The sequence below is a fragment of the Nomascus leucogenys genome, chromosome 22a (assembly GCF_006542625.1).
Source record: "Nomascus leucogenys isolate Asia chromosome 22a, Asia_NLE_v1, whole genome shotgun sequence".
NCBI lineage: Eukaryota > Metazoa > Chordata > Mammalia > Primates > Hylobatidae > Nomascus > Nomascus leucogenys.
Window position 1 is genome coordinate 38,850,403 of NC_044402.1, and position 60,948 is coordinate 38,911,350.

Sequence of the window (60,948 nt, forward strand, 5' to 3'; positions counted from 1 at the left end):
TGATCCTGTTATGTTCTTCTGAAAATGGGTTTTCCTTTGGATTTATTAGTCTGTTCTTGCTTGCTATACAGAAATACCTGAGACTGGGTAATTTATAAATAGAAGAGGTTTAATTGGCTCACGGTTCTGTGGACTGTACAGGAAGTATGATGCTGGCATCTGCTCAGCCTCTGGGCAGACCTCAGGAAGCTTACAATCATGGCAGAAGGCAAAGGGGAAGCAAGGCATCTCACACGGTGGGAGCAGGAGCAAGGTATTGGGGGGGCAGTGCCACACACTTTTCAAAGACCAGATTTCAAGAGAACTCACTCACAATCATGAGGACAGTACCAAGTGGAATGGTGATAAATCATTTATGAGAAATCCACCCCTATAATCCAATTACCTCCTACCAGACCCCAACATTGATATCCTCCAACATTGAGGGTTACAATTAAGCATGATATTTGGGTGAGAACACAGATCCAAACCATGTCATTCCACTCCTGGACCCTCTCAAATCTCATGTCCTTCTCACATTTCATAATATAATCATTCCTTTTCAACAGTCCTCCAAAGTCTTAACTCATTCCAGCATTAATTCAAAAATCCAAATTCTCATCTGAGACAAAGCTACTCCCTTCCACCTATGAGCCTGTAAAATAAAATACAAGTTAGTTACTTCCAAGATACAATAAGAATACAGGCACTGGGTTAATACTCACATTCCAAAAGGGAGAAAATGGCCTAAAGAAAGGTGCTACAGGCCCCATCAAAGTCTGAAACCCAGAGGGCAGTCATTAAATCTTAAAGCCCCAAAATAATCTCCTTTGACTCCATGTCCTACATCCAGGGCACACTGGTGTGAGGGGTGGATTCTCAAGGCCCTAAGCAGCTCCCCCACTGTGGCTTTGCAGGGTTACACCTCTAAGGCTGTTCTCACAGCTCCTTTCACAGGCTGGCATTGAATGCCTGTGGCTTTTTCAAGTGCAGGGTGCAAGCTGTTAGTGGATCTACCATTCTGATGTCTGGAGGATGGTAGCTCCCTTCTCATAGCTCCACTAGGCAGTGCCCCAGTGGGGACTCTGTGTGGAGCTCCAACTCCACAATTCCCCTCCCCACTACCATAGCAGGGGTTCTCCATAAGGGCTCTGTCCCTGCAGCAAGCTTCTGCCTGGACACCCAGGCTTTTCCATACAGCCTCTGAAATCTAGGTGAAGGCTCCTAAGCCTCAGCTCTTGTATCCTGCACACTTGCAGGATTAACACCACATGGAAGCTGCCAAGGCTTGCAGCTTGCGCCCTCTGAAGCAGCAGCCCAAGCTGTATGAGAGCTCCTCTGAACCATGGCTAGAACTAGAGCAGCTGGGATACACGCAGCAGTGTCCTGAGGCTACACAGGGTAGCACACAGAGCCTGGCCCTGAGGCTACACAGGGCCTGGCCCACAAAACCATTAAGTCCTCCTAGGCCTGCCAGTCCTCAGGAAACACAATCATTGCCTTCCACCACGATTGTAAGTTTCTTGAGGCTTCCCCAGAAGTTGATGGGAGAAGCTGCTTCAAAGTTTTCTGAAATGCCTTCCAGGCCTTTTCTCCATTGTCCTGGCTATTAGTACTTGGCTCCTTTTTACTTATGCAAATTTCTGCAGCCTGCTTGAATTCCTCCCCTGAAAATGTGCTTTTCTTTTCTACCACATGGCCAGGCTACAAATGTTTCAAACTCTTATGCTCTGCTTCCCCTTTAAATATAACTTCCAACTTTAAGTCATTTATTTGCTCACACATATGAGCACAGGCTGTCAGAAGCAGCAACAACACATCTTGAATGCTTTGCTGCTTAGACATGTCTTCCACCAGATACCCTAAATCATCACTCTTGAGTTCAAAGTTCCACAGATCCCTAGAGCAGGAGTACAATGCAGCCAAGTTCTTTGCTAAGGCATAACAAAAGTGACCTTTGCTCCAGTTCCCAATAAGTTCCTCATCTCCATCTAAGACTTCATGAACCTGGCCATCTCTGTCAATATCACTGTCAGCATTTGGGTCACAACTACTCAACAAGTATCTAGGAAGTTTCAAATTTTCCCTTATCTTCCTGTCTTCTTCTGAGCCCTCCAAATTCTTCCAACCTCTTCCTGTTACTCAATTCCAAAGCTGCTTCCATATTTTCAGGAATCTTTATAGCAATACCCTGCACCTGGTATTAATTTTCTGTATCAGTTCATTCTTGCATTTCTATAAAGAAATACCTGAGGTTGGGTAATTTATAAAAGAAAAAGGTTTAATTGGCTCACAGATCGACAGGCTGTATAAAAAAAAAAAAGCATGATGCTGGCATCTATTTGGCTTCTGGGGAGGCCTCAGGAAACTCACAATCATGGCAGAAGGCAAACAGGGAGCAAGGCATCTCACATGGTGGGAGCAGGAGCAAGGCAGGAGGGGGTGTCATACCCTTTTAAACCACCAGATCTTGTAAGAACTCACTCGTGACCATGAGGACAGTACCAAGTGATATGGTGCTAAACCATTTATGAGATATCCACCCACATGATCCAATTAACTCCTGCTAGGCCCCTCCTTCATCCAGGTCCCACCAGGTGCCACCTCAATTGTAATTGAGGATTACAACTGAAAATAGAATTTGAGTGGGGACAAAAATCCAAACCATGTCATCAGGTAAAGACTTAGTCTGCCTGGACTCAAGACTATAAACTGTCTCCCTTGTGAAGTGCAGCAGCTGGTATTTCTGTTTAGCTGCTCTTATGTAGCCTCATCCCATAGAGTTTTCCCCATGCCATATGCAGTTTTGTGATCAGCTAGGAAAAGGACATAGTTCACATTCAAATTTGGGGGCCTTACACCTTCTATAGGTCCCTGAATTCTAGAATTCCCCTCTCCTTAAATTTCCAACTGCTCCACCAGCCCTAAATTCTGTCCTTTGCTATCTCAAGGCAATAATGCTACAACTTTTTTCCCTCATAGTGTAAAGGGATATGACGTACTCTTAGGTAAAAATAGAAAGCACAAAGTTGCTGTTCTCATCTGTCATGGTCATCTGTGACTCTCCTAAATTTCTGCCTGCTTTGTGTACTTTCCAGTGACTTGAAATACTTATTTTAAATATTTCTTTCCAGTTTTTACAATTATTGCTTGTGGGAATCTTTATCAAACCCCTTGACATCACCACCATTCTTGGAATTCTGTGTGCATGTATTTTTAATTAATAAAATTAATATTTTATATAAGCCTCATAGCAGCAATTGGCTGTTGCTTAATATTCTAGAGTTTGCATTGCCACATTTTATTAATTCATCTTCTCATTTATAGACAACTTATTTTGCCTCCAGCATCCAGGATCCACACAAAAGTATGCTACAATAAGAATTTTTCTATATATCCCCTTGTAGATCTGCCTGTGAACTTCTCTGAAACATTATGAGGACACAAACAATGGGAAAAAATTCCAAGCTCATGGATAGGAAGAATCAACATCAATCCGTATTTCCAGCTTTTGCCCATTCAGTATGATATTGGCTATGGTTTTGTCCTAAATAGCTCTTATTATTTTGAGATATGTTCCATCAATATCTAGTTTATTGAGAGTTTTTAGCATGAAGAGGTGTTGAATTTTATCGAAGGTCTTTTCTGCATCTATTGAGATAATTTTTGTCATTGGTCCTCTTTATGTGATGAATTACATTTATTGATTTGCATATGTTGAACCAGCCTTGCAGCCCAAGGATGAAGCCAACTTGATCATGGTGGATAAGCTTTTTGATGTGCTGCTGATTTTGGTTTGCCAGTATTTTATTGAGGATTTTCACATCGATGTTCATCAGGGATACTGGCCTGAAATTATCTTTTTTTGTTGTGTCTCTCTATATATACTTTCAACCATTCATGTTTCATGTCCTTTAAATTGTTTCATGAGCCTCTTGAACAGCCACTAATGGAGTTTGTAGAGAAGTTCGTGTACTATCTCAACCACCAGCTTGAATACCTGAGCACTATTCCCCAAGTAGCTAAAGCAGCCATGGTCAACAAGCTACCCACTATCTGGGCTTGAATAAGAAAGAATATTACATTACCCTGGCTGTGTTTAGGCAGCATTACTCTGGTCCCTAGCATGAAGAAGAAATAAACATTTTTAAACTGCCTTGTCCGAAAAGGATAAGGGAATTTTAGATTTTCAAACAAGCCCTTGAAATGGAAATAATCAGAAAAACATCATAAATTCTTAGCCAATACAGAATTGTTTCTGGAACAGATAATGGTGGTCAAGAGGGATCATTTCGATATAGGGGCCACCAAAATCCAGATCTGACATCACCGATCTCGTCATATTTGATGCAACTTGACGTAACTACACAAGAGCTTAAAGTTAAAAGTCATTATGAAGACCATAGAAGAGTGGTTCTCTGCCTTGGCTGCACGTTAAAACCACCTGAGTAGCTTTTAAAACTCCTAGTGTCAAGGCAATAACCCAGACCACTTGAATCAGAATTTCTGGAAATGGGACCTAGCCATCAGAAATTTTTTAAATTCCCCTATATGATTCCAATATGCAGCCAAGGTTGAGAGTTACTGTCCTAGCAGAAATTTACTCATATTTTTATCTTAGAAAACACATGCACAGAATAACCAACTGGTAGAGATATAATATGCAACACCTGACAAGTGTGTTACTTCCCAATATAAAGCCCTATTTACAGTGTCACTGGGGAAGTGAAAGATTACCCTTATATAGAAGAAGAAATGAAAAACTAATCTAAAATTAATTAAATAGAAAATCCTGGTTCACTTTGTTATGATAGGGAAAGACTTTTTTAACATCTTGGATTCCTCCTTATAAAACCAAAATGAACAGAGCATTCGGAGAAGGCGTATTGGAAGCTGTGAGTTGGAGGAGTGGTGGAAGAAAAATCAACCATAAGGAAAAGCAAAACAAAAGAAAACACCACACATAAAAATGTATGCCTAAAAATTAGAAACATCATTGTTTTATAAGTTTTGTTGGAATTCCTGACAGTTTTATAGAAGATGGAATAAGGAAGGTAGAAATCTATTGTGCCATGGTACCCATTTTCTCATTAACAAACAGCCAGCCATTCTCTCATTTTGAAGAACATTTTCATTTTCATTCTGGCTAAAAGATGCATTCCACAGATGCATCCCGTGCATTGTTGGCACAGTGTCCCTAGGAATGAAGCAGACAGGCCATCCACTAAAGTATTGCTGACTTAAACAAAATAATTCTAAATCTGGAGGCAGAAATCTAAGCTGAGGCATCATGATATGGTTTTACTGCTGGTCCTTACCTCTAAGTCAATTAAGAGACATAGATCTCCTCAGTTGAAGAGGCAGGTGTCTTAACAGACACAGGTGTGTCCTGTAAATTTTGTTGTTGTTGTTGTTGTTTTGTTTTTTTGAGACAGAGTCGCTCTGTCGCCCAGGCTGGAGTGCAGAGGCGCGATCTCGGCTCACTGCAAGCTCCGCCTCCCAGATTCACGCCATTCTCCTGCCTCAGCCTCCTGAGTAGCTGGGACTACAGGCACCGGCCACCACGCCCGTCTAATTTTTTTGTATTTTTTTTAGTAGAGACGGGGTTTCACCGTGTTAGCCAGGATGGTCTCGATCTCCTGACCTCCTGATCCTCCCGCCTCGGCCTCCCAAAGTGCTGGGATTACAGGCGTGAGCCACCGCGCCCGGCCAAATTTTCTTTAAACTGACCGCAGAAGAGTTTGTGGACATTTACTATGGTGGATGAATACAGGTAAGAAGGAACCCCAGACCTTTCTAGGGTTGTTAACTATAGGCTCTGAACTTATGCCAGTCATAATTGCCACCATAGTTCCCTGGTCAGAATGGAGACGAATGAAGGTCAGGAGATGCATTATTTTCTTATTGCTGCTTAACAAATTACCACAGACTTAATGACTTAACACAAATATGTTAACTTACAGTTCCAAGCTCATAAGTCTATAATCAGTATCAGTAGGCTAAAATCGAGGTGTCAACAGAGCTGTGTTCCTTTTGAAAGCTCTAGGGAATATTCGATTTCCCCACATTTTCTATCTTCAAGAGGCCCCCTGCGTTCTTGGCTCATGGCCCCTTCCATCTGCAAAGCCAGCAATGACATCATTCTGGCCTCTGCTTCCATCCCCACATTTCCTTTGGGTCTGACTCTTCTACCTCCCTCTTACAATGACTCCTGTGATTTGACCCACCTAGATAATCCAGGATAATCCTCCCATCTCAGTATGTTTAACTTAATCACATCTGCGAAGTCCCTTTTGCCATGTAAGGTAACATATTCATGGGTTCTTAGGATTAGAATGTGGACATCTTTGAGGGGCCATTGTTCAACCTACCACAGATGTCCATGTCATAGTAAACCCACTGGGACCACTGAGTCATCAAGTGGTTATTGTCTAGTATTGCCAGATCTAGCAAATAAAAATACAAGACGTCCAGTTAAACTTGCAATTCAGAAAACCAACAAATATATTTTTTTGTATAAGTGTGTCTTGTGCAATATTTTACATACTTGGGACATACTTATATTCAAATATTTTGTTGTTTATCTGAACTTCAATTTTAATTGAGCATTCTACTTTTATCTGGCAATCTACCCAGAGTGTCTGGTAAGAATAAATAAGCACAGTAACAGACAAAATTCCCACTTTGCTTTGCCAAATTGTAGAATAAGGGTTATTATGATAAGAAGGATCCAGAACAATCCCCACCCCACAAGATATTAAAGTGAAAGCAAACTGCATCTCTGGGAAATCCCAAAGAAAAATGTGATCACTGAAGACTTAGAAGATACAAGGTTGGTGATTTCTACCACATACCCATTTATATCACCTGTACAGCTTTAGAAAAGCCACAAGCATCTTAGAAAATGACTATGGATTCTCTCTTCTTAATCAGATGACAATGAAAATCGCAACTGTGGTCCCAGATGCTGCTAACGAAACAAATCCACCCAGCCCTTGGTACCTAATAGGAGTATATTCATCCAGAACGATAATCGCAACTGTGGTCCCAGATGCTGTACTGTTAACGAAACAAATCCACCCAGCCCTTGGTACCTAATGGGAGTATATTCATCCAGAACGATAATCGCAACTGTGGTTCCAGATGCTGTTAACGAAACAAATCCACCCAGCCCTTGGTACCTAATAGGAGTATATTCATCCAGAACGATAATCGCAACTGTGGTCCCAGATGCTGTACTGTTAACGAAACAAATCCACCCAGCCCTTGGTACCTAATGGGAGTATATTCATCCAGAACGATCAGTTTTTCAAATTATTATCCACAACGATCACCAAAAGCAGTTTGCCTTCCACTGGTAGGGACAAAAATAAAACTTGTCTTCTATCAGTGCTATGTCAAGTCACCTACATGTTGTCACAATATCATCGAGAAATCATTATCCTGATATCCCCCAGAACACATCTCTCATTCATTATATGGATGACATTATTCTACTTGAAAATGCTAAATAGGAAAATTCAAGCATGCTAGACGTCTTAGTAAGACTCACACATTATCAGGGGATAGAGAAGAGCCCTGTGAACCTTCTGAGGCAGACAATATCAGTGAAGTTTCTAATATTCCAGTAATGTGGAGCGTGTAAAGTATCTCCTCTAAACTTACAGACAAGTTGGTGCACCTTACAACATCCACCACAAAAAGAAGGACAAAGTGGACTTCTTGGGGTTTTGAAATAACATATACCATCTTTGGGCATGCTGCTCTTACCCATTTACTCAGTAATCTGCAAGGCTACCAGTTTTGAGTGGGGTCCAGCGTAAAAACAGCTCTACAACCATCCAGGCTGTAGGGAAACTGTCCTCCCACCACAGCCTCATGACCAGAAGATACAATAGCATTAGAAGTACCTGATGGCCGGGCGCGGTGGCTCACGCTTGTAATCCCAGCACTTTGGGAGGTTGAGGCAGGCGGATCACGAGGTCAGGGGATCGAGACCACGGTGAAACCCCGTCTCTACTAAAAATACAAAAAATTAGCGGGGCGTGGTGGCCGGCGCCTGTAGTCCCAGCTACTCGGAGAGGCTGAGGCAGGAGAATGGCGTGAACCCGGGAGGCGGAGCTTGCAGTGAGCCGAGACTGCGCCACTGCACTCCAGCCTGGGCGACAGAGCAAGACTCCGTCTCAAAAAAAAAAAAAAAAGAAGTACCTGAGACAGGCAGAGTTGTTTTTACAGAGAAGCTGGCAAGCTATAGTAGGAAAACCACAGCTGAGATCCCATGGGGATAACGTCATGCCATCTTCTACTACTTCTATTTAAAAAATAACTCCTGTCTGACTACTGAAAGAGAATAAATGCCTGGCCATGGGATATTGTGATGGTTAATTTGATATGTTAACTTAGCTGGGCCATGGAGTACCTATGTATTTGGTCAAACATTATTCTGGGTGTTTCTGTGAAAGTATTTGTGGATAAAATTAATATTTGAATTGGCATACTGAATAAAAGAGTTTCCTCTCTAATGTGGGTGGGCCTGACTCAAACAAAAAGGCTGATTCTCTCAAACAGAAGGAGGAATTCCTCCTGCCTGACTGCTTTGAACTGGGACATCATTCTTATCTGGCCTTCAGACTCAAACTGAAATATCATCTCCTTTTGAGTCTCAAGCTTGCCAGATTTTAAGCTGGAACTTGTACCATCAGCTTTCCTTCGTTCTCAGACCATCAAACTCAGACTTAAACTACACATTGCTCCTTGTGGGTCTCCAGCTTGCTAACCGGATCTTGCCAACTGCAGGGCCTTCTCAGCCTTCATAATTACATGAGCCAATTTCTTACACTAAATATGTATATATAATATATATATATATATGATATTTATATTGATTCTGTTTCTCCAGAGAACCCTGACTAATATAGACACCAAATGACTATGTGACTGAACTGCCTATTATTAATGTTGGATTATCTTATTCAGTAAATTATGAAATTGATTTTGCTCAATAGCATCCTATTATTAAGTAGAAAGGTTAACTACGAGACTAGGCCTGAGCAGGCTGGAAAACACAAATAAACTCCATGAGCTGGTGGTTCAAAAATCCCTTTGCACTTCAACACTTCTTCCTCAACCTGTACCTGTAGGGGGCTCCCTATGATCAACTAACCAGTGGAAAATGAAAAGGCATGATTCTGGTTTACAGATGGCATTAAAACTATATCATTCCACCTCTGGTCCCCCAAATATCATGTCTTTCTCATATTTCAAAATATTATATAGATATGTATATATATAATAATCTCTTCCCAATAGTCCTCCCAAATCTTAGCTCATTTCAGCATTAATTCAAAAGTTCCAAATCCAAAGCTTAAAAATCTCATCTGGAAATAAGTTCCTTCCTCCTACAAGCCTGTGAAATCAAAACAAGTTGTTCATTTTCAAGATACAATGGGGGTACAGGCATTGAGCAAACATTCCTGTTTCAAAAGGGAGAAATCAGCCAAAAGAAAGGAAATACAGGTCCCACACAAGTCTGAAACCAAGCAGGACAATCATCAAATCTTACAGCTCCAAAATAATCTTTGATTCCATGTCCCATATCCAGGACACACTGCTGCAAGAAGTGGCCTTCTAAAACTTTGTGCAGCTCAACCCCTATGTCTCAGCAGAATACAGCCCACACAACTGCTCTCACAGGTTGGAGTTGAGTGCCTGAAGATTTTCTTGGCACAAGGTGCAAACTGTTGATGGATTTACTATTCTAAGGTCTGGAAAACGGTAGCCTTTTTCCCCCAGCTCCACTAGGCAGTGCACCATGGTGAACTTTATTTAGGGCCTCAAATCCTTCATTCCTCCTCTGCATTGTCCTAGGAGAGGTTCTTTTTGAGGGCTTCACACCTGCAGAAGACTGGGTGCCCAGTCTTTCTTATACATTCTCTGAAATCTAGGCAAAGGATACGAAACTTCCTTCATTCTTGCACTCTGCAAGACTACAGACTTAACACCACATAGAAGCCACCAAGTCTCATGGCTCACACCCACTGAAGCAGTATCCCAAACTGTATCTGAGCCCCTTGGAGCCAAGGATAGAGCTGGATCAGACTGAATGCAAGCAGCAGTGTCCCAGAGCAGAGCAGTGAAGCACCAGACATCAGCTACAAAACCATTCTTTCTTCCTAGGCCTCAGGGTCTGTGATGGGAGGGGCTGCCTCAGAAAGCTTTCAGAGCCTTCAAGCCCTTGTTCCCATCATCTTAGCTATTAGCACTTGGCTCCCTTTTGTTTTTTGTCTTTTGTTTTTTTGAAATGGAGTCTTGTTCAGTCGCCCAGGCTGCAGTGCAGTGGCACGATCTCGGCTCACTGCAATCTCCGCCTCCCGGGTTCATGCCATTCTTCTGCCTCAGCCTCCTGAATAGCTGGGACTACAGGCACCTGCCACTATGCCCGGCTAATTTTTTTGTATTTTTAGTGGAGACGGTGTTTCACCATGTTAGCCAGGATGATCTCGATCTCCTGACCTCGTGATCCACACGTCTCGGCCCCAAAGTGCTGGGATTACAGGTGTGAGCCACCGCGCCCGGCCTTGGCTCCCTTTTAGTCATGCAAATCTTTCTAGCAAGTGGTTGCTCCACAACCAGCTTGAATTCCTCTCCTGAAAAGGCTTTTTCTTTCTTTGCCATGTGGTTAGACTGCAAATATTCCAAACTTTAACACTCTGCTTTGCCTTTAAATATAACTTCCAATTTTAAATGATTTATTCACTCTCACATATGAGATAGGCAGTTAGATGCAGCCACACCACATCTTGAATGCTTTGCTGCTTATAAATTTCTTCCACCAGTTACTCTAAGTCATCACTCTGAAGTTCAAACTTCCAGGGGGTGGAGCCAAGATGGCCGAATAGGAACAGCTCCGGTCTACAGCTCCCAGCCTGAGCAACACAGAAGACGGGTGATTTCTGCATTTCTGTTTGAGGTACCGGTTTCATCTCACTAGGGAGTGCCAAACACTGGGTGCAGGACAGTGGGTGAAGTGCACTGTGCGCGAGCCGAAGCAGGGCGAGGCATTGCCTCACTCAGGAAGCACAAGGGGTCAGGGAGTTCCCTTTCCTAGTCAAAGAAAGGGGTAACAGACGGCACCTGGAATATCGGGTCAGTCCCACCCTAATACTGCACTTTTCCAATAGGCCTGGAAAACAGCACACTAGGAGATTGTGTCCCGCACCTGGCTCGGAGGGTCCTATGCCCACGGAGTCTCACTGATTGCTAGCACAGCAGTCTGAGATCAAGCTGCAAGGTGGCAGCAAGGCTGGGGAAGGGGTGCCCGCCATTGCCCAGGCTTGCTTAGGTAAACAAAGCAGCCAGGAAGCTCGAACTGGGTGGAGCCCACCACAGCTCAAAGAGGCCTGCCTGCCTCTGTAGGCTCCACCTCCGGGGGCAGGGCACAGACAAACAAAAAGTCAGCAGGAACCTCCACAGACTTAAATGTCCCTGTCTGACTGGCAGCTTTGAAGAGAGTAGTGGTTCTCCCAGCACGCAGCTGGAGATCTGAGAACGGACAGACTGCCTCCTAAAGTGGGTCCCTCACCCCTGAGCAGCCTAACTGGGACGCACCCCCCCAGTAGGGACAGACTGACACCTCACTCGGCCGGGTACTCCTCTGAGACAAAACTTCCAGAGGAACTATCAGACAGCTGAATTTGTGGTCTCATGAAAATCCGCTGTTCTGCAGCCGCCGCTGCTGACACCCAGCCAAACGGGGTCTGGAGTGGACCTCTAGTAAACTCCAACAGACCTGCAGCTGAGGATCCTGTCTGGTAGAAGGAAAACTAACAAACAGAAAGGACATCCACACCAAAAACCCATCTGTACATCACCATCATCAAAGACCAAAAGTAGATAAAACCACAAAGATGGGGAAAAAACAGAGCAGAAAAACTGGAAACTCTAAAAAGCAGAGCACCTCTCCTCCTCCAAAGGAACACAGTTCCTCACCAGCAACGGAAAAATGCTGGATAGAGGATGACTTTGACAAGTTGAGAGAAGAAGCCTTCAGACGATCAAACTACTCCGAGCTACAGGAGGAAATTCAAAACAACAGCAAAGAAGTTAAAAACTTTGAAAAAAAATTAGAAGAATGGATAACTAGAATAACCAATGGAGAGAAGGGCTGAAAGGAGCTGATGGAGCTGAAAGCCAAGTTTCGAGAACTACGCGAAGATTGTAGAAGCCTCAGTAGCAGATGCGATCAACTGGAAGAAAGGGTATCACTGATGGAAGATGAAATGAATGAAATGAAGCGAGAAGGGAAGTTTAGAGAAAAAAGAATAAAAAGAAATGAAGAAAGCCTCCAAGAAATTTGGGACTATGTGAAAAGACCAAACCTACGTCTGATTGGTGTACCTGAAAATGACAGGGAGAATGGAACCAAGTTGGAAAACACTCTGCAAGATATTATCCAGGAGAACTTCCCCAATCTAGCAAGGCAGACCAACATTCAGATTCAGGAAATACAGAGAATGCCACAAAGATACTCCTCGAGAAGAGCAACTCCAAGACACATAATTGTCAGATTCACCAAAGTTGAAATGAAGGAAAAAATGTTAAGGGCAGCCAGAGAGAAAGGTCGGGTTACCTACAAAGGGAAGCCCATCAGACTAACAGCTGATCTCTCGGCAGAAACTCTACAAGCCAGAAGAAAGTGGGGGCCGATATTCAACATTCTTAAAGAAAAGAATTTTCAACCCAGAATTTCATATCCAGCCAAACTAAGCTTCATAAGTGAAGGAGAAATAAAATACTTTACAGACAAGCAAACGCTGAGTGATTTTGTTACCACCAGGCCTGCCCTAAAAGAGCTCCTGAAGGAAGCACTAAACATGGAAAGGAACGACCAGTACCAGCCACTGCAAAAACATGCCAAATTGTAAAGACCATCGAGGCTAGGAAGAAACTGCATCAATTAATGAGCAAAATAACCAACTAACATCATAATGATAGGATCAGATTCACACATAAAATATTAATTTTAAATGTAAATGGGCTAAATGCTCCAATTAAAAGACACAGACTGGCAAACTGGATAAGGAGTAAAGACCCATCAGTGTGCTGTATTCAGGAAACCCATCTCACATGCAGAGACACACATAGACTCAAAATAAAGGGATGGAGGAAGATCTATCAAGCAAATGGAAAACAAAAAAAGGCAGGGGTTGCAATCCTAGTCTCTGATAAAATAGACTTTAAACCAACAAAGATCAAAAGAGACAAAGAAGGCCATTACATAATGGTAAAGGGAGCAATTCAACAAGAAGAGCTAATTATCTTAAATACATATGCACCCAACACAGGAGCACCCAGATTCATAAAGCGAGTCCTGAGTGACATACAAAGGGACTTAAACTCCCACACAATAATAATGGGAGATTTTAACACCCCACTGTCAACATTAGACAGATCAACGAGACAGAAAGTTAACAAGGATATCCAGGAATTGAACTCGGCTCTGCACAAAGTGGACCTAATAGACATCTCCAGAACTCTCCACCCCAAATCAACAGAATATACATTTTTTTCAGCACCACACCACACCTATTCCAAAATTGACCACTTAGTTGGAAGTAAAGCTCTCCTCAGCAAATGTAAAAGAACAGAAATTATAACAAACTGTCTCTCAGACCACAGTGCAATCAAACTAGAACTCAGGATTAAGAAACTCACTCAAAACTGCTCAACTACATGGAAACTGAACAACCTGCTCCTGAATGACTACTGGGTACATAATGAAATGAAGGCAGAAATAAAGATGTTCTTTGAAACCAACGAGAACAAAGACACAACGTACCAGAATCTCTGGGACACATTCAAAGCAGTGTGTAGAGGGAAATTTATAGCACTGAATGCCCACAAGAGAAAGCAGGAAAGATCCAATATTGACACCCTAACATCACAATTAAAAGAACTAGAAAAGCAAGAGCAAACACAGTCAAAAGCTAGGAGAAGCCTAGAAATAACTAATATCAGAGCAGAACTGAAGGAAATAGAGACACAAAAAACCCTTCAAAAAATTAATGAATCCAGGAGCTGGTTTTTTGAAAAGATCAACAAAATTGATAGACCGCTAGCAAGACTAATAAAGAAGAAAAGAGAGAAGAATCAAATAGACGCAATAAAAAATGAAAAAGGGGATATCACCACCGATCCCACAGAAATAGAATCTACCATCAGAGAATACTATAAACACCTCTACGCAAATAAACTAGAAAATCTAGAAGAAATGGATAAATTCCTCGACAAATACACCCTCCCAAAACTAAACCAGGAAGAAGTTGAATCTCTGAATAGACCAATAAAAGGCTCTGAAATTGTGGCAATAATCAATAGCTTACCAACCAAAAGGAGTCCAGGACCTGACGGATTCACAGCCGAATTCTACCAGAGGTACAAAAAGGAACTGGTACCATTCCTTCTGAAACTATTCCAATTGATAGAAAAAGAGGGAATCCTCCCTAACACATTTTATGAGGCCAGCATCATCCTGATACCAAAGCCTGGCAGAGACATAACCAAAAAAGAGAATTTCAGACCAATATCCTTGATGAACATTGATGCAAAAATCCTCAATAAAATACTGGCAAACCGAATCCAGCAGCACATCAAAAAGCTTATATACCATGATCAAGTGGGCTTCATCCCTGGGATGCAAGGCTGGTTCAACATACACGAATCAATAAATGTAATCCAGCATATAAACAGAACCAAAGACAAAAACCACATGATTATCTCAATAGATGCAGAAAAGGCCTTTGACAAAATTCAACAACCCTTCATGCTAAAAATTCTCAATAAATTAGGTATTGATGGGATGTATCTCGAAATAATAAGAGCTATCTATGACAAACCCACAGCCAGTATCATACTGAATGGGCAAAAACTGGAAGCATTCCCTTTGAAAACTGGCACAAGACAGGGATGCCCTCTCTCACCACTCCTATTCAACATAGTGCTGGAAGTTCTGGCCAGGGCAATCAAGCAGGAGAAGGAAATAAAGGGTATTCAATTAGGAAAAGAGGAAGTCAAATTGTCCCTGTTTGCAGATGACATGATTGTATATCTAGAAAACCCCATTGTCTCAGCCCAAAATCTCCTTAAGCTGATTAGCAAATTCAGCAAAGTCTCAGGATACAAAATCAATGTACAAAAATCACAAGCATTCTTGTACACCAATCACAGACAAACAGTGAGCCAAATCATGAGTGAACTCCCATTCACACTTGCTTCAAAGAGAATAAAATACCTAGGAATCCAACTTACAAGGGATGTGAAGGACCTCTTCTAGGAGAACTACAAACCATTGCTCAATGAAATAAAAGAGGATACGAACAAATGGAAGAACATTCCATGCTCATGGATAGGAAGAATCAGTATCATGAAAATGGCCATACTGCCCAAGGTAATTTATAGATTCAATGCCATCCCCATCAAGCTACCAATGACTTTCTTCGCAGAATTGGAAAAAACTACTTTAAAGTTCATATGGAACCAAAAAAGAGCCCACATCACCAAGTCAATCCTAAGCCAAAAGAACAAAGCTGGAGGCATCACGCTATCTGACTTCAAACTATACTACAAGGCTACAGTAACCAAAACAGCATGGTACTGGTACCAAAACAGAGACATACATCAATGGAACAGAACAGAGCCCTCAGAAATAATGCCGCATATCTACAACTATCTGATCTTTGACAAACCTGACAAAAACAAGAAATGGGGAAAGGATTCCCTATTTAATAAATGGTGCTGGGAAAACTGGCTAGCCATAGGTAGAAAGCTGAAACTGGATCCCTTCCTTACACCTTATACAAAAATTAATTCAAGATGGATTAAAGACTTAAATGTTAGACCTAAAACCATAAAAACCCTAGAAGAAAACCTAGGCAATACCATTCAGGACACAGGCGTGGGCAAGGACTTCATGTCTAAAACACCAAAAGCAATGGCAACAAAAGCCAAAGTTGACAAATGGAATCTAATTAAACTAAAGAGCTTCTGCACAGCAAAAGAAACTACCATCAGAGTGAACAGGCAACCTACAGAATGGGAGAAAATTTTTGCAACCTACTCATCTGACAAAGGGCTAATATCCAGAATCTACAATGAGCTCAAACAAATTTACAAGAAAAAAACAAACAACCCCATCAAAAAGTGGGCGAAGGACATGAACAGATACTTCTCAAAAGAAGACATTTATGCAGCCAAAAGACACATGAAAAAATGCTCATCATCACTGGCCATCAGAGAAATGCAAATCAAAACCACAATGAGATACCATCTCACACCAGTCAGAATGGCCATCATTAAAAAGTCAGGAAACAACAGGTGCTGGAGAGAATGTGGAGAAATAGGAGCACTTTTACACTGTTGGTGGGACTGTAAACTAGTTCAACCATTGTGGAAGTCAGTGTGGCGATTCCTCAGGGATCTAGAACTAGAAATACCATTTGACCCAGCCATCCCATTACTGGGTATATACCCAAAGGACTATAAATCATGCTGCTATAAAGACACATGCACACGTATATTTATTGCAGCACTATTCACAATAGCAAAGACTTGGAACCAACCCAAATGTCCAACAATGATAGACTGGATTAAGAAAATGTGGCACATATACACCATGGAATACTATGCAGCCATAAAAAATGATGAGTTCATGTCCTTTGTAGGGACATGGATGAAACTGGAAAACATCATTCTCAGTAAACTATGGCAAGGACAAAAAACCAAACACCGCATGTTCTCACTCATAGGTGGGAATTGAACAATGAGAACTCACGGACACAGGAAGGGGAACATCACACTCTGGGGACTGTTGTGGGGTTGGGGGAGGGGGGAGCGACAGCATTAGGAGATATACCTAATGCTAAATGACGAGTTAATGGGTGCAGCAAACCAACATGGCACATGGATACATATGTAACAAACCTGCACATTGTGCACATGTACCCTAAAACCTAAAGTATAATAATAAAATAAAATAAAATAAAAAAAGAAAAATAATAATAAGATGGCAGATTTAAGCACAACAATGTTAATAATTATGTTACAAGTAAATAGTCTAAATACTCCAATTAAAAGGCTATGAGTATCACACTGGAAGAAAAAGACTTCACTTTATAAATAAAATAATCCCATAAATCCCAAAATTATGAAGTCATGGAGTAGAAACTCAGCTAGAATGTAGCCTCAGCAGATCTGCAGCCAACATGTAATAGAAGCAAGAAATAAATCTTTTTATTGTTGTCGAAAGCCCTGTAATTTGGGGGTTGGTTCTTCCCCACAGCATAACCTAGGGAAAGCTGACTGACAACCACATTGTGGCATGGTGACTTCTATATATTCAACACTTAATGATTAATTTTTTAAGTCTTTTGGAAGACAAAAATAAAAGGAAACTGTGTAAATAATATCAATTATATCTTACATAAGGGTAATATTTTAAAGCATTTACATTCAGTAAGAAACATTTAAAAATATCTATTACTATTTCTACTATTTGATATTGTATGGATGTCCTAAGTAATGCAACAACAAAAATAAGGATTTGGAAACTGAAAAGGAAGACATAAGTTGCTGTTTCAAGTAGAAACAACTGCTGTCTTTAGACAGCAATCCACATATAAGAGAGCTCAGTAAAATTGATGGATAAAAGGTCAAAATGTAAAAATTAATATGTCTTATAAACCCACAAAAACAATCAAATTATTTTAGTAGATTAAATTATCTTTCAAAATATGTGCTGCTCCTCTCCACAGTACGACTCCTTAGGAGAAGATTGTATGTCCCCACCCAGTGATGCCAAGCTAGGGCATGTGACTCATTTTGACCATTGCCATGTGAGCATAGTGGCTTATTCCACTTCTGCAAAGAAGCTCTGTCAGCCACCACATGACTTGCCTGTTTGTTTTTCACTCTGCCACAAGACCAAAATGTTTCATACAGAAGCAACAAAATAGCAACGGACACATAATAAGAATAAGATAAAATTTGTGAATGTATGATGTGGGAGGGATGGAATATACCTAAATTTTTTACTGTCAAATTCTGTTAGTTTGTGGTAACAGAATGAGGTCAGTGTGGTAACAGAAATAGTTGAATTTCTAAAACAGACCTGCACAAATCAAATCTTACTCTATAGCAAACTGTTAACAATTTTAAAAGATATAGGTACACATTAATGATTCTTTCCAGAGGAGGCTGAAGCCATTAGATGCACCTGCCAAAAAAGTCTGTGCCTCCTACATTAGGTCAGTCCAGAGTATCTGCTCTCCCCCATCATCATCCCCAATCAGAGGGCCATAGCTTGGATGACAGAAGGACCTGAGGAGTCCTGGAGACTGAAGGCCAAGGCATGGGACCCTCAGGGCCTGTCTCTACCAGAAAATCCTTGAGGCCCCTCCCTTACTTCTCTTAGACCAGGGCCACCCTAAAGGAGGCCAAAGCCCAAGCCGCTGCCTGTACCAAGAAGCCCCTGGACAATTGAGCAGGAGAAATGACCCTAAAGTCCCAGACACACTGTCCACTGAAGCACAGTCAGCTCAGTTCTCATGTCCAGCCCAGCGTCCCCCATGAGATCAGGGACTACTGGCTTCCCGGCCACTCAGTGGCCTCAGCCCCTTTCAGCCTATTCTTCCTTAGTCTTAGCCCACAGCCTGGCTCCCAGGATAAGACTTTCTTGCCAGCCCCTCTTGAGTTACAGGAGATTCTTTCTGTGGAATAACAGAAAGGCTATGCTCCTACCATTAGTTATTAAATAAATGTTGAGCGTATACCAGGCACTGTGCTAGGCACTGGAAATCCAGTGGTGCACAGAGCAAACACTCCCTGCTCTCACTAACAGTTAACATTTAGGGTGTCCTGGATCTGACAGCCACAGGTTCGTGTCCCATCTTCTGAGTCCCATATGGCCTAGACCTCATTAGGTGTCTACCAGAATTTAAAACCTTCTAATTCCAGAACAATTACCACGCCTCTCATTCGTAAAGCACATTATACTTAAAGCTTAAATTATCTCATTGATCCTAGAAGTACATTTTGTTGGCACTAGAATAAAGGATTGTTGCTTAGTTATCATCTTGTTCCAATACTGTGCTCTGTGGAGCTCCTGAAAGTGGAAAGGAAGAGGAAAGCAACAGGTTAACTATTCCCAGCCCCGCGGTCCTTCTCTTCAATCAGAAGAATATATCTCTGTCTCTTTTAGGTATAGGCATAGTATGAAATTTCCTTTGAAAAGGAGGTCCCTTTTACTTTTTTAAAAAGTAAACAGCTTTGAAACCCACTGATAGAGAACAACTTCCTCCTTTGGGATATAAAGAAACCAAGGAACAGAAAGGAAAGTGACTCCAGACGGCCGTTTACTGAGTTACCCACAAAGCCAGGTTTGAAACCTTGGTCTCCCAACTGCAAGGCCAGTGCTCTTCCAGCCCAGAGATGTGACTTTTCAGAGGAGCAAGTGGCCTTCAAACTCACTTAGCCGCCTCCTTCCCCAATAGCTTTCATCCCAACCACCCTGGTCAAGCAAACATCTGGCTACTCTCATGCAAAGCTGGGCAGATAATATAGAGAATTCAACCACTTTCCTTTTACACCCCACATAAAACCATGTGTACAAAGAACACATGTGCCATCTAATGGTCTGTATAATGCTTAAAGACAGTTGTCACACACACTTTCCCCATCCCCAATGCAGGGCAATTCTACTGAGTTCCAAGTTAAACACCTCTACTCTCCACCCTTCTCAGTTTTTCATTGGTCCCCACTATGAGACAGCTAGGAGTACATTTACCACATAAGACCTTCTCCTTTGGAAACTCTCCCCAGATCTTAGGGATGAAGTCCTAGAATGAGATCCTCTTGGATTTTGTGCAGCTGATGCTGACATAACATGACAAGCAATGTAACAAAGAAGATAAGTGGGAGAAAGGCATGTTCTATGCCCCAGTGGGAGCTCAAATAAGGATCCAGCCCACGAATGAGTTAAGGGACCAATCTTCCTAATATGGCCACCTTTCTTCTTATGCAGTGAGCTCTGAATAAAAAAAGGTAGACACAGGAGTCTCAGGCCTGGGATGCCATCCTTATCTTGGGACTGTTTTATGTTTCCTTTGGGGGAAAGCATGACTTCTTTTATCAGTTCTCTGAAACAGCTGACTGACAGGATAGGAAAAGGAGCACTTCCATCCAGTTTAGAACCTTCCATGACCTTGATGAAGCTGATATATAGAAAGTGATGAACTTGAAACAACCAACATCCCTATCTGCTTTTCATCTAATTCCAAGTGACTCCCAGGATTCTCTCCACTTCAAGAAGAATCCTGGAGAAAGCTGATGACCTCCACCCAGAAATGTGTTAAATGCAAATAGTAAGACTAGTAATGATTTCCCCCAGGGCTCACCAGAACTAAGAGCCCCTCAAAAACTGCACCTTAAAAGATGTCCAGACTTCACACATCCATCCCCACTGGCTACGCAGCTTAGAGGCACGTTTAAAGAGTATTTCGTTTACATTGTGGAAGCCCAAAACAACAAAAAAGAAAAGGAGACATGGAGTTAAATGAGTTACTCCACTACCATCACAGTAGCTCACTTCACAAAGCCTTCACAAAGCCTTCTTTTACCTGGGTATGGGTCTGCTCAGGAGTCCTGAAAGCTAGAACTCCTGTCTAAATCTTGTTTATATCGCTGTATGTCCCCATTACCCAACATATTCTGGACACTCTTTTGGAGAACTGGGGCCTGGTTTCTAATCTCTTACCATAGCGCTACTACCTTCCTCTGTATTTCCCATCCTTATGTTCTGAGCTTGGCAAAATACAGTTAACACACCTCAACAGCCATATTAATCTCCTAAGTCTTCAGGAATGATTTTCTTGCTAACTCTCATCACCTCTCAACCTCACACAATCCAGTTCAGGTCATGAGAAGATTGTTCAGGGGTCCTATATTACATGGTCAGAGGCAGCTTCTGTAGGTATAAACTCAGCAGTGCAATTCAACCACAGTCACAGAGGGCTCCCCATGTATATAGTACTCTGCTAGGTTCTAGAGATTCAAAGATAAACAGGATAAATTTAGTCCTTGATTGAGACACCCAAATTATCATAGAAGCAGTGGATACACAGAGGGTTATCTATGACAATACAGTAAAAGGTGCAATAAATGTAGGTGTAAATTGCTGTTATAACATAAATAAGAAAGAAATTTACTCTGTCTTAGTGAAGGGAGGAGGCAGATGAATGTCAAGGGAAAGTTATAGTTGAGCTGAGTTGTGCAGAATGACGAAGAGCTTTCCAAAAAGCTCAAGAGGGGAGGGCCCTTTCAGACAGAAGAAGGAGTATGAGCCTTGGTCCAAAAATGACAGAAGAGCACGATGTGGGAGAGGAAGAAGAAATGTACTGAAGGACCTAAACGAAAGAGCCTGAAGATGAGATTGGAGAAGGGGACTGGATTTCTTTTGTGAAGCCCTTTACAGGGCAGGCTAAGGCATCTGAACAGTACATTGGGAAGCCCTTCCCTGGGTGAAGACACAGGAGCTAATGGATTTATCCTTGTAACATCTGCCCAGTGGGATTTCATCATTTTTATGGACCAGTGATTACTATGCGTTTACCATTTTTCTTCTGAACCTATTATGGTTAAGTAGGGCTTCTAGAAGCTTTTTAAATCATAGAAAGAAAAATATATAAAATACACAAAGATACGTAAGAGCCACGTGGAAAATAGTAAGAAGTTCTAATATAAAATGAAATTCGACTCTTAAAAGAGGAAGAAAGATAACATAAAGCAGAAACAATATTTGAAGTTCTAAAGACCAAGAAACTTTCAAACTGATAAAATATATCAAGCTACAGAATTTTTAAAGTATAAATTTTAAAAAGAAAAATGAAAAACACAACTTGCCATACTATAGTAAAATGCTGCAACCATTTTAGTAAAGTAAAAAAGGAACAATAAGACTGGCACCTGGCTTCTTATTATAAAAACATTGGAAGCCATAAGACAATGTAATATACTTTAAGGTGCTGAACATATATGTATAAAGTGTTTTTTTAAAATAGTTACCAACTTAGTATTCTATATCTAAAGAATATAGTCTTTAATGCTGGAGGTGAAATAATCATATTTCCAAATAAACAGAAAACTGACAGAATTCTTTGCCAAAAAAACCACTAGAAAAATATTTATAAAAAGTTATTCAAACTAATAAAATGTTTTCAGCAAAATTACTCAAATGTAAGAATGAATCAAATGCACAGAAATGATAAATATATGAGTAAATCTAAATAAATATTATCTATATAAAGCAATAACAATAATGTCTTAGTAGGGTTTTAAATATGTGGCAATGATAACATAAGAGATTAAAGAGAACTAATTAAGTTAAAATCTTCTAATGTTCTTGAATTCTCCAGGAAGTGGAAAGAGTACTAACTTAAACTACATTTAATAAGTCAAGATTTTATTTTTTCATCTCCAGGGTAACTATTAAAAGAATAGAAAAATAACGTATAACTAGCAAGCAGAAAGAGAAGCCAAATTAAATGATTAAGAAATTAATCCAAAAGAAGATAAGAATGGAAAGAAAAAGGACATGTAACAGGTGAAACAAATAGAAAACAGGTAGTAAGGTGGTAGATTTTACATCAACTATATCAATTGCTACCTAAATAGGGTTGTGGTAAGAATTGAATGGCAGAGCATATGAAAAGCATTTAATGCAGTGCCTAGTATAATGTATAGTAAGTGCTCAATGAATATTAGATATTATTTTTAAAAATGCACCTAAAATGCACCCCAAAAATAATCTAATTAAAAGACAAAATGATCATATTGGATTGAAAAACAGCTATACACTACTTACATGGAAAATGTCTTAAATATAATGATACAGAAAAGTTGAAAGTAAAAAGATGAAAAAATAGATTGTTTGAAAACACTAACCAAAAAGTAAAGCTGATCTAACTTCACAAAGAAAACCTTAAAGACAGGAATATTACTAGAGATTTTAGAAGACATTTAATCACGTTAAAAAGTTAAATTCATTGAGAAGACATAATAATTCTAAACCATGTGCATCTAATAACATAACTTCAGAATATACAAAGTAATAATCAACAAAACAAATTCTCAAACATAGTGGAACGTTTTAACACATCTCTATTTGTATGACAGGCACCTCTATTGATGTACAGGCAGATTAAAATATCTACATGCATATTGAACACCTCTTGTGCCCTGTCTCACATTTTCTTGGCCCACATTTTTACTCCAGTCATTGCCATAGCAATCAGCTCCCCACAATGCAACTGGACGGCACCTTGCCTCCACTGCATTATGCATCTCTCACTTTCTGACTTGGAATGTCTCTGCTGCCTCTATATGGAGCACTTGCAAAAATGTTCTCATTTATTTTGATAGATGCACAAAATCTATATGTACAAGTGAATTAATCTTAAAATTAAGAATTTGTGTTCATCAAAAGATAAGAGGGTGAAAAGACAAATCACAAAATTGAAGAAAACATTTGCAATGAATGTATTTGACAAAAGACTCATATCCAAATGTACAAAGAACTACAAATCAGTAAGAAGAATACAGACAATGCAATTTTTAATGAACAAAATTTTAAACACACACTTAGCACAATAGATATTGAGATGGCCAATATATATGTAAAACATTTTTCAACCCTGTTGGACTTTAGATAAATGCAAATTTAAAACCACAATAAGATACGATTACTGAACCTCCACAGTGCCTACCACAAAAAGTTTTGACATACTAAGTGTCACCAAAGTATACCAACAATACCAAAACTTTTGTACACTACTGATGGGAGTGGTACAATCACTTTGAAGAAAAAATGTTTTGTTCAATGTATGCTTATGTTGAGCATGGCAATTCTTTTCTAAAGATACATGAAACAGAAATGCATACATCTATGTACCAAAGATATGAATAAGAAAGTTCAGAGCAGATCCATTCCCAATAGCAACAACTAAATTAGAAATAAGACAAATTTCAATATCCAGTAGGATTAATATATAAATTATAGTATAATCATTTAATGGAACAGTAACATCAATGAGAATTAAGGAACAACATTTCACACAAACACATGGATGAATCTTTACAATAATAATGTTAAACAAAAGAAACCAGACACAAAAGTGTATTTATTGATGGATCCAGTTTACATAAAGTTTTAAAACAAACAGGTAAAATCAATCTAAGGTAATGGGAGTCAAAGTAGAGGTTACATTTCAGGAAAAGAAAGGCAGCGTCTGAGAAGGAATTCTGAGATGCTGGCAATAGTCTATTGTCTGATCTAGGTTGCAGTTTCATGAGTGTGTCACTTTGTAACAATACGTTGGGACTACACCTAAGATTTGTACACTTTGGTATGCTTGTGTCATTCTTCAGTAAAAAGTTCATTTTAAACTGCCTGAAAATACTGTATGTTTGTGTAGCTGTAGTGCAAAAAGAAGTCTCATAAGCTGCTGGTAAGAGCATAAATTGTTACAATGATTTTGGAAACAGTTTGTCATTTCCTATTAAAGTTGAAGCTATGCATATGCTTTGACCAAATGATTGTATTCCTGGATAACAGGCCATAAAGACATGTACAAATGTGCACCAGGATACACGTTCAAGAATGCTTTTCCTGGCGTTAGATGTGTAATTTAAAGAAACAAGACAGAAGAAAATGTCCATCATCTGTAAAACTGATAGTTAAATTGTGGTATTCACACAATGGAAACAATGACCTACACACAACAACATAAACAGATCCCGCATACATAATATTAAGTGAAAGAAGTTAGTTACAAAATAATACATACATATTATCCCATTTATATAATATTTAAAATAGACTAAACTAAATTATATTTTATAGAGGTACATACATAGATGGTAAAAATATAACTATTTCACTTTTCCAAACTCAGGAGCCAAATAGATTCAAAAAAGTAAGGCATTATCACAGAAGTCAGTCAGGCTAACAGTTACCTCTAGTGGAGCTATAGAATTGTGATTGGGAAGCATACAGGGCTTCTGGGAGCTGTCTATGTTTGTATTTCTTAACCTAGGTAATAGTAATATAAGCATCTGCTCTATAATCATTCTTTAAACTGATGGGTAAACTGTAAGTCCTTTCTGTATAGGTGATATATTTCACAACTTAAAAACAAAAAATAAGCCAGGCATAGTGATGAACACCTGTAGTTCTAGCTACTCAGGAGGCTGAGGGAGGAGGATTGCTTGACCCCAGGAGTTCATGGTTGCAGTGAGCTATGATGTGCTACTACACTCCAGCCTGAGTGACAGAGTAAGACCCTGTCCCAAAAAAAAAAAAAAGACAAGAGGGAGGAGCAATCTAAATGACCATGGATGAATGAATAAAGCAAATGTGGTATATACATACTATGAAATATTATTCAGCCTTAAAAAATGAGGAAATCCTGTCATATGCTAAAACATGGACGTTGTGTTAGGTGATGTAAGCCAATCACACATAAGCAAAAAAATTTTTAAACTGCATAGTTCCACTTACATCAGTTATTTCAAGTTGGCAACACTCATAGAATAACAGAAAGCAGAATGGTGGCTGGGGAAGGGGGAAATGGGGAATTATTCAATGGGTATAGAGTTTCAGTTGTGCAAGATTGAGAGAGTTCTAGAGATCTGCTGCACAGCAGGGTGCATAGAGTTAACACTACTGTACTGTACATTTAAACATGGTTAAGATTGTAAATTTTATGGGGGCTTTTTTACCATTATTTTATGGTTTTTTGGCCACAATTTTTAAAACTGACCTATAGGACAAACTCTACACTTTCATGGCACATAAGCCCTTCCTAACCCAGCTCTTCACCAGCCTCATCTTCCACCATTCCTGCCCTTTTTCACTCAACTTGATGCTAGATACTTTATGTAGTTCCACAAACACCCATCCTTTCTCTTGCCCTCTTTGCATAGGTCATTACTTCTGCACAGAAAGCCCTGTCTCAATTTGTCCGATGATAAAATCTAACCTATCCTTGAGATCTCAGCTCAAATGAAGCTGTCACTGCCTTTCCACGACAGACACGAGAGCTTCTCTTACCACCACACAGCACATTATACTCCTCCCACTGAAGCATGTGGCTGTTTGTGCTGCAGTTATGAGCTTGCAGCCTGTGATCTCCTTTGTCTCACCAGGGTCTGATATCCAGGAAGTGCTCATCCACCTACTTTCTCACTGATAAAGTGAGTGAGTGGTATTTTATTAGAACTCCAGAACTTGGGAGGAATAGAGAATTTTGATGGCCAGGCTGACACAAATATTGTCATTGAAAGAACTCATAAGACAGCAGGAGAAAAAGAACAGAATGTTGAGGCTGGGTGAGATAGTGCCAGTCGTGTATTAGATAGTTCTCAAGGAACCCAGTCCACACAGAAAAGGTTATAAAAATTAGGGGAAGCTGAGCAACTGCAAGAATACACAGAAATAGTGGCACGTGAGGTCCCACAACACAAAATGAGGAGGCAACTAACTGCCCCAGCGTAACACAAAAAGGATGTTATCATTCTCACAAGGCTGGGAAACCCCAGGGCACAGAAACACTGCTCCTCACAGTAGGGGCTGGGAACAGAGTGGTGGCTCCCAGAATCCCTCAGATAAGGATTAGGGCAGGCAGAAGACTGTTCCAAGTGCTGAGAGGTCCTCTTTTTATTTCTTTGGCCTTTTATAGTCCTGGCGTAACTTAAAAGAAGACAATTCTGGTTCACAAACTCTTGCAAGAGGTTAGTGATCTTAGGGGCTAATAATGTCAATACTAATAACTGACTTTGAGTACTTACTATGCCTGATACTTTCCCCAAAAAATATTTAATCCTCACTATCATTAAGCCCATTTTACAGATGTGGAAGTGGGGAGCTAAGAGAGATAAAGAAACGCACCAGAAGTCACAAAGGTGATAAAGGGTGCTACCAGGATTCCAATGCAGTCTGATTCCAGAGCTCTTAACTGTGTATTTAATACTTACTTCACCTCGTTCCCAAATGCATGGTGTGAATAAGGCTTTTGTAGGAAAAAGATGTACCCTTTCCTAAGTCTCAACAATGTAATCTTTGCTGTTAATCAGGGACATTTGTCCTGAGAAATTCACCGCTCCTTTCTCCTTACGACATTCCCCTTACAGGCACTGAAAAATCAGTCTTTCACAAGAGATTTTGATACTTAGAGCACTTCCCTATGGCAGCATCAATAGACTAGCCAAATGTTCAGAACTGTGTCGGTTGTGCATAACTTCTAGGGGAAGGAGAAAGTTTTTCCTGGATGTATGTGTTAAGAGATAAGGAAACACAGGATAAAGAGCAAATGAAAGGCAGAATCATTATCTGGGACAACATTGCTTTCAGATCCTGGAGGGCTAAATCCGGAGTCCTGAGTAGTCCCTCAATTAAGGGAGTACTCACCCTAACTGAAACCACATATGGGGGGCGCATAAAAGAATCTTTGAGGCTTGGCCCTCTGACTCTTGCCACACTGCCTCAGGAGTTGGCTGCCTCCATTCCTGGCAACAACCACAAATCAAATGAGCTTCGTGTAGGCATGTGAAAAGGACAGTTTGTGACATTACAAACCTCTTCTAAATCCCACCAGATATGAGATCACCATTGATAGATTTGATTCTAAGATGCAGAGAACTTTCCGTTGCTGGCCTTGCCAATGCTGAGAGCTGATAGAGGGACAGGCAGCATCACAAGGTTTAACAAGAGAACTATCCCAGATTTAAGGGTCTCTACCCAAACCCATGGGAAAGGGATGGTTTAAGGACTGCTTAGAATGAACACTGAATAAATGGGGAGACTGGTGAAAGGAGGTAAGACAGAGCAGGAAACAACATAAACCCAACGGTTCCCGGGTCTGCAATGAATCTGCAACGGAAGCAAAAAAGCAAAATAAGGGCCGGGTGCAGTGGCTCACTTCTGTAATCCCACCACTTTGGGAAGCCGAGGTGGGCAGATCACTTGAGGTCAGGAGTTCAAGACCAGCCTGACCAACATGGCAAAACCCAGTCTCCACTAAAAGTTCAAAAAATTAGCCAGGCGTGGTGGTGCGCACCTATAGTCCCAGCTACTCGAGGCCTTGCCTGTGAGGCCTGAGACTATAAAAATCCTAGAAGAAAATCTAGAGAAAACTCTTTTGGACATTGGCCTAGGTGAAGAATTTATGAATAAGACCTCAAAAGCAAATGCAACAAAAACAAAATTAGAAAAATGGGACTTAATTAAACTAAAGAGCTTCAGCACAACAAAACAATCAACCTACAGAATGAGAGAACCTACAGAATGAGACAGACCTACAGTACAGACAACATATAGAATGAGAGAAAATACTTGCAAACTATGCATTCAATAAAGGACTAATATATAAGAAACCCAAACAAATCAACAAGAAAGAAAAACAAATAACCTCATTTAAAAAGTGGGCAAAAACCGTGCATGGTGGCTCACGCCTGTAATCCCAGTACTTTAGGAGGCTGAGGTGGACGGATCACTTGAGGTCAGGAGTTTGAGACCAGCCTGGTCAACATGGTGAAACTCTGTTTCTACAAAAAATACAAAAAATAGCTGGGAGTGATGGTGGGTGCCTGTAATCTCAGCCACTTGGGAGGCCGAGGCAGGAGAATCGCTTGAATCTGGGAGGCAGAGGCTGCAGTGAGCCAAGATAGTGCCAATGCACTCCAGCCTGGGCGAAAGAGTGAGACTTTGTCTCAAAAAAAAAAAAAGAGCAAAGGACATTCACAGACATTTCTGAAAAGAAGACAAACAGCCAACAAGCATATGAAAAAATGCTCATCACTAATCATGAGAGAAATGCAAATCAAACCAAAATGAGTTACCATCTCACAGTAGTCAGAAAGGCTATTAATAAAAAGTCAAAAAATAAATAACAGATAATGGCAAGGATGCAGAGAAAAGGGAATGCTTATTCACTGTTGGTGGGAGTGTAAATTTCTTATGAAAAACAGTATGGAGATTCTGAAAGAACAAAAAATAGAACTAGCATTCAACCCAGCAATCTCACTACTAGATATCTACCCAAAGGAAAAGATATCGTTATATCTCAAAGATTCCTGCACTTGTATGGTTATCACAACACTATTCCCAATAGCAAAGTCATAGAATCAACCTAAGTGTCCATCAATGGCTGACTGGATAAAGAAAATATCTAATCACACACACACACACACACACACACACACACACACACACACACCATGGAATACTATGCAGCCATAAAAAAAGAATGAAATCATGTCCATTGCAGCAACATGGATGGGCCTGGAAGCCATTATCCTGAGTGAAGTAACTCAGAAACAGACAATCAAATTCTGGATGTTCTCTTTTATAAGTGGGAGCTAAACAATGGGTACACATGGAGGTGGAGATGAAAATAATAGACACCAGGAACTCCAAAGCAGAGGGATTGAAAAAGTACGTGTTGAGTACAATATTTCACTAGAAGCCCAAATCTCACCATTACACAATATATCCATGTAACAAACCTGCACGTGTACCCACTGAATCTAAAATGAAATAAAAATAATGTTGAAAATCATAATAATATGGATCGTGCCTTATAAAATTGAGGGAAATGGTTTGTTATTGGTTTTGTTCTGCTTCTACAGTCCAGGACAGCAGGATGATGTAAGGAAAGACCATGCAATTGGATATAAGTTCGATACCTAGTTATGTTTATAGCTTACAAAGTTTTGTCAAGTGATTCAAATTATCTGAGACTAGTTTCTTCATCTGTAAAATAAACACAATAATACTTCTCAGGGTTGATTTGAGGGTGAGTGAGATAAAGCACACATCTGAACTCTACCATATGTCATAGGTTAAAAGATGCACAATATTTCTCATTTTAACCTCTTCACAACAGAAATGAACCTGGTAATTAATGACACATTATTGTTTAATTTAGAACAATTTTATTCTTCCTCAGTGGCACATAAAATAATGGGAGTCCAGGGTAACTTCAAATAATGACAGCTGCAGATATCAATTTATTCTCAAGCCAAGTGTGACTCTCAGTGCACAAGTGGGTAACCCCAATCCCTCCAGAGAACACAAATGTTCTCCTTTATACATTCAATTTTTTTCTCCATTCATTGGACTAACTCTTCCTCCCACAACCCTTATTACTCATATTAGTGGAATAGAAAAAGTATGAGTTTCAGAACCAGACAAATTAAATTTTGGCTCTGCTGCTATGTGACATTCTGAACTTCTAATGAGTGCTCCATAATTGTGTATAATAATACTAACCCCAAGAGACTGTTAATAAAGATTAAGTGAGAAGATACATGTAAAGTCCTAGCAGTGCCAAACACATTGTAAATTCATTGTTTATTTTTGGTGAAAGAATCCAGACATAATAAGCCAAATATTATGTAATTCCATTTATGTCCAGAATAGACAAAATACACAGAGACAGAAAGTAGATTATTTGTTGCCAGGGGTTGTGGGGAGGTGGACAATGGAAGTGACTACTCATGAATACAGGTTTCTTTATGGGGTGATGAAAATGTCCTAGATTAAATAGTGTTGATGGTTGCACAACCTTGTGAGTTTGCTAAAAGGCACTGAATTGTATATTTTCAAAGGGTGATTTTATGGTATGTGAATTATGTTTCAATAAAAATACAGAAAGAAAGAAAAAATTTAAAAAATAAATTCTCCCTTTTTCCTTCCTCCTCTCACCACCACATTCCTTTCTTCTGATTATTAGAATTGAAAGAAGGGCTGATACCTAGATCAGGGTCTGGCAAACTATGGTCTGCAGGCCAAATCAGCCTCCCACTTCCCTTTGTAAATGAAGTTTTACTGCAACATGTTCACATCCAGAGCTTACAAATTGTCTATGGTTGCTTTTGTGCTACACAGCAGAGTTGAATAGTTGCCACAGAGACCATTTGGCTCTCAAAGTCGAAAGTACTTCCTACCTGGTGATTTACAGAAAAGTTCCCTAATCCCTGCTTAGAATGGGTGCTGCAGCACCTAAAACTCCCCCCTCCATGCATGCTACTACCTACTACCTACTTCTAGAGAGCTGCTCTGAATGACAAGTGTGCATCCCTCATCCTAGGACTCTTGGGAACTCACCACAACTTCTACACTCCCAGAGCAGAGAGTAGAGTCATGAGAATTTCTGATGAGCAAGATAACCATGCCGGCACGAAAGACAGAAACAAGATCAGATGGTTTCTGTGGCTTCAAGCCCTCCCCTTTCTTCTACTTCTAGGGCTATAAAAGCAGGGCCCAGTGAAGGGGTGACAGAGCTAACCATGGCCAGCATGGGCAGTGCCACAGGGAAAAGGCAGGCCCTGATCATTTTGCTGGTCTTCCTCTTGCCTCCTGAAGCCAGATCTGGTCAGTCTAGGGTGTAACTTCCTGTCCTGTAAGTCCTCAGCCCCTATTCCAAAATCATTAACCTAGGTCAGAGAAGAGCCTAAAATAATGCTGCAGGATATCTTTGCATATGTTCCAAAGGGAGAGCTCTACCTAGAAGAGTCATATTCTTTCCTGCAGTTGATGACAGTGTCCCAGGGACAAGAAGACTAGGGTGGAGAAAGAATCAGAAACTGGCTTTGGAAGTTTCCCTTAACTTACTTTGCTCAAAATGCCCCTGATTCTTATCCATGGCCCTTCTCTCGTATTGAGGAGGGCAGGATAAGGACATGATGAAATGTCTAAAGGAAATGACAAATCAAGCTGGGTAATGATTCCATGAATGTTTAATTTATAATTATTGATTTGAAGAAAAAAATTTTTTCACTCTTAAGTATGTATGTTATGATTCTCAGTTTTAAAAAAATTAACATGGACCATAACCAGAGAGAAGCCATTTTTTTCTGTAGCCAGGTCATACAGAAGACCTGTGCTCCTCACCAGCTTTTAGGGATGCACTTAGGTGATGGGGTATGTCCAAAAAGTCCCCTTAAAAACACACATTGAAGGCCTGTTTGCGTGGCTGCCATTTCTACAGCCCACTGACCCATTCCCTGAGCAGCCAGTGCCCCTTACTTACTTCAGTCATTAACTGATAGTGAAATATTGATTTCTCCACCTTTGGTAGTATTAAAGATCACTAAAGGGAATGTTTGAAATTCTGAAAAAGAACTTCAAGTTTCAGGGGGGAATAAAGGTTGGGGGAGAGGAGTTTCCTAACAGGGATCCCAGTTAATACATAATCAAGATGCAATTTATTAATACATCTCTCCATGTCCACTCCCCCTGTATCTTGCCATTCTTGACCTGCATTTCCATCCTTCTTACCTTCCCTAGAGGCCAAATCATTTTCTTTGAACAACCTGGCATTTCCCAGAAAAAAAAGTGAAGGGCTGGGAGCTGTCCGTTGTCCTGATTTGCTCCCTCTGCCCTTCCTTCCAACTGCAGTTGGAAAGAAGCACCGTTGAAAAATCCCTAAACGACCCCTGCAGGGTGGGCTCTACCCTGTAGCCATGGACACATGCTGTTGATACCACCTGCCTCATGAGTCTCACATAATTTGCCCTTTCACACTATCTACCCGATCAGCCTTATCAAAACCATACCTGCACCCTGGGCAGCATCTACCCATCAAGAAACTAAGGAATCTCCTTGCAACCAAGAATGACTAGACCGATGAGACACCCTTTAAGGCCCCGGCACAATATAGAAATCCCACAACATAGTAATCCCAGTAAGGAGCTATCAAGCCTTTGCAGGACCATCTAGAATACAACTAAAGTGTAGTTCCTTTCAATCCAGGAACTATACTCTAACAGCTTGGCTCACAGGAAGCAGAAGTGAAGACGATGACGATCAGGGCTGAGCCTGTGAGCACCAGCTCCACCACTGACACCAACCACAAATTAAACAAGCATCATGTGGACCCCTGGGATGGAAAGAATAGTTGTTGCCTTATCAGCCTCCCCCACAGCCCAGCCAGAAAAGATAAAATCATCATGGCTACAATGTTACAGAAGATGATGGCCCAAGGAGAAGGCCTGCCTGAGTGAAGCTGAGAGTGATAAGGGGAGCAGTAGCATCTCAGAGACTACAGCAGAAACCATCCACATAAAAGAGCTTTGCCCAAACTTATGATAAAGGACACCCTCAGAGACTCTCCCTACTTTAATATTAGCCCATTGCAGAAATGGTGAGTGGAAAGAGAAATCTTAGGAGGAACCCCTTAAAAAAGCAAAATGCTTTTAGGTTTGTGCTGAAGAGCCTGGAAAAGAAATAAGGACACACACGCTGAGTAATCTTCCTCCTGCCCCAACACTGGGAATAATCTCCCAGGATCTCTCCATATCTCATTCTCCTGGATACTCTGTCCACTCAGAAATATTGTGCAGAGTGCAGTAATTCAAAAGTGAGCTATTGTGTTAGGAGTGAAGGCAAGAGTATAGTAAAATAAATCAATTTGAAAGTAATTCTCTTAAATTGCTTTATAGATGTTTAATGTAAGCTAGCAGCTGTTAAATGTAAAACTTAAATTCAGAAAAACTTAGTCATTCAGAAACTATAGAAACAGGCAGGACTTATTGCGAGGGCAAACACAGAGTGAGCTCCAGCCTGCTTCAGGAAAATCTGCCAGTGCCATAAAGGATGTACTCTGTCTGCTCCACTGCACTACTGTTGGTATGAGTCCATGCCATCAACTGTCCCTGACCCACAGGAGGTCTTTACAAGAGACTGCAACAAAAGTTTCTAGGTGTTTTATACCTGCCAACTCGAGGGTTAGAACAACTTGCATAGAAATGCTCAGTCAAGAAAGACACAGTCATTACTCAAAGAATAATAAACAGCCTGGCAGCACATGAATGAATAGAAAAAAGATGTTATATGCAAAGCATGAAATAACCAAAGTCCATAACAGATGTTAATCTGTAATGTGTTTAGGAGAATTTAGAGGAAGCATAAGATTTATTCCTTCATCAAAAAAATATATAGCCAATGAGGACATATCTATCAATTATCCATCAAGTGGTGATATGACAACACAAGGTAAAACACAAAGGAATAAAACCAACATTTATTAAGAACCAATCATGTGGCATTTCACATTGAGCATCATATTTAATTCTCAAAAAAATCCTTGTACTGTATGATTCTTCATATTTTATGGATGCAGTAACTAAGGCTGAGAACTTTAAAAATTTTCCTAAGTTCAGACACAAAGCTAAGTGGCAGAACCAAGATTCAAACTCACCCCATCTAACTGCAGAGCAAACTGCATGCCTTAAATGTCAAAGTGAATAATAGCACAGTTAATACAATGTTTGGAAACTCAGAGAAGGAATGATCCCTCTGCATTATAGTTACTAAGGAATCATTGTCATTGTTTAAATGCCAGTGCTTCTACATCAGGCCCAAATTTTCTGTCCTACTGACTGTGAATCAACACTCTATTCAACCTCTACTTGAGTATCTGCCGCAATGAGAAATCACTTACCTCCACTAACCACACATTTATTTTATAACAACAGATTGTTAGTAAGTCCTTTCTTATACATACTCAACAGCTGCTTCCCAAGATGCTGTAGGATTTTGTCTAGAGTCAAACTAGCCAGAAGCAATTGTCCAAAATACACTATAACACTGTGCAGCAAAGGTCCCACTACCCCTTGGTTGGCCTAAACATTCTAGGCAGCACTGGATATCTGAATCATCAATTATTTCCACAAACCCTGACCCCTCTGCCACTCACCCTCACTAGAAGAATTAATTCCACATGATAATAGCTCCCTCATGTTACTCCCTTCTAAGTCAAATTGTACACCCCTTTATCTGCTTAACAGAGTCTAAGTCACATGACCTAAATGCAAGAGAAACTGGGAATGGAAGTTTGTGGATTCTACCTTAGTAAGGCAAAAATTATCACTGGGAATTCCTCTAATACAGGAAGGGTGTTCCAGAGACATTAAGGAGCCATATAAATGGAAAACGTCCACTACAATCCATCACTTGGTTGCCCAACATCAACATTCATTCTTTTGCCATACTTAAAGTTTCCAAGAACAAAAATTATCCCATTGAACATAATCTTTACTATCTTTTATGTAAAAGAAAATTAGGCTTGACTCAGCAGAACTGAAATAACCCAGTCTCAACAGTTACTGCTTTTAACTTCAAGTACTGTGTCTCTAGGTGATACTTGCTCCAACAATAGTTTGGTCACATTTTCAATTTGATATTCTCTAGTCTCCCAACTTGATAACTGTACACTAAACCGTAAAGTTCACTACCAACATGCTATATACAAAATAACCAAAGGGGGAAGAAGAAAGAGAAAAAGGAAATCTCTTAAAATACACAGGTATACATATGACAAAGCATAGAAGAAAATGTGAGCAGATAGTGCAGTCCTCGTTTCTGAAATTGGTCCCCTGACTGGGGCTATACCTATTCCATTTCCTCACCCTCAGCCAGGCAGGTGGAACAAAACTTAAGTCTTGGTGGATCTGAATCTTGATGCTGTGGAGCTGTCATACTAGCCCCAGACTACCTACCTCTCAATTTCTCATTATATCAGTGAAAACAAACACCTTTGATTTGTTTAAGCCTCTGATTTTTTGGTCTAACTGATGTAAGACCACAGGACAAGACTTCTCCAGCTCCGGATTCTCTTCTGTTCTGCTAATGGTGGAATGCCCAGAGAAGGGTTGCCAACTTTAGCAAATAAAAAATACAGGATTCCCAGTTAAATTCAAATTTTAGATAAACAACAATTTTTTAGTATTAGTATGCCCCATTCAATATTTGGACATACTTAACTAAAAACTGATTTGTTGTTCATCTGAAATACAAATTTAACTGGGCATTCTGAATATTCTCTGGCAACCCCTGAGAGAGTGAAAAAAGTGGTATAAGGACACCTAAGAAGACCAGATTTGAAAAGACCTTAGGAATGTGTTTAAATGTCTTATTCTAGAGAGAGTTAGAGCTGTAGGTAGAACTTGGGAAATTAAGTTAAAAGCAACAGAGGACCTGGCCAATATATACTAAGGAGTGGATCACTCTGGTCACAAGCCCAAGCTGAGACCAAGGGCATAGTGAGATGATTTGGGAAAGGCACTTATACACTATACATCCCCATCTTTGAACTAAATGCCTTATAAATCTCCAAGAGAAATGACAGTCCACCATGTGGACTGCTTTCTGTAAGTCCAGGGAAAATAAAAGCTATGTGCTTGAAACCCACTTCTGATATTATAGGGTGTGTGATCTTGGTCATGTTAATGTGTCTGAGTCTCAATTCTACAATTGTAAAGTGACAGTAATGGTGTGTCCCCAGGTTGTTGTGGAAAGCTTGATTCTTAATGTAACAGTAGGAAACCCCAACCTCTCTGGAGCAAACACCCTTCTACATCTTTACTTCCCCTGCACATTGGCAGGACTCTATTCTTCTATTTCTCTCTAGTGCTACAGCAGAAAGGGCCCTTGATTTGGAATCAGGAAAATCTAATTCTGAACCATAAGCTATGATAGCTGATTTAAAAATTGACTATCATGACATGATAATGATCATAGTGGTAATACATATTGATAGGGTTGCCATGAAAGTAATAATATGTCTAAGAGTTGTGATAATATATGATATGCCTAGACTCTCAGAAAATACTAATTCCATTCCCAATTGCTCTTTGCATAAAGTTATGTCCTAGGGTCTGTTCCTTTCCCACATCTACCCTCCTTGGGTCTCTCTTCTGTCAAAAACCTGTGGTTCAGAGGAGGAGAGAGATCCAGGTCAATGTTTTTCAAATTACAAGGAATTATCCTTTAAGTGGGGTTGTTGCTCAAGTTTTGACATGTAGTGGAATGGAGTGGAGTGGAGTGGAATGGAAAAATAACAGAGAACATTGCACATGGTTAAGATAAAGATTGTTTCCTGAAACCTTTAATTTGTGCTTACATACTCACACATACATATGTGCATGCATTGGGACTCTGCAATATGCATTTCTGACTATGGACAATAGCCATAAAAGTCTTTGCACTGAACATTCAGTGGGCCTTTCACAAGCTGCCCTAACTGGGAAAGAAAAACATGGTCCCTCCATTTCCTGCCCCCAACTCCAGAAAAGGCACCATAGTTGAGGGTACATCTGAGAAGCCAGCACTTGGGAGTTCAGGGCTCAAGTTCCTCTCTAGAAAAACACAGGGTGATTCTGGGGGAACTTCTGATCAGAAACAGCCAATTCAGAGTGAGAGAAGAAAACATGACCATGCAGTTCCTGTGGTTACCAGCCCTGCCCCTCTCTTTCCTGCTGGGAGTTATAAAACCCAAGACTGGAAAGGGAAACCAGCATTTGCTCAGGCAGCCTCTCTGGGAAGATGCTGCTTCTTCCTCTCCCCCTGCTGCTCTTTCTCTTGTGCTCCACAGCTGAAGCTGGTGAGTATCGGGGTTCCTCCCTCTGAAATCTGCAGTATCAACTCCTGAAACAAAGATGTTTAGTCTGAAAATAGCTGACTCTTAAACAGGGTTCCAAGATCTCTCTTCAAGAGTCCCAGAGGGAAATTTCCACTTGGGATGCGTGCCACCCCACCCCCACCCCCACCCACTGCCATTCTCTACAGCCTAGGACAGCTCCCAGGAACAAGGAATTTCACCTCAGTTGTAGAAAAGCCCAGAGCAAATGGAAGGAAAGGGGGTATCCCCAGGAAAACAGACATGTCCTCTTAATCTTCTGAGCAGCAGGGCTACCCATTACCTTGTGACTTTCTCACTCTGTGACTATGCTCACGAGCTATGGAGAAATCTAAAACAGGAACCTGGACAGCGGGTTCGATGCAGAGACAGAGGAGGGTGGGCCAGGGCAAGGTGGGAGTGGGAGAAGTCTGAGATGAAAACATCTGAATGGAGCAGAGACAAGAAAGAGATTTCACCTGGGAGGTTATGGGTGAGGAAAGATACGAAATACAGGAGACAGGAGAGGGAAGATGGGCGGAACACAGAGTGAGAAAGAGATTCCAGGGAAGACTTGCTCAGCTTTAACCCCATTTGTCCATTCATTGGAGAGAGTATCTACGCCCGTCTTCAAACCACGGGGTGCTCTGTTCCAGGGGAGATCATCGGGGGCACAGAATGCAAGCCACATTCCCGCCCCTACATGGCCTACCTGGAAATTGTAACTTCCAACGGTCCTTCAAAATCTTGTGGTGGTTTCCTGATAAGACGGAACTTTGTGCTGACGGCTGCTCATTGTGCAGGAAGGTGAGACAACAGGGTCCTTTTATCTCCAAATGCGAGATAAACAACCAGAGTAGCAACAAGGGATACACCTGCACTGGGGCCTGAAGAGGGGGGTCCTTGGTCTTGTCAACTTTCAGGAGAGGGAAGACTTGGGCTGAAAGACTTTAGTCTGTGTTTGAATAGGTTCCTTGAGCCTCAGTCACTGTGAGCTAAGCTCCCCTTCGGAGGAAAAGGAGGCCCTGTCCAAGGTCCCTCTTGTAGCAGTAGCACCCCTCACCCCTACCCAACTCAAGACACACGGCTCACTTTTCAGGGCCCCACCCAGTCTCAGGGTCACTTCCTCTACGGGCTTTTCAAGAACACTGGCCTCTAGTTCTCAGGGTCCTGAACCCATCATTTTATGGGAGGCAGAGAACAGGGTCCACATGAGACCCCCACTTTCCCCTTTAACTGATGTCTTCTGCTTTAGGGGGCTGGCCCTCATGCAGGGTTCCCTGAATTAGGAAGTGTGAACCCTGTCCCCTGAGTCCTCCCTGGCCTGTTCATTCCCCAGCAATTCCAGGGGTCCTAGAAATTGTGTCTGTTCCCTGAGAAAGCTCTTTCACGAGTAAAGCCTGAGCCCTCAAACGCCACAAGTGGCCCACGAAAAGGGAGAAGGGTAGAGTCCGGCGACCCAGCGACAGAATTTAGTCCCCTTTTCTCAGAATGAGCTTACCTCAGGAGAAACCCCAAGCCATCACTGTCCCTCCTTTTCCTTCCTTCTTCCTCACAACAGGTCTATAACAGTCACCCTTGGAGCCCATAACATAACAGAGGAAGAAGACACATGGCAGAAGCTTGAGGTTATAAAGCAATTCCGTCATCCAAAATATAACACTTCTACTCTTCACCACGATATCATGTTACTAAAGGTGATAACACCTCTCTTCTCCTTTTCCACTTCCCATTCTCCTAAGCTTCTCCTTCAGGTCCTCATTGCCCTGAATTTTTCTTAGGACTTGGCTATAACATGAAGCTACTCACCCTGTCCCTCGTTGATCACCTCCAACTGTCCAGAGCCCATTTCGAGGACTGACAGTCCTTCATTCCCTTCACAGTTGAAGGAGAAAGCCAGCCTGACCCTGGCTGTGGGGACACTCCCCCTCCCATCCCAATTCAACTTTGTCCCACCTGGGAGAACGTGCCGGGTGGCTGGCTGGGGAAGAACAGGTGTGTTGAAGCCGGGCTCAGACACTCTGCAAGAGGTGAAGCTGAGACTCATGAATCCCCAGTCCTGCAGCCACTTCAGAGACTTTGACCACAATCTTCAGCTGTGTGTGGGCAATCCCAGGAAGACAAAATCTGCATTTAAGGTGATCCTCCAACTAGGTTTCTTCTCCAAAACTCACTGTTCAGGGACCAGAATGCTCTTAGAAGGAGATGGGGTCAGAAGGTTGTCAGCCAGTGACAGGGTGGGCATCACAGGGATTGTCTGTCCTCCCATGGCCCAAGACAGCCTCTGACCGTCCATTCCAGTCTACTGCACCGGGGGCATGCGGTGATGTGAAGAATGTGGATGACAGTCCCAAGAAAGGAAGAAGGGGCATCAGAACTAGATTTATAAGTGAGGAGGCCCACCTCCTGGGTCTGACTTTAGGTCTCACTGTGACTTCAAGCTGGCTGGCAGACAGGAGTGGAGGACTTCCCGGGCTCACCTTCTCTCTCTCTTCCCCCTACAGGGAGACTCTGGGGGCCCTCTTGTGTGTGCTGGAGTGGCCCAGGGCATCGTATCCTATGGACGGTCGGATGCAAAGCCCCCTGCTGTCTTCACCCGAATCTCCCATTACCGGCCCTGGATCAACCAGATCCTGCAGGCAAATTAACCCTGGATCCTGAGCCAGCCTTAAAGGGAACCTGGAACTGGACCTGAGCAGCAAAGTGTGTGCCACTCATTCTGGTCTACACTTGGTCCCTCGGCCACAAACCTAAGCCTCCAGAAGTATCCTACGGGTCACAAAACTCTCAATAAACCTCAGTGAAAACACAGCTTCTAGTCGTGAGTGTGTGTCCCCTCTCTGCTGCTCTCTTCTCCCTGCACATAGCGACCTGATTCCCAGCCCAAGCACCCAAGGATTTGGAAGGGGTGTGTGTGTGTGTGTGTATGCGTGTGTGTGTGTGTACGAGAGAGAGAGGGGGGAGAGAGAGAGAGAGAGAGGGAGAGAAAGAAAGAAATAGAGAGGAAATAATGAAGAAAAAAATGAGGAAAAAGAAGAGATTTTCCCTGGAAAGGCAGGATCCATATTTCCAGCTTAAGAAAAGACACCAAATCCTTCCTTGCCTTAATCATCAACCCTATACCAATTCTGATTTATCTTTAGTAATATTCAGCAGCACTAAGAACATTTTGAATTATAAACAAGATATGTTTACAGCATCCCTGGCCTTTTCCTACTAGATGCCAGTAGCAACACCCCCTTCTCCACCGCAAAGTTGTAACAACCAAAATGTCTCCAGGCATTGCTAAATGCCCCCAGGTGAGGGAGGGAGGAGGAAAGAAAGATCACTGTCTTTCATTGAAGACCACTGGCTCTCTTTCGTTGAAGACCATGGTTTAGATACATGATATAAAGAAGGCAGTTGATGCCACACAGGGCCCTCCTCATAGCCCACATCGATAAGAAAAGATTTTCCCTCTGTGAAGCTTTCATCTGATATGCAGAGAACATTGCCTCCCACTCACTCATTGTTACAAAACAGACACTGAGAGCAGATTAGAGGAGAGACAGCATCACAAGTTCTGCACGAGCAACACCCATCCACAAATGGCTTCACCCAAACCAGCAGGAAGACCAAAACCTAGAGCTTGCTCAACACAAACCCTTGTCATGGGAGACTGACTGGAGGAGAGAAAACAGGGCAGGACAGGGACAGGACAGCCAGAGCCTGAGGCTGGCAACACCCATCATTTCTGAGGGTGTGCTGAATACCTTTGGCCAAGTGAATTATTGCTGGGAATTTGTCTTTAAGAAAGAATTAAAGACACACACAAAGATTCATGCATAAAAATTTTAATCTCAGCATTTTTATTTTTTTTTTACTTTTTATAATTTATTCCTATATATTTCATCTTCCAAATAATTTCTGCTTTGCATTTAATACATCACATCAAGGGTATTAAAAAAGTGATTTATTATACACACACACATACATGCACATATATACATATGAAATTTCTATCATAGTCTTAGATATCAGAAAAAATTTTTAATGCACTGTATGACTTGACTTTTTTTCAGAAACATGAAACCATACCAAAGTGAGAATTTTTGACTTCGTTTCAGCTCTGATTTCTAGTTTCAAGTCTTCTACCAGCTATATGACTTAAAGATACTACTCGATATGTTCAGTTACTTCATCTGAAAAATTGACATGCCATTTTAACCTGAAATACAGGAGCTCAATATTTTTCTACAAAAAGGACAATTGCTGTCTATAAATTCAACATCTTTTCCTGGTTATCATTTTTTTATTATACTTTAAGTATTAGGGTACATGTGCACAACGTGCAGGTTTGTTACATATGTATACATGTGCCATGTTGGTGTGCTGCACCCATTAACTTGTCATTTACATTAGGCATATCTCCTAATGCTATCCCTCCCCTCTCCCCTCACCCCATGACAGGCCCCAGTGTGTGATGTTCCCCTTCCTGTGTCCAAGTGTTCTCATTGTTCAATTCCCACCTATGAGTGAGAACATGCAGTGTTTTCTTTTCTGTCCTTGCGAGAGTTTGCTCAGAATGATGGTTTCCAGCTTCATCTATGTCCCTACAAAGGACATGAACTCATCATTTTTTATGGCTGCATAGTATTCTATGGTGTGTATGTGCCAAATTTTCTTAATCCAGTCTATCATTGATGGACATCTGAGTTCGTTCCAAGTCTCTGCTATTCTTAATAGTGCTGCAATAAACATACGTGTGCATGTGTCTTTATAGCAGCATGATTTATAATCCTTTGGGTATATACCCAGTAATGGGATGGCTGGGTCAAATGGTATTTCTAGTTCTAGATCCCTGAGGAATCGACACACTGTCTTCCACAGTGGCTGAAATAGTTTCCACTCCCACCAACAGTGTAAAAGTGTTCCTATTTCTCCACATCCTCTCCAGCACCTGTTGTTTCCTGACTTTTTAATGATCACCATTCTAACTCGTGTGAGATGGTATCTCATTGTGGTTTTGATTTGCATTTCTCTGATGGCCAGTGATGATGAGCATTTTTTCATGTGTCTTTTGGCTGCATAAATGTCTTCTTTTGAAAAGTGTCTGTTCATATCCTTTGCCCACTTTTTAATGGGGTTGTTTGATTTTGTCTTGTAAATTTGTTTAAGTTCTTTGTAGATTCTGGATATTAGCCCTTTGTCAGATGGGTAGATTGCAAAAATTTTCTCCCATACTGTAGGTTGCCTGCTCACTCTGATGGTAGTTTCTTTTGCTGTGCAGAAGCTCTTTAGTTTAATTAGAATCATTTCTCAATTTTGGCTTCTGTTGCTGTTGCTTTTGGTGTTTTAGACATGAAGTCCTTGCCCATGCCTATATCCTGAATGATATTGCCTAGGTTTTCTTCTAGGGTTTTTATGGTTTTAGGTCTGACATTAAAGTCTTTAATCCATCTTGAATTAATTTTTGCATAAGGTGTAAGGAAGGGATCCAATTTCAGCTTTCTACCTATGGTTAGCCAGTTTTCCCACCACCATTTATTAAATAGGGAATTATTTCCCCATTTCTTGTTTTTGTCAGGTTTGTCAAAGATCAGATGGTAGTAGATGTGTGGTATTATTTCTGAGGGCTCCGTTCTGTTCCATTGGTCTATATCTCTGTTTTGGTACCGGTACCATGCTGTTTTGGTTACTGTAGCCTTGTAGTATAGTTTGAAGTCAGGTAGCATGATGACTCCAGCTTTGTTCTTTTGGCTTAGGATTGTCTTGGCAATGCGGGCTCTTTTTTGGTTCCATGTGAGTTTTAAAGTAGTTTTTTTCCAATTCTGTGAAGAAAGTCATTGGTAGCTTGATGGGGATGGCATTGAATCTATAAACTACCTTGGGCAGTATGGCCACTTCCACGATATTGATTCTTCCTATCCATGAGCATGGAATGTTATTCCATTTATTTCTGTCCTCTTTGATTTCATTGAGCAGTGGTTTGCAATTCTCCTTGAAGAGGTCCTTCACATCCCTTGTAAGTTGGATTCCTAGGTATTTTATATTCTTTGAAGCAATTGTGAATGGGAATTCACTCATGATTTGGCTCTCTTTTTGTCTGTTATTGGTGTATAGGAATGCTTGTGATTTTTGCACATTGATTTTGTATCCTGAGACTTTGCTGAAGTTGCTTATCAGCTTAAGGAGATTTTGGGCTGAGACGATGGGGTTTTCTAGATATACAATCATGTCATCTGCAAATAGGGACAATTTGTCGTCTTCTTTTCCTAATTGAATACCCTTTATTTCTTTCTCCTGTCTGATTGCCCTGGCCAGAACTTCCAACACTATGTTGAATAGGAGTGGTGAGAGAGGGCATCCCTGTCTTGTGCCAGTTTTCAAAGGGAATGCTTCCAGTTTTTGCCCATTCAGTATGATATTGGCTGTGGGTTTGTCATAAATAGCTCTTATTATTTTGAGATACATCCCATCAATACCTAATTTATTGAGAGTTTTCAGCTTGAAGCATTGTTGAATTTTGTCAAAGGTCTTTTCTGCATCTATTGAGATAATCATGTGGTTTTTGTCATTGGTTCTGTTTATATGATGGATTACATTTACTGATTTGTATATGTTGAACCAGCCTTGCATCCCAGGGATGAAGCCCACTTGATCATGGCGGATAAGCTTTTGGATGTACTGCTAGATTCAGTTTGCCAATATTTTATTGAGGATTTTTGCTTCAATGTTCATCAGGGATATTTGTCTAAAATTCTCTTTTTTTGTTGTGTCTCTGCCAGGCTTTGGTATCAGGATGATGCTGGCCTCATAAAATGAGTTAGGGAGGATTCCCTCTTTTTCTATTGATTGGAATAGTTTCAGAAGGAATGGTACCAGATCCTCTTTGTACCTCTGTAGTATTCAGCTGTGAATCCGTCTGGTCCTGGACTTTTTTTGGTTGGTAGGCTATTAATTATTGCCTCAATTTCAGAGCCTGTTATTGGTCTATTCAGGGATTCAACTTCTTCCTGGTTTAGTCTTGGGAGGGTGTATGTGTCCAGGAATTTATCCATTTCTTCTAGATTTTGTAGTTGATTTGCGTAGAGGTGTTTATAGTATTCTCTGATGGTAGTTTATATATCTGTAGGATCGGTGGTGATATCCCCTTTACCATTTTTATTGCATCTATTTGATTCTTCTCTCTTTTCTCCTTTATTAGTCTTGCTAGTGGTCTATCAATTTTGTTGATCTTTTTCAAAAAACCAGCTCCTGGATTCATTGATTTTTTGAAGGATTTTTTGTGTCTCTATCTCCCTCAGTTCTGCTCTGATCTTAGGTATTTCTTGCCTTCTGCTAGCTTTTGAATGTGTTTGCTCTTGCTTCTCTAGTTCTTTTAATTGTGATGTTAGGGTGTCAATTTTAGATCTTTCCTGCTTTCTCTTGTGGGCATTTAGTGCTATAAATGCCCCTCTACACACTGCTTTAAATGTGTCCCAGTGATTCTGGTATGTTGTGTCCTTGTTCTCATTGAACATCTTTATTTCTGCCTGCATTTCTTCATGTACTCAGTAGTCATTCAGGAGCAGGTTGTTCAGTTTCCATGTAGTTGAGCGGTTTTGAGTGAGTTTCTTAATCCTGAGTTCTAGTTTGATTGCATTGTGGTCTAAGAGACAATTTGTTATAATTTCTGTTCTTTTACATTTGCTGAGGAGAGCTTTACTTCCAACTATGTGGTCAATTTTGGAATAAGTGTGATGTGGTGCTGAGAAAAATGTATATTCTGTTGATTTGGAGTGCAGAGTTCTGTAGATGTCTATTAGGTTGGCTTGGTGCAGAGCTGAGTTCAATTCCTGGATATCCTTGTTAACTTTCTGTCTGGTTGATCTGTCTAGTGTTGGCAGTGGGGTGTTAAAGTATCTCATTATTCTTGTGTGGGAGTTTAAGTCTCTTTGTAGGTCTCTAAGGACTTGCTTTATGAATCTGGTGCTCTTGTATTAAATGCGTATATATTTAGGATAGTTAGCTCTTCTTGTTGAATTGATCCCTTTACCATTATGTAACGGCCTTCTTTGTCTCTTCTGATCTTTGTTGGTTTAAAGTCTGTTTTACCAGAGACTGGGATTGCAACCCCTGCTTGCTTTTGTTTTCCATTTTCTTGGTAGATCATCCTCCATCCCTTTATTTTGAGCCTATGTTTGTCTCTGCACATGAGATAGGTCTCCTGAATACAGCACACAGATGGGTCTTGACTCTTTATCCAATTTGCCAGTCTGTGTCTTTTACTTGGAGCATTTAGTCCATTTACATTTAAGGTTAATATTGTTATGTGTGAATTTGATCCTGTCATTATGGTGTTAGCTGGTTATTTTGCTCATTAGTTGATGCAGTTTCTTCCTAGCATCTATGGTCTTTACAATTTGGCATGTTTTTGCAGTGGCTGGTACTGGTTGTTCCTTTCCATGTTTAGTGCTTCCTTCAGGAGCTCTTGTAAGACAGGCCTGGTGGTGACAAAATCTCTAAGCATTTGCTTGTCTGTAAAGGATTTTATTCCTCCTTCACTTATGAAGCTTAGTTTGGCTGAATATGAAATTCTGGGTTGAAAATTCTTTTCTTTAAGAATGTTGAATATTAGCCCCCACTCTCTTCTGGCTTGTAGAGTTTCTGCTGAGAGATCCGCTGTTAGTCTGATGGGCTTCCCTTTGTGGGTAACACGACCTTTCTCTCTGGCTGCCCTTAACATTTTTTCCTTCGTTTCAACTTTGGTGAATCTGACAGTTATGTGTCTTGGAGTTGCTCTTCTCAAGCAGTATCTTTGTTGTGTTCTCTGTATTTCCTGAATTTGAATGTTGGCTTGCCTTGCTAGATTGGGGAAGTTCTCCTGCATAATATCCTGCAGAGTGTTTTCCAACTTGGTTCCATTCTCCCCATCACTTTCAGGTACACCAATCAGATGGAGATTTGGTCTTTTCACATAGTCTCATATTTCTTGGAGGCTTTGTTCATTTCTTTTTACTCTCTTTTCTCTAAGCTTCTCTTCTCACTTCATTTCATTCATTCAATCTTCAATCACTGACAGCCTTTCTTCCACTTGATCAAATCAGCTACTGAAGCTTGTGCATGCATCATGTAGTTCTCATGCCATGGTTTTCAGCTCCATCAGGTCATTTAAGGTCTTCTCTATGCTGTTTATTGTAGTTAGCCATTCGTCTAATCTTTTTTCAAGGTTTTTAGTTTCTTTGCAATGGGTTTGAACATCCTCCTTCAGCTCGGAGAAGTTTGTTATTACCGGTCTTCTGAAGCCTTCTGTCAACTTGTCAAAGGCATTCTCCATCAAGCTTTGTTCCATTGCTGGCAAGGAGCTACATTCCTTTGGAGGAGAACAGGCACTCTGATTTTTAGAATTTTCAGCTTTTCTGCTCTGGTTTCTCCCCATCTTTGTGGTTTTATCTACCTTTGGTCTTTGACGATGGTAACATACAGATGGGGTTTTGGTGTGGATGTCCTTTCTGTTTGTTAGTTTTCCTTCTAACAGTCAGGACCCTCAGTTGCAGGTCTGTTGGAGTTTGCCAGAGGTCCACTCCAGACACTGTTTGCTTGGGTATCACCAGTAGAGGCTGCAGAACCACAAATATTGCGGAAAAGCAAATATTGCTGCCTGATCGTTCCTCTGGAAGCTGCATCTCAGAGAGGCACCCACCCGTATCAGTGTCAGTTGGCCCCAACTGGGAGGTGCCTCCCAGTTAGGCTACTCGGGGGTCAGGGACCCACTTGAAGAGGCAGTCTGTCCTTTCTTAGATCTCAAACTCCATGCTGGGAGAAGGACTACTGTCTTCAAAGCTGTTAGACAGGGACATTTAAGTCTGCAGAAGTTTCTGCTGCCTTTTATTCAGCTATGCCCTGCCCCCAGAGTTGGAGTCTACAGAGGCAGGCAGGCCTCCTTGAGCTGCCATGGGCTTCACCCAGTTTGAGATTCCCAGCCACTTTGTTTACCTACTCAAGCCTCAGCAATGGTGGGCACCCCTCCCCCAGCCTCGCTGCCACCTTGCAGTTCGATCTCAGACCACTGTGCTAGCAGTGAGCAAGGCTCCGTGGGTGTCAGACCCACGAGCCAGGCATGGGATATAATCATCTGGTGTGCCGTTTGCTAAGACCATTTGGAAAAGCACAGTATTAGGGTGGGAGTGACCTGATTTTCCAGGTGCCGTCTGTTATGGCTTCCCTTGGCTAAGAAAGAGAATTCCCCAACCCCTTGCACTTCCTGGGTGAGATGATGCCTCACCCTTTTTCGGCTCATGGTCTGTGGGCTGCACCCACTGTCCTGCACCCACTGTCTGACAAACCCGAGTGAGATGAACCTGGTACCTCAGTTGGAAATGCAGAAATCACCAGTCTTCTGCATTGCTCATGCTGGGAGCTGTAGACTGGAGCTGTTCTTATTCAGCCATCTTGGAACCTCCCCCTTCAGCAGAGCTAAATTTTTTTAAAAGATATATTTTTTTAAAGGCCACTGGATTAATTTTTTTAAAGGCCATTGGACAGTCACAATCTCCATGACCTCTCACAAGAGCTGCATGGGCCATATTAATCTTCACGCTGATATTTTGTATTCACTCATATTTTTATAAATAAAGTAAGGCTAAGGGATGCTATAAAGCTTTGCCAAGGGCAAAAGCCAGGGCACCCAGGATTGGAGCCCTATACATTGAATTATTGCCTACTACATGCCTTAAATAGCAAAAAGAATGGTATAACTTGCATGGGAGCTTAGGGAAAGGAAAAGCCCAAAAGCTCCACAGTAGCTAAAGAAGATTGGAATCATAATCCTTTAGGGATGAACAGGACCATCAAGACTGGGCATGATGCCCTCCTCCAGTGTTTCAGTACTCTTTATGATGTCCCCAACTGGTTGAAGAGGCTGCCTGAACATCTCCAATGATGGAAACTCACTGCTTTTCCCTGGCACATGTGTCCTGATGTCCTAAAGTAGCTGATTGTTAGTTCTGCTTATGTAGATCTCACAGCTGCTTCCAAAATACCTTCGAACCCTAGACCTGATCCCATCCCTCCTCCTGTCTCCAGTAAAAAAATGTTCTGTCCCTAACAGGGAAGTTCATACACAACCAGAAGTCTGGTATCAAATCTCAGCTGAGCTTTCTTTTCTCAGAAGCATCATCCCTGGGTCTTCCACACTTTTCCCAAGCTTCTAGTTTCTCTCACAATTTTAATGTGCTCTAGTTTGTCACTGTTACTTTGAAGTACTCAGGGTTGGCCATACACAGTGGCTCACACCTATAATCCCAGCACTTTGGGAGGCCAAGGCAAGTGGATCATCTGAGGTCAGGAGTTCGAGACCAGCCTGGTCAACACAGTGAAACCCCGTCTTTATGAAAAATACAAAAATTAGCTGGCCACGGTGTTGCATGCCTGTAATCCCAGCTGCTCAGGAGGCTGAGGCAGGAGAATCACTTGAACGCGAGAGGCAGAGGTTGCAGGGAGTTGAGATCACCCCACTGTACTCCAGCCTAGGCAACAGAGCAAGACTCTGTCTCAAAAAAATAAAATAAAATAAAGTAGTTAGAGCTGGCTACAATGTTTAAGACAGCACAATCGAGCATCCTGCTCATTGAGCCTGTCCTGCACAAGGTTTTATGAACGTGGTTGCTAAAATTTTTAAAATCAGGAAATCTCATGGGAAAATCCAGATTGCTGGCATCTCCTGAACATCAAGTCTGGCAATCATTGACCTATTCTCCTGTATGGCAAGAATCAGTTGGAGCTGATGGCTGCTCAGTTTAGAAGGAGCATGCAACCATCTAATTCCCACACAGGAAATCCCACCCCCCCTTATTTGCTTTCCCAGCACAGAGTGTCAGTTTCCATGTATCATTGCTGTTATGCTGTTGCTTTTCTTGCAGTAAGGAGAAAAATGAAATTTTTCTTGAAATTTTTCTGTATCGAACATGGAGAATGATAAATATAGATGGAGAGAGCTGGCCATGTGCTTCAAAAAAAGTGGGGAGAGCACACACGGCTTCATAGACATAAAGATTCTTCCTATGGGTTTAATGTTTATTATGTAAACAAAGTTACATATTAATTTAACGTGTACATATTAAATTAAATATAATGTAATATAGTTAAATTAACAGCCCACTGCACTAGTACAGTTACCATCCTTGTTCCTGTAGGTATTTTATCTGATCAGAGTAGAGCAGCCTCAAGCTGACTTTGCACCCAAGTGAAACCCCGTGTGTTCTTGACATACGCAACTGTTAAGGCATGCATATTCACTTTCATTCGTGTGTAGTTGGTCTTTAAACCAAATGAGATACTCTGTATCTATCCTTTAAGTATATACATATAGGCCGGGTGCAGTGGCTCATGCCTGTAATCCCAGCACTTTGGGAGGCCAAAGCAGGCAGATTGCCTGAGGTCAGGAGGTCGAGACCAGCCTGGCCAACATGGTGAAACCCCATCTCTACTAAAAATACAAAAATTAGCTGGGCATGGTGGCAGGTGCCTGTAATCCCTGTAATTCCAATGAGACTCTGTCTCAAAAAAAAAATATATATATATATATATAATCTTTTGAGACCTTAATAAACCATTAGCAGAATCTTTTTAGACTGCTACTTTGCTCTCCTGGGTTTTGTGTATTCCTCCCAACTCATGACATTTTTAGCATTGATGGACATGCTTTCCACTGTATCTTCCAAGGCTGTCAAAAGCACTAGGTAGCCCAAGAACAAAATCAGAGCCTTTTGACAGTTTGAGATTGCTTCTTAAGGCACCTGATAAATAAAATAAATACATAAAGAGAGGAGAAACTTTAAAATATATATGATGCTACAAGAATTGACCAGATAGATCCATGAAACTGACTAGAGAGCTCAGATAATGGCTCTAGCCTATAGAAAACATTTAGTATATAGTAAACACAGAAACTATGGTAAAATAAATGGCGCTGGGTTAATTTCTTAGCCATTTGGGAATAAATACTTATAAGCTATTACCATACACATGACAAAGCTCTTGGCCACCCCAATCCACAGCTCCAGTATACTGGGCTGAGATACGATTTGATTTATTGGCTATGTGTACTTTGGGAGGGTCATCAGAGACCTCACCTACTTCCCTTGTGACCAGCGATTTCTTCAAGAGTCCATCATATTGTATCTGTTTATCATGAAACAGAAAGAGCTCTCACAGCTCACAGTTACTACTGATACCAGAAAACATAATTTGACCCTTGAAATGCTTAAGCAGCCAGTTTATCAATCAACTGTGAGGAATGAATAAATCTATTTCCATCTTTGAAAGTCTCAAAAAAAAATGGCTTTCCAAGTACCTTTTCTCAGAAAGCTGCTGGGAGCTAGACATGACAAAATAAGGAGTAAATGAAGAAAAGATAGATAGGCAACAGGAAACTAGGGTTCAATAACAAAAGAGAGGTACCAGGGAAGTAACCAGCCCTCTCTGCAAAACTTAACCACTGAGGCGGTGCTTAAGGCCAGGTCAGCAATCACACAGAGGCACAGAGGAGAGAGGAGTCAGTTCTGCTAAAGAGAACAGGACACTAGCTCTAAATCCTGAGCCCTGGGGTAGAATAGCTGCTGACATATAGGAAGGAACAAGCCTAAATCGTTCTCTATCTTGATTACTCATGGCTGTTGAGAGGAAATCTGACCTCATGAAACCACAGCTTTAAGGCACAGACCCAGAGTAACTGTGGTTTTTCAGAGCCAGGACCGCACTATATTCTCCCATTCTAGCCCCAGGCCAGCCACATTCAAAGAATGCCCTAAAGGTGACCTTGGCCTTCCCTCTTTATTCTAGGATGTCAAGAGCAGTGTGGAGGAGCTAGAATGTCAGCCCAAGGCCCTCCAGCATTTCTTCCCTGAGAATAGTCCACACACACTTAGAACGCCTGGAGGCTGTCCTGATGTCCCAAGCACGCAAGACTCTCACTATGCAAAACAGGCTTCCTCTGATTTTTACATATTTCTCTAGCTGCGCTGCCTGTCCGAAAAGAGAGAAGGACTGGAGAAAAGCCATCCTCCCTTTGCTCTGAGTCCTAGCAAGTGAGGAGAGGAAGAGGAGCCAGGATTTGCCTTTCGAAGCTGCCAAAGCAGGAGTCTACCCAAAGTCTCTAAGGCTCACCCAGCCTAGGAGCTGGAGCATGCAAGGCAACCTCCAGCCTGCAGTGTGGGTAGAGGGGTTCTCCAGACCAGCCAAGAAAAGGTGCTGCAGCTCAAAGGCGGAAAGGAACAAAGGCAGAGCCTCTGCTACCTCTAGCAGATGCAGTGTCCCTGAAGATAAGAGGTCTCCTCCAAGATCAGTGCCATGGGCAGATTTTTACTGCCCCAGGAGATAAAGTGACTCTGGGGAGCTCTAGAATTAGACTTTACCCACAAGTGCCAAGAACGAGAAATTTCGAGATGACAGCTGGGAAGTCCTCTATTGAGGCATTGAGTAGTAGAGATGGTCCCCTCCAAGCTAAACTGGTCTTTCTTCACCTTCCCCAAAGGAAATAGTTCATGAGACTCCCTGGGAGGGAAAAGCACCAGGGTGAAGGTGCTAGCACTTGGGGCTGAAGTGGCCTAAAGAGGGTAGGAGGCTGGACTACTGGAACCACAGCACCTAAAGGGGCCTCAGGAGTTGTGACTCAGCCTCTGGCCATCCTCCCAGCTTAACCTCACACTAGCAAAGAACAGAGGCCTCTCCTTCATCCCCTTCCTTGGGGAAGAGGAAATAGAGTCAAAAAAGGAAGAACTAGGCACAACGGCTCACACCTGTAATCCCAGCACTTTGGGAGGCTGAAGTGGGAGGATCACTTAAGGCTAGGAGTTTGAGACCAACCTGGGCAACATAGTGAGACCCCACCTCCATAAAACAAAATTAATTAGTGGGGCATGGTGGTGCGCACCTGTGGTCCCAGCTACTCAGAAGGCTGAGGCAGGAGGATTGCTTGAGCCCAGGAGGTTGAGGCTGCAGTGAGCTGTGATGGTGCCACTGCAGTGAGATGTGACGGTGCTACTGCACTCCAGCCTGGGCAACAGAGTGAGACCCTGTCTCTAAAAACATAAAATAAAATAAAACATAAAGAAGAGGAAGGTCTCTGGTCTGAGTTCACTTCCCATGAGAGTGGGGTTCCGGGTTCTTCCTCCTATCTTCTCTCAGGTCTCCATCTGGCTTCCCTGGGTAAAATGGGAGCAGAGCATTCGCCCAGCCTCAGCAACTCACCTCGTGGTTGAGCCGCATTCTGTGGGGTTGGAATCAGATGAGCGCAAGCAGCCCATGCCTTCTCTTCTCGCCCACCCAAACGCCCTCGTTGCTGCCCACCCAAGCTCTGAGGACGTGCACCCACTTCTTGCATGCACCCCTGCAGTGCCAGGCCCCTCTGCCAGGGCTCCTCGGGAGAGAGGAATCTCCCCACCTCGTCTCCTACACACCCTTGCCCCACTGAATTGCAGAGAAGACGGGGATGGGGTGGGAAATCGCCTGAAGGAGGCGCACACTGAGAGGTACGGTTTGGGGCCCCTTCGGGATCCTGCCCTCTCACCACTAGGGAGAAATGGGGGCCTTTCCGCCCAGGGGCAGGACTTTCTCCCAGTCACAGGGTCTGGCTGCTGGGAAGCCCCCAGGCCCACCGTCCATTCCCTTCTCTTCCCTGCCCTGCTGACCTGCCAGCGCCCAGAACCCAGCTCAGCCGCTGGCCTCCCGGATGCCTGTCCCCCTTGAGGCACGCTGAGGTTGTTCGGAGTGCTGTCTCCCCTCCCGCCACCAGCTCCTGTCCCCTAAGACTCTCTTGACCCGCGCAACTTCCTCCTAGATTCCAGCGGGGCCTTTCCACTGTCCCATGACCTGGCTGAGCGGGACCAGGTCTCTGGGGCAGGCAAGGCCTCTCCTCACAGGCAACTCAACCCTTCACATCCAGCCCAGCCCTCGGTGGACTCTGGACCGCTGACCGCCAATCACAACGCAGCCTCTGCTACTTTCAGCCTGCCCTGCCTTTGGGCTAAGGCTCCCCCAGCTGGCCACCTGGAGCATGGCACCTTTCGAGTGAAAAGTTTCCTGGGCAACAGCCCTGCCATCAATCAATAAACAAATCCTCCTGAGGGCCTACATCGTCCCAGGCTTTCAAAAGTGAATACGCCTGGTTCAGTACTCGCCCTGTCAGAGATCGCGGTCTATGAGAATTTTGCCTAATGTTACTGTCTCAGAAGAGCACAGCTTGTCCAAGATCTGGTTGGGGAAAAAAATTGTAATAACCTTGTTTTGAGAAAAATATAAGATGTGAAGGGGTGTCGTTTGTATAGAACAATGCAAGGTCACATATATTATCTCATTTCATCCCAGAATCACTGTATGATTACAGCTGAAACACTCAAACTTATCTTTGAAATGTACTGTGCCATAGTGGTTAAGCATGCTAGCATTGAAACCAACTGCCTGGGTTCAAATCCCAGCTCTATCATATGATAGCTGTGTGACTTTGAGCAAAATACATACTGTCTCTGTGCCTCAGTTTCTCCATATCCAAAATACAGATAATTATACTACCTATCTGATATAGTTTTGCTATGTCCCCACCCAAATCTCATCTTGAATTGTAGTTCTCATAATCCCCACAAGTCATGGGAGGGACCCAGTGGGAGGTAATAGAATCATGGAGGTGGTTATCCCCAGGCTGATGTTCTCATGATAGTAAGTGATTTCTCACGAGATCTGATGGTTTTGTGAGGGGCTTTTCCCTCTTTTGCTTGGCACTTCTCTTTCCTGCCACCATGTGAAGAAGAACGTGTTTGTTTCCCCTTCTGCCATGATTGTAAGTTTCCTGAGGTCCCCCAAGCCCTGCTGAACTGTGAATCAATTAAACATCTTTCCTTTATAAATTACCCAGCCTCAGGTATGTCTTGATTAGCAGTGTGAGAACGGACTAATACAGTAAATTGGTACCAGGTAGTGGGGCACTGCTGTAAAGATACCCAAAATTGTGGAAACGATCTTGGAACTGGGTACCAGGCAGAGGTTGGAACAGTCTGGAGGGCTCAGAAGAAGACAGGAAAACGTGGGAAAGTTTGGAACTTCCTGGAGACTTGTTGAATGACTTTGACCAAAATGCTGATAGTGATATGGACAATAAAGTCCAGGCTGAGGTGGTCTCAGATGGAGATGAGGAACTTGTTGGGAAATAGGGCAAAGGTAACTCTTGTTATGCTTGAGCACAGCAACTGGTGGCATTTTGCCCCTGCCCTAGAGATCTGTGGAACTTTGAACTTGAGAGAGATGATTCAGGGTATCTGGCAGAAGAAATTTCTAAGCAGCAAAGCATTCAAGATGTGACTTAGGTGCTCTTAAAAACACACAGTTTTATTCTTTCATGAAGATATGGTTTGGAATTGGAACTTACATTTAAAAGGGAAGCAGAGCATAAAAGTTCAGAAAATTTGCAGCCTGGTGATGTGCTAGAAAAGAAAAACCCATTTTCTGGGGAGAAATTCAAGCCAGCTGCAGATATTTGCATAAGTAAAGAGGAGCCAAATGTCAATTCCCAAGACAACGGGGAAAATGTCTCCAGGGCATGTCAGAGGTCTTTACAGCAGTCCCTCCCATCACAGGCATGGAGGCTTAGGAGAAAAAAATGGCTTCATATGCTGGGCCCAGGGCCTTGCTGCTTTGTGCAGTCTTGGTACTTGGTGCCCTGCATCCCAGCTATGGCCAAAACAGGCCAATGTACAGCTCAGGCCTTTGCTTCAGAGGGTGCAAGCCCCAAGATTTGGTGGCTTACACATGGTGTTGGGCCTGTGGGTGCAGAGAAATCAAGAAGTGAGTTTTGGGAACCTCTGCCTAGATTTCAAAGGATGTATGGAAATGCCTGGATGCTCAGGCAGAAGTTTGCTGCAGGGGCAGAGCCCTCATGGAGAATCTCTGCTAGGGCAGTGTGGAAGGGAAATGTGAGATGGGAGCCCCACACAGAGTCCACACTGGGGCACTGCCTAGTGGAGTTGTGAGAAGAGGGCCACTGCCCTCAGACCCCAGGATGGTAGACCCAGCAACATCTTGCATCATGTGCAGCCATAGACACTCAATGCCAGCCTGTGAAAGCAGCTAAAAGTTTGGGCTGTACCCTGCAAAGCCAAGGGGCAGGGCTCCCCAAGACTGTGAAAACCCACCTCTTGCATCAGTGTGACCTGAATGTGAGACATGGAGTCAAAAGAGATCATTTTGGAACTTTAAGGTTTAATGACTGCCCTATTGGATTTTGGACTTGCATGTGGCTTGTAGCCCCTTCATTTTGGCCAATTACTCCCATTGGAAATGGGTGTATTTACCCAATGTCTGTACCCCCATTGTATCTAGGAAGCAACTAACTTACTTTTGATTTTACAGGCTCATAGGCAGGAGGGACTTGCCTTGTCTCAGATGAGACTTTAGACTCGGACTTTTGAGTTAATGCTGGAATGAGTTAAGCCTTTGGGGGACTGTTGGGAGGGCATGATTGTGATTTAAAATGTGAGGACGTGAGATTTGGATGGAGCCAGTGGTGGAATGATATGGTTTGGCTGTGTCCCCACCCAAATCTCATCTTGAATTTTAGTTCCCATAATCCCCACATGTCATGGGAGGAACCCGATGGGAAGTAATTGAATCATGGGGGCAATTACCCCCATGCTGCTGTTCTTGTGAAAGTGAGTGGGTTCTCAAGAGACCTGATGGTTTTATAAGAGGCTTTTCCCACTTTTGCTTGGCACGTCTCCTTCCTGCCACCATGTGAAGAGGGCATGTTTGCTTCCCCTTCTGCGGTGATTGTAAGTTTCCTGAGGCCTGCCCAGCCATGCTGAGCTTTGAGTCAATTAAACCTTTTTCCTTTATAAATTACCCAATCTTGAGTGTGTCTTTATTAGAAGTGTGAGATTAATTGGGTGTGTCTTTATTAGCAGTGTGAGAGACTAATGCACTATCTTATGTAGTTATTAAAAGCAAGCTAATACTTGCTTAAAACACATAAGGGCTCAACATAGTTAGCTATTATTGCTATCACATAATCCAAAATCCTAATTGTATGAGTAGGGCCCAATAAGGTAAAGGGACTTCTGTGGTCACACAAAGTTCTTGACTCTTAACCAAGTGTGTCATTGATTCTCTTAGAAACTGGAAAATTTCAAACTGGATACAATTTTGTTGTGGGGAGCTGTTCTGTGCATTGTAGGATGTTCAGCAGCATCCCTGACCTCTACCCACAGGATGCCAACCGATTCCCCACCACCACTCCCCAGTTATGACAACAAAATTTCTCCAATATATTCTCCAATGTCCCCTGGGGGTATGGTTACCAGATTTAGGAGGAAAAAAACAAGATGCCAAATTCAATTAGAATCTCAGATAAACAACAAGGAAAAAACCATATAGATAGATAGATATCTTAGATAGATAGGAAGATATCATAGATAGATAGATGACAGATACTCAGTATGTCTCAAATATTGCCTGAAAAATACTCACCTTATCATTGAGGATTATTGCCTTAAAGGAAAAACGATTTTAAAAATGAGACTACAAGAAGGACTTTTGCTATGAAAAGACACCTTTAAGTGAGCGAAAAAGGCAAACCGTAAAACAGGAGAAGATCCTTGCATCACATATATCAACAAAGGGCTCACATGCAGAACTTACAAGTTGTGCCTATCAATCAATAAGAAAAAACATCAGACAACTCAATGAAACACAGATAAGAGACTTGAATAGAAAGTTAACAAAAGTAGGATAACCAACTGACCTATAAATATATGAAAGGTACTAACCTCATTAGTAGAAAAATAGAAATTAAAACCATGAGCAATAGCAGCATGCACTCATTAGAATAGCTAAAATTAGAAAGATTGATAATATCATATATTGACAAGGAGAGCAACTGGAACTCTCCTACACTATTAGAGGAAGTGCCAGTTAACAGCTCCATCACTTTTCACTTTCTTAGTATCAGCTGAGAAACTGAAAATGTGATATCCTATGACATCAATTCAATGCCTAAGAACACACCCAAAAGAAATCTCTGCATCCTAAAGCATGAACAAGAATGTTCATTACAGCATAATATGTGAAACAGCTCAAAATTCCTTCAACAGTAGAATGAATAAATACAATTATGGTACAGTGATAAAATGGGATACTCCCCAGCAACAGAAATTAACTGCTGTTACAATGACATTGATGAATCTCACAAGCATAATGTTAAGGGGAGCAAAAGCCAAACTTAAAAGGAGACCTATTGTGTCAGCACACTTATATAAAGAACAGAAACAAACAAAACTAATCTTTGGTGTTAAAAGTCAAGATGGCAGTCACATTTGGTGAGGGTGGAGATGGTAAGAATTAGGATGAGGCACATGGTTGTCGGGGGGCCTCTGATGTGGTGATGTCCTATTTCCTGACTAGGGTGGCGGTAACAGGGATGTGTTCACTTTGTGATTGCTCACTGAGTTACATTAGCAGAGCACCATGCTGCAATTAAAAGTTTGGTTTGAGCTGGGCATGGTAGCTCATGCCTGTAGTTCCAGCACCTTGCCAGGTCAAAGAGGATAGATCGCTTGAGGCCAGGTATTTGAGACCAGCCTGAGCAACATGGCAAAACCCTATCTCTACAAAAAAAAAAAAAATACAAAAATTAGCCGGCCGTGCTGGGGTGCACCTGTATTCCCAGGCACTCAGAAAGCTGAGGTGGGAGGGTCGATTGAGCCCAGGAGGTCAAGGTCGCAATGAGCTGTGATCTTGTCACTGCACTCCAGCCTAGGCAACAGAGACCCTGTCTCAAAAAAAAAAAGTTTGGTTTGTTGGTTTTTTTTTTAAGTTGGTTTTCAGTCCCTGTGAGAATTTTTGGTTTCCTAATTTATAATTAACACTTTTCAGTGACCTCATTTTTTTCCTCACCTTGTCAATTTTACCATATTTTAAGAGGCATATTTTTACCCATAACAGCATCTTTGATTATGCTATTAATCACCAAGGAAAAAATATTAAGTACATGAAAATATTGATCCAGAGATTGTTATTTCTTGAACTTCCACTGTGTCTGTAATTTACCTGGCTCTTATGGGTTATTACCTTTTCATATTCTACCTTTCAATTTTTCTTTAACTAATTTGCCTATTTTATCTCAGTTATCTCCCTTCTCCCACGAGGATATTGAATTTAATTGGGCATAAACACTATTGCTAAAAGAATTATAGCTAACACCTGGCCTGGTTTATATGCCAGTCTATTTTTATATCCCCAAATCTTAAAAACATCACCTTTAATTTCCATCATAATAAGGCATTTTCCACCATTTGTTTCATCGAGTAGTACTGTTTGTATTCAATTAACAGCTTCTATCATCTCATGTTTTGCTCAGTCTTTTGGACAAGTCAGGTGATCTACAATAAAGAGCACCACTACTTCCTGTTCACCAAGTGTGAAAAAGAAAAAGAAAAAAAGATACATATATATTAAGAGAAAAAAGAAAAAAAGAGTGCCTCCACTTTTTTACACTCATGTTTCACTCTTTTATCCATTCAATCTTGAAAAATAAAAGTGTACTTTACCACCTCATTCACTCATTCAGTGGTTCCCAAAAAAGCATGCTAAATATGTTCTAGTAAGCCAATAAATACATAAGTTTAATTCATCTGACAATCTGCCTTCTCAAGCAACCTCCAAGAGTATATTGCATCACAAAATCGCAAATGTTTTATTATATGTCAGTGTGATTTTCAGATTCACATGAAAATGTAATTTCCTCCCATAGATATTTTATAAATTTTTGTTTTAAAATTACTTATGCCTTCCTCACATACAGGACCACTTTACCCTCATCTGCTTGTTCATATATCTTTCTTTTACTCTGGAATTATGTTCCAATCATCTTCTTCCCATTGAATCCCTGCTGATCAGATATGCCATTAAGGGTTTCAAATCTCCTGTTTAGTAATCTGTGACCAAGCAATGAAATAGGACCACTTCTCACACCTGGTTTTGTGTGGCTTTTCTTGCCTGTTATCTATTTGCTACACTGTTGACTGGTCTCTTGACAGTTGAAACTGAGTAGCCTATTGCTGTTGCTGCACTGCAAACTGCTCCATAATTTAGTGCTATAAAACAACCATAGGATTATTCTCATGGATTGCCTGGTCCAGGAATTTCAGAACACAGCAGAGACACCTGGTCTATGCTCCATGAAGCCTGGTGCTTCATGTGGGAATACTTGAAGGCTGGGGGTGACTCAACAGGGACTGGAGTCATCTAGAGGCATCTTCATTCACACATCTGGCAGTTGATGCTGGCTGTTGGCAAGGACCTCAGCTGGGCTGTCGGCAGGAACACCCATATGGCCTCTCTATGTAGTCTGTCTACATGGGCTAGTTTGGACTTTCTCATAGCATGATGGGTGGTTCTAAAAGTGAATATTTCAAGAAAATAAGTTCAAAGTGTGTGGCATTTTTATAACCTAGTCTTGGAAGTTACATCACTTGAGGCAGTCATAAATACCCATCTGGACTCGAAGGGAAAGTACATACACTCTACCTTTTGATGGGGAGTGAAAAGTTTCCAGAATAGCATGTGAAACTGAGATATTGTTGCAGCCGTCTTTGAAAAATATAATCTGCCACACAAAGCTTCCACCAATCCCATCCATATGTTCTGCATCCTCTCACTTCTCCCAGATTTCCAAAATTCTGTCTCTTCTTATATTTCTAACACACCAGCTAATAATTTCATACGATGATGATGATGATGATGATGATGATCGACATCTATCAAATCTATGTGCTGTGGACTGATCTGAGATTTAAATGTATTAACTTAGTCTTCATAGCAATTCTATGAGGCAGGTACTTGTTATCCTCAATTACTGTAAGGAAACTAAGGTACAGAGAGGTTAAGAAACTTGCCCAAAGTCACACAGTTGTTAAAGAGAAGATCTGGAATTTGAACTCAGGGAATCTTTTTCCAGGACCTGCACTCTCAACCACCATTCTTTCATTTACTCGATAAATACTAATTGAGCATCTACAAAATGAAGGTATTCTCCAAAATTCAGGGGTGAAGAGTGAACAAAGCAGATAAAATCTCTGCTCTTGTGGAGTTTGCATTCTAGTGAGAAGAGACAGGTGACAAACAAACAAGTAAATACACAATACACCAGATGATAATAAGTGGTATGAAACATAAGACAGGATGAAAGAAAAACAAAGTTCCAAAGGTGAGGAAGAAAACCAATTTTAAATATGTTGGTCAAATAATGTCTAATAAGATATTTGATTAGAGACCTGAAGGAAGTGAGGTCTGGGAGAGCCATGTGGCTATTTGGAGGCATGGCATTTCAAGCAGAGGAATAGCAAAAAGGCCCTGGGCAGAAGCAAGTTTGTCATGCTATACTGAGAAGCCAGTGTGACTTGGGCAGGACAGACAGGAGGTGAGGTCATATAGACAAGTAAGGACCAAATCACTGGGGGTC

General features: G+C 41.7%; 1 protein-coding gene across 2 annotated transcripts; it reads left to right on the forward strand.

Annotated features, from left to right (window-relative positions):
• The first annotated feature begins 37,381 nt into the window (after positions 1 to 37,381).
• Positions 37,382 to 40,295, forward strand: CMA1 (chymase 1). 2 transcript variants are annotated; one of them, XM_003260703.3, is made up of 5 exons: positions 37,388 to 37,469; positions 38,141 to 38,291; positions 39,046 to 39,181; positions 39,368 to 39,622; positions 39,989 to 40,295. In XM_003260703.3, exons 1-5 carry the CDS (start codon positions 37,412 to 37,414, stop codon positions 40,130 to 40,132), a joined length of 744 nt encoding a protein of 247 aa, XP_003260751.1. In that variant the 5' UTR covers positions 37,388 to 37,411; the 3' UTR covers positions 40,133 to 40,295. The 2 variants fall into 2 exon arrangements, with proteins under 2 accessions (XP_012353473.1, XP_003260751.1); XM_012498019.2 differs by lacking the exon at positions 38,141 to 38,291 and having other exon boundaries at positions 37,382 to 37,469.
• The last annotated feature ends 20,653 nt before the right edge of the window (positions 40,296 to 60,948 follow it).

What these genes read in the sequence shown, in the direction of transcription:
- CMA1 (XM_003260703.3), top strand. Translation starts at nt 37,412, where the DNA reads ATGCTGCTTCTTCCTCTCCCCCTGCTGCTCTTTCTCTTGTGCTCCACA. An exon ending in GCTGCTCATTGTGCAGGAAG is followed by an intron (nt 38,292 to 39,045) that starts GTGAGACAACAG and finishes TCCTCACAACAG; the next exon opens with GTCTATAACAGTCACCCTTG. An exon ending in ACGATATCATGTTACTAAAG is followed by an intron (nt 39,182 to 39,367) that starts GTGATAACACCT and finishes TTCCCTTCACAG; the next exon opens with TTGAAGGAGAAAGCCAGCCT.